Source organism: Pecten maximus, chromosome 9 (assembly GCF_902652985.1).
Source record: "Pecten maximus chromosome 9, xPecMax1.1, whole genome shotgun sequence".
Classification (NCBI taxonomy): domain Eukaryota; kingdom Metazoa; phylum Mollusca; class Bivalvia; order Pectinida; family Pectinidae; genus Pecten; species Pecten maximus.
In genome coordinates this window covers 13,256,179-13,317,126 of record NC_047023.1, presented here as the reverse complement: position 1 = coordinate 13,317,126, position 60,948 = coordinate 13,256,179, and the positions used below count along the sequence as shown (strand labels likewise).

The 60,948-nt window shown below is 35.6% G+C and overlaps 4 protein-coding genes across 4 annotated transcripts; 3 read left to right on the top strand and 1 right to left on the bottom strand.

Moving 5' to 3' along the window:
* Positions 1–2,593: 2,593 nt before the first annotated feature.
* Positions 2,594–4,651, top strand: LOC117333889. The gene has a single exon (XM_033893306.1). The coding sequence runs from the start codon at positions 2,594–2,596 to the stop codon at positions 4,649–4,651; it is 2,058 nt and encodes a 685-aa protein (XP_033749197.1).
* Positions 4,652–9,771: 5,120 nt separating this feature from the next.
* Positions 9,772–18,522, bottom strand: LOC117335029 (tyramine beta-hydroxylase-like). The gene is made up of 10 exons (XM_033894926.1): positions 18,399–18,522; positions 18,233–18,313; positions 17,420–17,667; positions 16,760–16,889; positions 16,248–16,343; positions 15,066–15,245; positions 13,266–13,435; positions 12,396–12,639; positions 10,687–10,783; positions 9,772–10,236 (listed from the first exon to the last, which is right to left on the bottom strand). The coding sequence occupies exons 3-10, from the start codon at positions 17,630–17,632 to the stop codon at positions 9,963–9,965; spliced, it is 1,404 nt and encodes a 467-aa protein (XP_033750817.1). The 5' UTR covers positions 17,633–17,667; positions 18,233–18,313; positions 18,399–18,522; the 3' UTR covers positions 9,772–9,962.
* Positions 18,523–26,476: 7,954 nt separating this feature from the next.
* On the top strand, positions 26,477–34,588 carry LOC117335028 (dopamine beta-hydroxylase-like). The gene is made up of 10 exons (XM_033894925.1): positions 26,477–26,623; positions 27,398–27,634; positions 28,390–28,519; positions 29,199–29,297; positions 30,532–30,711; positions 31,325–31,500; positions 31,620–31,863; positions 32,679–32,775; positions 33,139–33,424; positions 34,196–34,588. The coding sequence occupies exons 2-10, from the start codon at positions 27,425–27,427 to the stop codon at positions 34,496–34,498; spliced, it is 1,725 nt and encodes a 574-aa protein (XP_033750816.1). The 5' UTR covers positions 26,477–26,623; positions 27,398–27,424; the 3' UTR covers positions 34,499–34,588.
* Positions 34,589–47,342: 12,754 nt separating this feature from the next.
* On the top strand, positions 47,343–52,423 carry LOC117333888. The gene is made up of 5 exons (XM_033893305.1): positions 47,343–47,505; positions 48,261–48,389; positions 49,190–49,288; positions 51,966–52,141; positions 52,244–52,423. The coding sequence occupies exons 1-5, from the start codon at positions 47,343–47,345 to the stop codon at positions 52,421–52,423; spliced, it is 747 nt and encodes a 248-aa protein (XP_033749196.1).
* Positions 52,424–60,948: the final 8,525 nt, after the last annotated feature.

The window sequence follows — 60,948 nt, the reverse complement described above, 5'->3', positions numbered from 1 at the left end:
CAGCAAATGGGAAAAATACACAAAATAGCTATTTAAAAAACATACAATTTATTTCGTTAAAATTCATGCAATAAAATACATTCATTCTTTTGCATACAGCAAGGCATATTCAACTAGCTGTTGTCACTTGCTGCTCTCTCTAATGGACAGACACATAACATTAATTTTATAAATATAAGACCCGTTATATATCTATAACGCTAGGGCAAACTGGTAAAATATTTGAAAAAAACCCCGAAATAATAAACTACAAAATGTCATTGACTATAAAATGTATGAATCAAATTTCACCAGAACCTGTTTAAGACCCTCTATCAAAGAAATCTTAGAACAATGTCCATGTCACATAGATACCTCCCCTTCACTTCTCACTCCACAAAAGCCCATGAATATCCACCCCTACCCTTCATTTCATGTAATATAACAGCCAGGTATACAGTCTATGTAATATCTTACCCGTCAGGCGTGAAGGAGTTACCACGTGATTTGAACTTTTTAAACTTACGTTTGGCTTTATTCCCTACTGGTACTCCCCCAAGTTTCATTGTGTAGGTGTTTTTTTTATCCGCGTGTATACCTGGTACTTGTATACATTGCATGTGTAGCTGGTGATAGGAAAATCATGACAATGGTGTGTCGAGTGCGGCAATACTTCATTTTCTCGCTTACCTGTACATGTATATAGGAACATTTTATCTACACAATAACGGCGATGTACTAATTAGTCATCTACTCAATGTACCAGTCATCTCCACAATATGTACCTGTGCAATGTATGATGTCTAAACGTCGGTAATAATGGGGACAATATAATGATTATTATATTATTTGTTTGACATAATTGATTTTAATAAGATCTGTAGCTGTCTCTCCAGAGCTGTAGTGATATCTTCTATTCTATCTATGCATTTCACCACAAAATAAAAGTGATATTAATGATGAAATAATAATCACACCAAAATGCATATTTAAAGACTAATCCATTGGTATAGCTCTAATTCATACAACCAAATATTGAATGAAAATATATATGTATATGATAATATATAGAGGATATTGAATGGTTTTACGTTGAATACAACATATATTTCACGAGTATGACAAAATATCGATCTTTACTTGAGTGCAAAGCACGTGTGAAAAATATCGGTATATATATATGTTGCATTGAACGAACACCTTTCAATTTTCTTTTTATTGCAGTTATGCTAAAAAACAAATAAAGACACTGAAATGTTGATAGCGTCAAAAAGGGAATCAGTAACAGAATTCATGACGTCGTCTCTTTGTGACGTTACTTCACGTCAACTTGATGACGGAATTTATGCGTTTTCCGCTACATCAAAAGCTAACGCCAAGTAAGTAATTATATCAGAAACTAGTCTGAATATTTCAGAAATACAGCGAAATTACTTTTCTATCCATTCGATTGGCAAAATAGAAAATTTCAATGAGGTGAATACAAAGGTTCGCTCTGATTGGTCAAAAACATAAAACTTATTTTCACTGCAAAATATGATATTCTTAATTCTCATCGATGCAGTGAAAATCAGTTCGATAAATCAGTCATGTTACAAAACTTCTATAAACAACGGCAACATAAAGACATACACATTTATTATAAGCACCTGGTAGAGTACTTGGTCTCTTATCTCTAGTCGATCCAGGTTTCAGGGAAGGCGCCCAATCTAGGTAACTTTGATCGTATCCATCTGACGTGTTTTTCTGAAGAATTAAAAGAAAAACAACCAGATGTTTTTTAAAAAGATGTGCTTTGAGAAACGAATATTTGAGTTTTGGGCTCGTGTTTATAATATGCGACTAGCTGAAATTTTGACTACCAATATATCTTTTAGTATTGGAATTTATCAAAATAATATTGTTCATGCCTCGGCTGAAAATAATCTTACAATAAGTACTGAAACAGGATATGCCTACTCAGAACATAGGAACATATCTAAAAATAGTCAGGACAACCTATATATGAGCTCAGGCTACTTCATTGGAAATTGAAAGATTACTCTTCAGTATTTAGTTACACATTTCAAATCTTTACAGGGCCGATTTTCGAATTTTCGAATTAAAAGCTTCAAATATCTGCGATTCTTGTCAAGCAGTAGGCAGACTTAAAGTTAATTTATTATGATCACTACAGCACATATACCATGTATTAAGGGGGAGTGGTCTGTATAGTAATTACAAGACAGACCCCTCCCCATTAAAGATTGCTTTGGTACTGGTGCCGTTGCTATGCACTATACTGTAATGCCCGTTCCCTTCTATACGTCCCAATTTATATAACGTTACCGAAATTTGATTATTATTTATTAAATGTACGAGCGAAAAAAGAGAGATAAGTTTGTCACAGGCCTGTTTGTTCACCAATGTGGGTCATTGAAGATGCACCACAATAGTGCACATTGTCCTGTGTCCCGTATGACGATTGTGTCAGCGTTTGTATACAGTCACTAACAACATTTCAAACGAATAATAAAATAGGTCCGCTAAATAGATTTCTTATGATTACTGGATTTTCATATGAAATATTCATTTTTCATATATTTTAACAGATAAATAAACCCGGAAGAAAACCATGATGAGCTCTGAGGAGAATGAGCGGATGTCACTACTCCTATCTACATACATGGAGAGAGCTTACACTAGTACAGAGGAGACTGTTAACATCTGCAGGAGAGCGATAGTCTTAAGTGAACTTTTGGTAAAAGATGATTTAACTGAACTTTTTTACGCTGGAAGTTTTGGAGAAGGATGTTTTCTAAATGACTCAGACCTGGACAGAATGTCTGTAATGAAGAACACAGTAGTTATGTACCCTGATCAGTGTAATCATATTCCTCAACACCTGGCACACAAAACTATTCTGTGCATTCGAGAGGCAGACTGCCGTCCTGGCTATGTCAAATTAGAGCTAGTTCAGATACAGAATCCAGTATACGAACACTTTTTAAAATCAATAGTTGAAATTGGCAATTCATTACTTATTTCTAGTGATATCTTCAGAGAGGAATGTGGCATTAGCCTAGCTACTATTGCAGATCTAAACTATGAATCAAATGGACCCAGTAGTACATGTTGCCTTAGAGGAGCAATGGGATCGGACATAGTTAATAGTTTTCAGTGTAAGAATTGGCCAAAGGAGGCAAATGAATGGATTTCACGAACACGTCTGTATGGATGGCCACACCAAACTTTGATAGACAAGATAGTAAATAGTGGATGCCATCTTGTCCCAGTTGGAGATAAATGTTCAAACGATACACGTTTACAATGGAGAATTTCATTTGTAGTAGCAGAAAGATCTTTAGTTCACTCTTTTAGCCACATCCAAGTCAAAGTATACGTGCTGCTGAAATATTTTTTAAGACAAATTAAGGAGACATTCAAAAAAGCAATTGGAGATGACGATATCTTGTGCTCCTACTTCCTAAAAACAATAATGTTTCATGCAATAGAGAATTCTAGCCAAATGTTCTGGCAAGACAAAAACCTTTTCTACTGTTTTTGGTTTTGCTTCAACATTCTGATTTCGTGGGTCAGGGCCGGATTTTGTCCCAATTACTTCATCCCAGTCAACAACCTGTTCCAGAGGAAAATACATGGAGAGCATCAACAAATACTGCTTGGTATTTTGAACAACTACTCCCAGATGAAATGGATGTGCCTCTCAGTAGGAAACTTCTACAAGCCTTCAATTTGGAAGAGGCTGCGTGACATTTCCATACAGGCTACGCTCCAACGTCCAAAAACTTTACAAAGACATATTATGGACCAGGACTCGACATTTCTTTCTGTTTTATCTGTTTTGACAGCATGTTACAGAGTCAGGATCAGTGCAAAGGCATTACACTTATATATATCACTGTCAAATTTTGGAGATGTTTACACATATGTCCATTTAATGGACAGTCTTAAATGTCTTGCATTGGAACAAATCTCCAAAGACTTGTGTGCAAATGAGGCTGCTCCAGGTAACAAGGCCAAGTACCAGAGTATGAGGAAATGTAAGTACTGGATGACTCCCATGGCTTCATTGGGCACAGAAGTTTTATATTTGGCAACATTCCATTTTCTGACTGGAAATTTCAGCAAGTGCCTGGAGCTGAGTAGACAAGTACTAGAACTAGCATCATACTTCAGATATGACCATGAACTTGACTCAAGACTTTGCTCATTGTACCGACACCTGTATCGCACTGACTGCACATTGGAGAGGTTCCAGAAGACGTACACTAACTACATTGTGTTTCACCGTTGGTATATGCATCTTCCTTTTTTCTGTTTAGAGCTACAAAAGGAAGACAGGGTCATATTCATCCCACCTCTACCATATACCCTGTTCCTGATCTTCCAGTGTTGTCATAAGTATGGAGACACCAGAGGGCGAGATGAAGCATTGGACCAGCTGAAACAGGTCCAGAAACACAAGGAACAAGGGCGGCACAGGTACTGGATGGTTCCCACACTCCTGGGGATCTGTTATCAAACACTTGGGAATTATTCCAAAGCCATCGCGGCTTACTGGGAGTCAGCAAAATCAAAGACTGATTTTCAGGAGTGGAACACTGGCATTGACAGAATAGCAATAGTGTTACTCTGTATGCATGTCTCACAGAGGCCTGGCAAAGGATAGATGTTATGTAGCTATATGTGTATGTCTCACAGAGGTCTGACAAAGGATAGCTTTTATGTATCTATGTGTGTATGTCTCACAGAGGTCTGACAAAGGATAGCTTTTATGTATCTATGTATGTATGTCTGACAGAGGTTTGACAATGGATAGATGTGATGTAGCTATATCTGTATGTCTCACAGAGGTGTGACAGTGATAAACTCACATTGGTGTATCCACATCTGTATGTCTCAGAATTCTGACAAAGAGGAGAGTTCCCTGATATTTCATACTGTCTCCTAATAAACATTTATATGATGGCTATCATATTTGAATCTCCAGATATTGCATAGCCTCTCTTCCGGATACATTTATGATGGCTGTCACATTTGAATCCTCCGATATGTCAGTCTCTCCTCGTATTCGTTTATGAAGGCTATCATATGAATATCCCCGACATATTCATACCTGGTTCATGGGATTATATTGTATAACATAATTGATTTCTTGGAAAAATTGCATTGATAAAGTTTTTTTTATCAAATGATAGTAAAGTAAAGTACTTTCAGTTTTATATCTAAAACATATAGATGTATGTGTGTTATATGTCCTGTTGTCATTGACTATTATTCAACCATAATGGGTTTATGTAAGTGTATGAGTTTGAAAACTGAAGTTAATTGACATTGATTAATTCATTGATAATGATCACAAATGATATTATCAAATATTTCAAAAAATGCAATTCTTATTTATAAATCTTAAAGTGTATATACAGATTCACCTAAGATAAGGAATATCAAAATAAACACATGTAATAAGAATTGCTGGAAATATAAAATCAATGAAATCGATAAATGTCTACAAGGTACATGTATATATGATGTACGCGTGGCAGCAACAAGTTTTAGATAATTCAGGTAAAACAAATTCAACAAATATACTTTTAGAGGACAAAAAAAATCTTTGTACAGGTAAATCTTCTACCTTCGTGCATATGACATGTGGACATGTATACCTGGATCTATACCAGGTTAGTGGCTATAAATAGACACAGAACTGCCTCTAGATTAGTTATTTAACAATACCTGACCAGGTGTAACCAGTCACCGTGACGCATGTAGATACGCATGCTATCGTTATTGTAAACTAGCTTTTTAGGTATGACAGAGGATAGCTTTTGTGTATCCGTGAATATATGTTTCAGAGATAGATGGACATCGCCCTTGTCTTTCTGCTAATGGAGTAATCTCAATTCTACAGATTGACTGCTAGAGCTAGGGATCACCAGGAAGGAGATGTCGGTTCCTTTTAGGCAGTTTATTTTTTATTTTCAACCGACATCTCAAAGTTTCACTCAGATTATCATTCATTTCAAAATACAGAATACTGATATACTTTTTATGGCAATGCAATCTATCATTACACTTGAAAAAAAAATAGATTGATCAAGTGGAGATTATGTTTTGAAGTGACCTTTTGTCCTTTGTCTTTAGACCTTAATTCACTCCCTGCAAAATCACAGTAACTGTTCGTTAATTTAAATGTTTAATTTCTGTACGGATACCACACAGCATTCGTGTACTTAAGATATATTCTGACTAGTGTGTTGTTTACCTGGTAGTAACATAAAATTGTATTCATTGAAGCAGCAAAACGTTTCCCTTATAATATCTTTGATAATATTTTATATTTTCGTTTGCCATTATGAATGTCAATATGCAACAATTTCTATTTTTGTGAAGAAATTTAGCCTCCATTATATGAAAAGAATGTAACATTGATCATCATTGCATTATTGAATGTTGTGCAATATTCTTGAGTTACCGCCCTTGAATCACTCAAGGATAGTGCAGCTAGGAGCCCTGGATGAATAACACAAATCAAATCTTTCAAATCACTTAAGAGTTGAGTACTATACTACTCGCCATATACTTTCGTTATGGTTACCATATTTGTAAATTTATTTCCCTCTAGTATTTTATAGTCTTTCCAGATACTTTTATGATGTCTTTCTTATTTTTCCTATTTATCACCCCCCTCCCCCCCTTGATATTTCAGCTCTACCACCGATTACTTTTAAGATAGCTGCTAACCCTGTTGATGTCGTGTAAGATATACATATACAGTATTTCTCTTTGTTAAATAAGTCAAATTTGTTAGAAAATGTATCTATTTACTTACAAATGTTCTATTTTCCCCTTTGATTTGTCTACTTTGTAGCATTGATTATGATTGAAAAAAAGCATTACTTTCGAATAAAATTTCAGTTTTTTATATAAAATATGTTTAAAGATTATAGATGTTTGTGTGGTATACATCTCATTAGCATTCAATTACACTGTAATAAATTTCAAAATAAAAATAAATCTTATAGTATCAACTTTGTACAATGTCTACAACATTAACCAATGTACATATACATGTAATTGATGCATAAATCATATCTTATTTACTAATGTTTAAAATATTAATCTTTGATACAGATATTTGTCAGATTCACATTAAAACACGTTTGCATCTAATTACTGTAGTATATTTATATTTACACTGCAGCCCCACTATATAACTTTACCAAGCTCACTTGGAAGTTATGAGTCCATAACGTCCAAAGCTTTATTATGACGTCATTAATATAGTGACGTCATAATTGTCACGTTGGCGATAACGAAAGATGGCTGTTGAAAAGACTGTTCCGTCTTTGACGATAATAATTTGTTCATTCATCGTCGGAGCGAAATTCCTGGATATAGTCTTTAAAAATCTTTGTCAAATGTAAATATAAGTATTGAACTGCTTTTAGTTGGAAGTTATGGGCTGATGAATACCAACTTGACAAAGGCAAATTCAACATTTAGCGCTAGCGCGCTTCATTCAATTTGCCTTTGTCCAGTTGACATTCATCAGCCCACAACTTCCAACTGAAAGCAGTTCAATGCTTAAATGTGTACACAAATACACCAGTGTCTATTTATAGACACGAACCTCTCACATATATACTCATGGCCAGCTATGTGATGGATAATGTGACAAGGCATGACCAGGTGCAATCAGTTACCAAGACACCTGCACAGGTACCCATGGAATAACTAAGGTCATCTGCCTTACTGCCAACTTATATACCCCATTAAATTTTGGAATCAGAATATAAGTCAAGTATGGACACGAATACTATAGAAGGGATACTTTTATAATATACTTTTATAAAAGGCAAAACAGTATCCGGATAATATTTTAATAGGAGATCCAAACATGATATGACAGCGTCCACGTGACCTAAGGTGAAGATATACGAGGTAAGTGGTTCGACGCTCCCTACCGTGTCGATTTATGTTTTTGAGAAGCTGAGAAACGACCCAGTCTGTACTGTCGTAGTTGTGTTTTTGGGCAAGACACTGTACCGAAATTGCTCTGGAGTATGCGACGAGCCTCCTGTATGTTGTTCAATGAGGTAGTTGCCAACCAGAGAAGACACCGCCTTAAAATGACCCTTGCTGTTCACTGATGATTAACGCAGCAGATAAACAAACAACCTTTTGAAGGGGAATTATACTGTCCGATACCTACATATTATAAAATAGGGGTACATGTATGAGGATGTCTTATATCAGTGTCTCCGGATCCTCATGCAAGTGTGAATGTTCTACAAAAAGAACTAATGACAGTCCCAGTAGTGATCTTTGATATACTGCATACTTACCTTTGTCCAAATGGAAAACATTGTATTTAACTTTCAGATTCAGTCCGGATTCCTGAACAGGGCATCAGTTTATGATTTCGTATTTATCACTCAATGACATTGCCACTTTCGATCTTACAAGAGCAAGTTGTTCATCTTTGCAATAAAGCAATGTACTGTTATTATGGATTATCGTAAAATTTTAAAGCTATTTTGTTTAATCAGTTGATACGGTTTGGAAGACAAAATGTACCATTTTGAAGCCAAAATATTCCATACCTAAATATCAATTTGAATTTGAAAGGTTTTCTCACCAAACCCAAGAAACGTTCAGAAAAGGTGTATTTTTTACGAAACTGTATTATTCTCTATGTTTTAGAGGAAACATATTCAGTTTTGGTATCATAATAAAATAGCAATGGATTCAACATGAAATATTGTATGGTGCATTGTGCTATGTAACAGACTAACAAGCATGTACAATCCGTTTGTAATAAATAAATTGTGTAAATAAGTGTAATTCTCAATAAATTCAAATTCTACCATGGTTGTTGGTTTTTGTATACTTTGTTTTGAAATAGACTGTTCCAAAATTTTATTAAGGTAAACTTAGGTTCTGTGTTTTCTGATTGACTCACATGATAATTGAACATTAGCTTGTTATCGACTGTTGCAGCTATAAACTATTCTAATCTTGGTTTGAAGGTTACGATATTATGATGTTTGTACTTTAGTACTTAGTGTCCTTTCCCAGTCTGATATCCACTACTTGACAGTTTGGAATACTATACTTACTATAGTTTACTATAGCTTTGAGGTTAGCTTTGAATAGTTTTAGCAAATTTAAAGCATTTAACTACACTGTTCCTTATTACATTTCAATGAAAATAAAACGTTGTTCTCTTCTTTTCCATCCCCCCTTAAACAGAGACAAAGACAAAAAAAAAAAAAACCATTGTCGACCACCAGATTACGGTATTAAGGGAACAAAGCTATAACGAACAGCTTGATAAAATTGCTAATAGCATTGATATGGCGCTGGATAAGGTAATGTTGTTTAAAAGTCAGAGATGAAATAAGATTGTGTTAATGAAATCCTAGTGTAGATTTTAAGAAAAGGTGATTCTTATATAGAATATTCGCTATTTTCATTCACGTAAGATTACTGATACTTGTGCGTAAGAAATTAAGTCCATACCAATTCCATAAGAATCCAAAATCAACCGTTTGAAAGAGAACAATCCATTTGCTTTACGCAGATGACTAGTTGCAATGACGGAAAGTCCGTAGGATATTCAAAGGCTTTTTTTGAATATCGTCATTGCAAAGACTTCAAATATAATGAGGAGTATTCATTTCAGAGACCACCTCCGGCAAAATACAAGTTACAATTTTTGTTATTTAGGTTCATAACCAATGTACCTTTAGCTATGTAGAGCTGTTCTAAGAATTACAACAGAAGTAGACTAATAAAAAGATTTTAATTTAAGACGGAATGGCAAAACAGATAATTCAGATGTGAAGGTTTTATAATTGAAATATTGATGATAATATGCTCTTCATCACTGACATTTTAATTCAAAACATGCACCACGAGAAAACGTATCACAAGGGTATAGTAAATTTAAAGGAACATATTACAGTAAAATCAATTCAGTGTACATCCCGTTTTTCCTTGACTGATCTGTGATTGAAGCGTTTATCTATAATGGCAGAAAGTTCGCTGATGTAACATGACGGGAACCCTCTGTATGACGTGCACTCAAAATCCCAGAGGGCTTCTTTTGGGTAGTAGATCACATAACTGTTGCACATTTCGTCTGAGGCGCCATCCCCTTGATGGGTTATGGTGCGTTTGCCAGAGGAATCGAACGTACATTTGGTTTTCAGCTCATCTCCAGGCTTGATTTCAATTGGCGGATCGAATCTAAAATATATTAATCGAAAATAGTTATTATCGTGACAAGTTCAATTGTACACTATCAACTAGGTTTCTATGTGTTTTATTTTTCTGTCTCGATTCGGAGCACCACAGAGGCAAACATGATATACATGTAAACTGGGGTGTTCTGGTTAACGTTTTACAAGCACAAAATCTACATCAAACCTTGTTTTTTCACTTTCTATATGAGCAACCTGACTTGATAATTAACAGTATAAACAGTGCTATAAGCGTAAAAGTTTGATTTTCCTTCCCTGTCTGCTACACTCCTGCTTACCACTAGAGCGGTGTCGTTTACATGTCGCAGCTGATAAGATATTTGAAGATTCTTTTGGATACTTGTACAGTTGCATTCATGAGTACAGATATATCACAAACAACAACGATATCAGTAATAATTGCTTGCCCTCTCATATTCATTTCCTATTTACTTACACATGGACGACTGGATTGGCGTAGCTGTAATGGGGATCGTGCGTCAGAAAGCGTTCTTCATCGCCAGACGGCTTATGAGACAATGTCATAGCTTTACCTTCAAACACAAAAAATAATAAACATTAAATATATGACTAGATGATGCACTATTTGTTAATGAAATCCATGAACATACCAGATAAAAGTTTACATTAGCAATACTCGAGTTTTATGAAACATGCAATTAGACATAATTCATTTCTATACATATATCTTAAGCGACAATTTGTTGACCTTACATTTCTGACATGTTACAATAACATTGATATGGTTTGGACCTCCGTGAAAATGATTACTTATTCCATTACTTATTCGATTTATCTTTACTAATTAACACTTTAGATGGTTCAAAATTAATTAATAAGCATTCCCAATGCATATTCCACCATTCCATTCCTTATCCATACATTATTACTTGTTCCATTCCCCCATTACTTATTCGATTCTCTCATTACTATTCGATTTTCTCATTACTTATTCGATTTCTCTTTACTAATTAGCACTTTAGATGGTTCAAAACTAATTAATAAGCATTCCCAATGCACATTCCATCATTCCATTCCTTATCCATACGTTATTACTTGTTCAATTCTGAACTCGCTTTAAACGGCTAAAAACACAAAAGAAAACATTTCATATAATTACACCTGACTGTTGTTTTTTTATTCAATTATTTATTTTACTTAAAAAATAACTCATTTGTCATGCATTTCACGTTATACGCACTGATGGAACGGCCGGAAGACTGGTGGAAAAGCATATCAGCAGATTCCAATTTGGCGGGAAAGGATGTGAGCTATATGAAGTTAACAAAATGTAGTTCCACAACCGAATCATCTTTTTATTCCATTTCCGTGAGATATTTTAAACAGTAACACCTTCAATTCACGTATTATTTTGACTTGAATCATAGTTTATAGAAATTAATTCATAAAACGTTAAAAAATAGAATAAAACGCAATCGCAGAATTACACATATATTGCACAAGCGTACAAACTGTATACCTACGCGACAGACTGAAGTTTACCGAAGTGCCAACGTCAAATTCATTGGTAAGGCAAATCAATAATACACAAAAAATGTAAATATTACGTCATATTTAGATATGTAATTTACATTCGATCACATGTCCGATGTTACGAAGAAAATCATGACAACCTAGGTATTATTACGCTAATATAGGATAGATATATATAATCCGTTAACAGGATTTTTAAAACGACAAATGTATTAACACCTTTCAATACAAATTAACATTAGATATAGGGAAATCAAATGTACCATGTAGCTGTTTCGCTCATTTTTTTTTTATTCGTCAGTGATGCCAGGGGCCTAAAGGGGGTAAGTAACAGGTGACGAGAAGAACTCAAAATTGGTTGAACTTAATATCAAAACCTGAATGGTGAGATTCAACTGCGCCATAACTACAGATTGATCAATGCTGAATTTCAAAAGAAAGTCAAGCGCATATTAAGCTAAGTTCATTGTGGAATAGGCACAAGATATTCAATCACCTACTAGAGTTTAAAACAAATATACAATACATGTCTATGTTTTCCTCCAAATATCTACAAATATACACCTGAAAATCACACAGAAGATACGCATAACTCCGTCATACGATCATAGATCAGGCTACTCTTGAGTCATATATACCATGTGTACTCACCCAACTCGTGCATGTGATTATATCCTGCGACGACGAAGATAGAACTGCTCATGATTTTGGTTGAACAATCGGAAGTACATTTAGAATTTACAACATATTTAGATTTTCCTGGAGGGATGCTGAAATCATTATCGCCTGTCAAAAGGTTCCCAAGATTGTAAGGCCTTAATACAGGTGTATAATACAGGATCATTCCAGAACTGTCTGTGTAGTCATCTCTCAATCCTGGGTTACTCCAGTGAACCTTTATAAATAAGATATAATAAATTGTATAGAAGTAGAACACAGATCAATTTTACTAATCCATTAATATGCCATATTTGCAATGTCTTTAAGATGCAGAGAGACAGTCATACATAATTGGTATGATAAATTCGGTAAGCATAGAGCTTTGCTGCAACCTCTGTGAAGGTTGATGTATATAGGAAATTTTTTACAAATTTGCACAAAACAGGTCCTGTAGTATGAACAAATGTTTGTCACTGCATGCTTTTTTTTTTAAATCATCATTAATTTAGATACTTTGTGGTAAGATGTAGCAGTGGACAAATATGAGTGACAAAACAAACCTGGATATAACCATAACGTTATGCTCACAAGTGTTTATAGTAAACAATAAGGGTAATTTGTTTGACCAGATTTGACTTTATATACGTATAAACACTGATTTCGTTTTTACATTAAAATGTAAATGAATAATGTTACACACATATGGCATAAAGGGGGGAATTTTAAACTTATTAGTTACTGTTAAGAACTCTGATAAAATACGATATTGTGTTTTATGTCTACATTCTATACTGTTTTTATACGGCGTTTAATTTTATGATAATCTAACCAAAAAAGCAAAACGATATAAAAATAAATTACCTCCATAGTCGCATACTTGTAACCACCAACTCCTATCCTGAACCCAGCCTTCTCATTGTGACACAGACCAGCTAAGCCAATGGTCCATAGAGCTATCTGTTCTTTACATTCATGTTCTCCCATAGACCCCAGACAATCATATGTAGTATTCAATGGATGAACAAAACTAGCTACAAGGAAATGTATTCAAATTTTCGTTTTAATTTCATAGAAGTTTTTCGTCATCCCTTTATAAACTAACAAATATGTATTTGCGTTGTAAATATAAAACAAACAACAACAAAAAATAAAAAAGATACATGGTTCGCTTTACATGATTCGAATAGGATAATGGTGCCATACTACAATCTATACAATTATACAACTCATATAGAATATGTCATGTACAGTGGAACTTCGTTAACTCGAAGTCGTCGGGACCACGAGAAAACTTCGAGTTATCCGAGTGTTCGAATTAAGCGAGTTGTCATTTTTGGTGCAAAGTTTGGTCAATATTTGTCAACATTACATAATCATTATAACTCCGCTCTGTCACTCATCAGTTCAGAGTAAAGACTGGTCAATACATGTAAATGTATAAGTAATATTTCGTTCTGTCACTTGTAGTTTGGTGTAGTTTTGCCGATATACAGTCTCGATAAAGTTTCTTTCACTTAGCCACTTCAATAACGATATGGTGTTCATGTCATGTTTGCAAAAGGAATAACGATAAAATGGAATTCAACCGAGTAACAATTTATTAATGTTATATCAAATCAACATTTAAATTTAACACAGATTGTATGTAAAACGTAACAGAACCATTACCTTATATTGGACATATAAAATAGTGTTTGATAGTCCACCTTACGTTTTACCGACAACCACGCCATTTCCATGTGTATTAGCAAAGGAAGTTGGTACTGCGCATGTGCGTATAAAATGTTACTGTAACTGAGTTGTCGTTTTATCCGATTTAATAGACCGCACTGACCGCTACAGTTGTACTCTGAACACCTCGGCAGTAATTACGCTATTGTTTCAGCAGTTGACAGATTTAATAGGCATCGATGACTGTTTCATTTCTACACCTGTAAAAACATCAACCGAGTAGATCTACCGGTGTGTCAGAGATTAGTTCCGCTTGAGCGAGCGGGTAGATGAGTTGTTGACTACCGTGTGTACTATTATCGGCGACCGCCTTAGGAAATTACCTGATGTAAGTAAAACAGTACCGTTTATCACCGACAGTTGTTGTTATAAGATTCTACCGACAATTTCTTTCATAATTTATGAAACACGTATAATCGCGTATAATAATCGGTAGAATTGTAGTGCCGATACAAACGGAATTTCGATGTTGAAAAAATGTCGGCGTTTACCACCGATCGTTGGGAAACAGAAATGATACTTCGAGTTATTCGATCATTTTAAGCAGGATTTTTATTGTTGGGACCAAATTTTCACTTCGTATTATCCGAGTTTTTCGAGTTTTCCGAATTCGATTTTTCTGAGTTTTTTTTACTATGATAAATAGAGAATTTGTCAGGGACTGACGAAGTACTTCGAGTTAAGAGGGGTATTCGAGTTTTCCGAGTTCGAGTTAACGAAGTTCCACTGTATATATACTGTGAAATGTAAAGGATTTTATTTTGGAGTTAAGCACTAAGAATCCTTTTATTCACTTATACATATCTACTATGTCCTAACGTCATGGTAATTAAAGATAATACAGTAATATATCCTAATATGCATGTATAATGCGACATTTATCTGTGAATTAATCCATTTACAATAACAATAACATTGGATCTTGTATACCTTGATTAGGGCATCCGAAGATTACGATGTGATGCATGACGTGATGATTATCTATGACACCTTTATCAGCAATCACGTGGTAGTCTTTGTCTGCAGGAAACGCAAAGTTCATGCACGTGTAGGTTGTGTCTGTAGCAGGAACCTGTGTCAGTGGTAGCCTTATCTCAAAAGGTATCACATCTAAAACATGAGAGTACTGATATTTAAAAGAAATCCTAACTATGACTTAAAATCAAATAAACGTTATCAAAATATTAATAAAAGATAGATAAACATGGAATCATATGGCACTAAACTAAATTCAAAATTATGTAACGTCCTCAAACTGAGAACCGAGGCAGTAACTGTGATAAAACAGTACAGTCAGTGGTCGACTTCTGCCACGGAAATCGCGATATTGTGAGGAAGTCATTGAATACAGAACCAAATGCAGCTGGGTAAAACGGGAATATTGGTATCTAGTAATGAGAAAAACTCATAGGAGGCCTTTTAATATGCATTCCATTGCATTTATTATTATTCTTCAATATCGCTTTATGAAAACGAGCCCCGATTACACCATATTTATTTGCTTGATTATATTTTGTGTATATTTTGTACCATTTTTTGAGGTTGCAAATGGTAGCCACAGCTGGAAATCATTTCAGTCCCTGAGATTTATCGCAACCTGCTTGTCACATTTGATCTAATTTAAACAGAATTCAAATGTTCGCTACATTATTTTAAAACCCAATATCAAATATGATCTTTATCCAATTAGTACACATCCCGATCCAGATTAAGATATTTCTGTTGACCTATTTCGAGTTTTTAAGTCGCATCCTATGATGAACACTTTGTGTCCTATGCATCACTAAAGAGTCATCGAAGGAAGAGACGGCTTTAAGATGTAGTTTTAATCATTTTTTCTCTACTTATCTAGCTCTCAACTTGTTTATTTCTGCAAATCAGGAAAAATATATATGGAGATGAACATACGGCGCATTGTAATCATAACAGGGGCCAGTTTCATCAAAATTCGTTAATTTAAAGAAATTCTTTAATTTAAAATTCCACATCGGAAAGCATTACAGTACATAATTAAAGGAGCAATTTAGCTAAAATACCTCCCTTGAGTTCTGTAATGCATACCAATTGATGCGATCTAAGTTATCGAAAGAAATCTCCATCTGTTTAACTTACCTGGACTATTGATAGCGTCACACTGGAGTTGTCTTTTGCATTTATACCCCGAGTTCGTCTTTAAACATTGCGAATTATCCAATGGTTCACAAATCCCTGTAAATGAATACCAAAAGACATCATGTTGCATGAGAATAAGATTATACTATTCAAATGTCCTTATATCTAATATATATCCCACTTAAAAGAAAAAAAAACTTCTAAGTATTACTTTGATTTCTGAACAAATTCATAATATATATATAGCATCGGGAAAATCTGGGGATACTTACATCGCATCTTTGCACACTGACGTGATTTTGTGATAGGACTTTTGTGTCAATTACGACATACAGTTCAAAATCAAAATGGAAAAGGTCACAAAATCTATTTATAGATCAGAGACTACAATAAAACAGCTTGTCGATTACCAATGATTTAGTCAACTGGAAACACTTCAAACGAAAATATCAAGTATTTATCTTAAAATGTTTATTGGTTTTAATTATCTCCACTAGCAACAGGATACCTACCCGGATGCCCAGTGGGAGAGCCGGTTGGAGTGGAACCCGTGGTCCACACACAGCCGGGATCACCAAGCTCCACTCCATTAGATCTTCCATCGCCATCTGAGTCCTTTAGACACAAGGTACTGTTCCATTTCTAGACAAATGAAGAAAAAAACTAAACAAGTTTTCAGGTTACACTACAGAAAAAGGAATTACATTCAATAAAATTAGACAAATGGATATCACGGTGATTAGTTCTGTCAGCCAAATTACGATCTGTTATCTGTATGTATTACCTACGCACATGTATATAACTTAACATGCACCAAACTTTATATAACTGTGTTATTAATTAAGCCCCCGTTATTGTGATTACTCCGTTCCGTCTTCTTCTTCTTCTGGACGATTTTTTTCCGACAAATTTCTCGAAAACTGTCAGACGGAACACAATGAAACTTTACACAAGGATTCATCATGGTCAACCAAGTGACCACCACGGCCTTCGATTGGCGGGGTCATTTGGGGACTTCTGTAATGGTTTTCCTTTACAATTAGTATCTATTAGATATTTGGATACTATTCAGGCATTGCAGTTGCTATTGAAATAAACATTGTGATTAACCTTTTACATTAAAGAGATCAGAAACTGTATACATAATGTATAAAGACAATAAAAATACTTGCCTTGTCGTTAAGAGCGAAGTCAACTCCAAAAGGGTTCCTCGGTCCACCTCCGCCCTTGGCCAGGTGACCTACCCCTTGCCATATGTTTACCTTATTACACGGATCACGAACATCACTTCCATTCGGGATTAGTGACTTGAAATGTGGGTAACCATGGACACACCAATTGGAGATGACCGTCATTCCCAACAAAGCCAGTAAAGCCCTTATCATGATGTGATAAGTAACGTGTTCGGGAAATATTAGTCCTGTAATTGAATTCGGTCTTTATCATTACGATTAGCAAATTCAAACATCGTTCTTTTGCAGGATTTCTAATCGTTGTCAATTGCCTGGATAACATGAGTCAAAAACTGCGAATATAAAAATACTTTTATCTTAATAAAACGCATTATCCTAGATACACTGAGAAAGTATGCATAATTATCTTAAATGTTAGTGCGGCGTTTTCAATATCGATTAACTTAACAATCCGCTCTTAGGTAAGTGTTCTCAATTTACGACAGTTGACATTTTCTAGTCACAGTAGCGTGTATTCATTTTTAGATTTAAAAGGAAATTTAAGTAAAATTATTCACCTGTATCGTGTCATAGTACATTGATTCTAGTGATTATCAATAATACGTCAATCTGACTTAAAAACATACCCCCTCGTCTCTCAGTAATGGGTACTAAACATGCTATCAAACGTGGATTGGGTGATATAGGTATCATTACCTTTCAATGGCAAAAGTTTATACAGTTACAGCGACACATTTATTAGATCGCCATTTTTATTAACTTGTATATATGATACAAATATTGTTTACTTACTGTGTATGGTGAAATGAACATCCTGATTAAGTCATGTGGAGTTCCTTCCGTGATCTTTGTCTTCCAAGGTACCGGTGTAACCTGAAAACGTTTACGTGAATACCAGGCATTATTAACGATCGAAATAATACATTCACAATTATTGTTCCAAAAATTCATTACTTACTTATAGCAATCGGTTTAAAGTACGTAAATACAGCCTGTCCTGCATGCTAGTCACTGAAAACACTTTCAAGAATCAGAAAATACCCAAATATATTACTGTGTCGCCATTTTAGGTAATATTAAAAAGAAATACCTATATTGACAGTAACATCAATGTACATTATCACACTTCATTGATTTCCATGAATGCGCATGTACATGTCACGCCTCAGTAACCTTTCACTGATTAATGTGTCGCTAGTAGGCGTACGTATTGTATAAAAGTTTTAACCTTTAATAAACTTTATATATTTTATCATTAACCGTGTTTCTATGTAATGCCAGTGCGTTATCACGATTATCAGTTTAACCGTCACGTACATAATTTACATGGGAACAACTAACCAATTGAAAAATAGAATTTTGAAACATCATCTGTGTATAGAAAGTTGGGTCAGGGATAAAATGTCTGGCAGCCACTCATTCGCCAGTATGTTATCAAGTAACAAAATAGATATGTAGCCTGATAGGTAACTATCCATATCAAACGTTGATATAAATTTTGTAAGTTTGATTGAATTTTTTCTTAAAAGTTCAGGTAATAATAATTAACAGGTAAACATTTCAGATTTCTGAGCATTTTTACTCCGAAATTCACACATTTTCAAAATGGCTACCCTGGAAAAAAAATTAAGCTGAAGAAACCAATTTTTTTATTACGTGTTATATGAGACCCTAAATTTTTGTTATTAACCATAATTGCCATATTGAATTCAAGAATTTTAATGATATACTCCAAATTTCATTTCATTTTTCATTTCAAAAGATTTTATTGACACAAGGACAATAGGATTGGACAGTAGGCAAAGCCTATATCACTGTGTGCGAACTCAACTGTACGGCTACCGGATGTTGCGATAGCCGAAGCGAGGCGGAAAGGTAAACGCAGAGAGCAAGATAAGTTTTAAAGCTGAAATTAGGTAGTTATATTATGTATTTTACATACCCCAGCGTTACGGTGTCTCCTGAATAAACTCTTGATATTATGTAGATTTATAAGTTAAAAATACACATGGGAAATGATACTTTTATATCAAAACTCTGCGCGAAATCAGCTATCGATGTTACGGTCGTATCAAATTTGCACATTTTACAGATAAACACGGATAATAAATAACTTTCTGACTGTGTGAGTAGAAACATATACGTCTCCTAAAATGAAAATGACATTCAGCATGATTCTGTCTTGACTACGTTTTGCAAAAAAAATCTAGGATTGTGTACGGCCTATAGCGATGTGATTGAACGGTGTGTTGTGATTTATGTATGCACCAAGATTTTTGCCTGGAAGTGTACGTACAGCGTACACAATTAAATACAACCGCGTGTCAAGAAAATGTCTGGTAGTTTCTTTGGAGGTAAACTTCCCTGACCGTACAATCTCTAGAGCAAGGCAAAAATGTCCCGAAACAGTTCTTGGTCGAATTTCGCTAGGAATGTCGTTGTGCTTTCCGTGTTGTAGCATAGAAATAGTAAAATGAACAGAATTTGAACGACGTAATACCATGGTAATGAATTAAACAACTGGTGTTTTGGATAGTTGATCTGGAAAGGGACATTCCATTTCAATAGCATACGTTTTTCCCCGTGTGGTCTTTTAATTTCATCTGTCTGTCTGGCACTGCAATCTGGACTCACAACAGCAAAGTGAGCATCTTTATAATGAATTATATCACATCCTTCTTCTACATAGGACAACGACGGAAAGAAGACGGGTAAAGCCTTTGATACCAGTGTTGCAATGGCATTGATTCCATTTGACGTTCCATACTCCATCCTTTACATTGTCTCATCCCCGGGGGCCGGTTTTTCTTTTGAGTTGAAACATTTTCATAACGTTCTTTCATCTTTTTTAAACCGTAGAATCCAAGTGCTGTTTGGTCAGTACTTCCTGTCACTTTGGCGTTCTCTCGCGTCTCTTACCAGGCATCTGTTCATTGCTTAATGAAGGACGAGTTTATGAGATCTCCGCTTCTTATTCCATTAGGTCCTGTCAAGCAAATGTAGGTCTCTTGGGATGGCAAATTGCAATATTGCCCACGTTGATACACGTGTTTCATGTCGTTGCATTCAGTGACTATACTCCCAACTAAGTCAAACGCATTTATAACCCTACTGATGGTCATATTCAATCTGTAAACATGGGTTTTGATGGCACTTATGGCATAGGTATACTTTTCTTTCAACAGTGGTGTTGCGCATGTCGTTTGTAACTTTGTCAACGTGACACAATTCCTTTGCCTTACAGTCCGCAGTTGCTCCTTTTGTGCTGAAAACTGTTCGGAAAGGTATGTCACACCCCTTGCATCAAGTGATTCCAATAAATTTGTAACTGTTTCAGTTAACATCGTTAATCTTTCCGTCGTGAAAATGTAGGTTCTGTTTCATAGCCCCATATATTTACGTCACCTTCTTTCTGATCCATTGCACCTGTGTTGATTTGTTAACCGTCGATACAGAGTTTGAATGTATTGTAATGCTCCACGTTGTTCAGTTTTGCCATTTCTATCATCTCGTGCAATATTCCTGGCTTTACATTTCTTAGCTTTTGTGACAGCTCAATATCTTCTAAACATCAATGATGTGGAACAGCAAAATTTATTTTCGCATCCTGTGAACTGGTTTCTTCCAACCTCCCATAAATCTCAGGAATTTCTCTTTGAACGATTTCAATCCTGTTCTCCAAATATGTTTCACCACGGCGGAATAGCATGAGTATTGTCATGGTAGCCTTCATCACGTTCCTGTAATGTGATAGTACAGGTGTCCCCTGTCTTCCTACTACATCTGGTACACGTTTGGAATTTTTGGTCTGAACTATAGTTCCTTTTGGGGATTGTTTTGCAGTTTTGAAATTAAGCATTTCATGTCCATGTAAAGTTTGACTGTGCTTAATTACGTCTTCAAACAGCAAACATTTGAAATCACAATAATAGCAACGGTATTCCATCGTGATCTGAAACGGTAGACAAGAAATCTCATTAGAAACATTTTTTAATATCGAATAAATTACATAAAACTCGTGGACATTGAGAGTGTGGCTCAGACTACTTATAATGCATCGATAACCATCACAATTACCCGTACGATTTATTTTTCATAAATCGCTACAACCCTTACAGTAGTTTTATAACAACCCGTACATATTCCTGCATTCAACTCCGTGTATTTTTTCTCGTAAAATGTAAGTTTTCATAATATTACATCGTGAAGGAACGGTGATATAGAATAATCGGAGTTCAAGCTTTCGTTTCAGAACTAAGATAGAATAAATAACACATAACGAGAGGATATCAATGAAAATAATAACATCTTTCGGATGACATTTTCGATGAGGAGCAAGTGATTTTTACTCCTTGCGATAGTTTGGTTATAGTTAACAGACATGTTGATAGTCTTAGGGCCAGATTGATATCTTAACATGTACCACAGCTTATTCTTTGTATCATTTCACTCTTTATCGGTACATAATTGTTATTTTCTTCTCACCTCTGCAATAAGCAGCCATTTTCAACCGCTTCAGCAATCGCAACATCCGGTAACCGTACAGATGAGTTCGCACACAGTGTATATAAGTCCTCTCCCAAAACAGTAACATACACAATGGTACAAACATGGCCATAATATAACACATTACATATTACAATCTCAATGCAACAAAGAGGCAGCTCCATTAGATTAGTATTAATTTTGTTTTATGAAGAGAATACTCTAACCTTTTAAAATACTGCAGGTAAAACGTTATTTAAACCAAAAATACAGAATAGGCATTTATATCCTAATTGAATAAAATTTAACATACAAACTGTATGGAATAAACATCTGATGATATTGAATTTCCTTATCTCAACAGATACAGGCCACATAGTCCATTTCATCATCACACTGGCCATCCACTGATGAAATTTAGAAATTCCATATCACCAGATATTTTATATTGTGTGGGTTAAAGGTTAAATATTAAGTTTGAAATGATTATTTGACTGAGAATAGTATTTAACACAAACTGCCTCAAAATATTTACATGTAGGTCGAGATATATATACTTTGACCACCAAGCCACACTTTCCATAGTAAACAACCATATGACTTATATATAGAAAAAAAGTAGGCAGAAGCAGGAACTAGCATTAAATTATATGGTACAAGTTTCATGCTATCAATATATATACCATCTTTGTAAAGATGCATTCATTACTACTAGTATATCACTATTTACAAAATGTACATCATTTTTATTTATATCTCACTACACATGCATATTTTGTTAAAGGAATTAATAATAAATAGTAAAGAATAATAAATATTTACATTTTCACTTCGCTTCGCCTCAATGAACATAGTAAACTCAGATCACTTCATTTCCCGTTGAAGATTATGGGTCGCGTGCTTCTGTTCTGAGAGACGAATCACTTTCTTGCCGGCGTGTGAATACATTCACTGAGTTTACAATGGCGATCGAGTTCTGTACCGCCTCAGACTTGAATGCACTTTCATTTTGTGAATTGTGTAACATTGTTATAAACGTACATGTATATAAACACAAGAGGACTAGCCGCTTTATGTGCTAATAAAAATGCCACTATAATGCAGACAGTTTACAAAACAGAATCTGACAGAACACTGACACTCCCGATAGCACCGAGCTCATGACCTACGTAACGCAGTAGGTCTAACGTTAGCTGTATCTCGAATGCCATGCTTAATACCATTTTAGTGGTCACAGAAAATAAACCTCAATTTTAACACTATTTAACAACACAAAACAGACTGTAGCAGCAGTATGCTATATCGAGCACAGGGACACAGTATTGTCGTAATTTGACTCAATCTAAACATATGGAGGACACAAGTTTCCAGCTGTCGAATACCGCGATTTTCAAATCAATTACTTACTATTATCAGAATTTACATCCCAAAACGCCAGTACGACAATGAAATCCAATATTTCAAGAGCACAATGTACATCATCAGCTAACCTGCGACTAAAATCGACATTGTTACACTTTTTCTGGAGCTCTGAATATCCCGGCTATTAGACTGCATCACATAGTACGGTCACAGGGGTTCGGCGTTAAATTTTGAGTAACATTCACTCAAATTATAAAACCTTACAAAATAAAAAAAAATTCAAGGCTTTGTATATAAACTTTTAATGTTGTGATATTTCACTGTCGTCACGTTATCCTTGTGCTCATTTTTTAACCGAGTCCCTGTGCCTCGAGTGACCAAATCACACACATACTCTACTGTCAACACTGCACTTTAAATTCGTATTTATATGGGTATTGCTAGGTTTTTATTATACAATATCATAAATATTTGTTATAAATGAATATTTTACCTTGAAAATATCGTATTTATGTGTATCAACATCGTAATAATCAAAACGTGTATGGCACTATATTTTGTGTTGCCTTGGCGACGATAATAGCTGACTGGCTGCTGTTCCACTACTGTGCACACATGTACGATAAGTATAACAATGTTACAAAATGACATACTTACGTCACACCGTTGTGACCGAGATTTGAAATCTGGTGGCGAAGTTTTTAATTTGGTCAACGTAAATATAAGGATTGATTGTCAAGTTTGTTGCTTGCATGGACTGATGAAGGGAAGTGAACCTCGTGCAAATGGTACATGAACTGCTTCAATAATGTGATCATTCCATCTAGCATCCTCACTGAATGTAAGGCCTAAATGTTTATGAGTACGGACCACAATTACTGGCTCATTATAAAAATATATGTCTGGATGAGTAGAATGTTATTTTTATTTTAGAAAAAATAACAGATTCAGTTTTATTTGTGTTGAACTTGATATCCCATTTGGTGGCCCAGTTCTTAATATTAGTTAAATCATCTGTTAATTGCCCAGCTAATTGATTATATATATTAGGATCATCATCTGTTATAGCGTACAGTGATGTGTCATCAGCAAACAGCTTAATAACATTAGTAACACAGTCAACTAAATCATTTATATAAAGTAAAAACAACATTGGACCGAGGACCGAGCCCTGGGGTACCCCTGCATTTACAGACCTGAATGTAGAAGTTCTTTATATTGATCAAGGCTTTGTACAATAGTATGATAAATAGATAACAGTAGGTTAACAGTTGAATCATTTGGCATAAACCCAGATTGATGTTTAGTGATAATATTGTGTTCTTTCAAATAATTATATAAGTATTTAAAGATGATTTATTTTTTTTCTATTATTTTACTTGAACAAGATGTAATAGAAATAGGCCTATAATTAGACACATCATTGACCGACCCCTTTCCTTTATAAATAGCATTTATGTTTGCAGATTTCCAGCGAAGGGGGATAACTCCTGTTTGAATAGTTTTATTGAAGAGTAAAGTAAGAGGAAGGGTGATAGAAGGTTCAAGTTTCTTGATGATTTTAGGAATCAGGACCAGGTGGCATATCGCTATACTCAAAATCGTTAACACTAACTTCGATGGAAAAACAATTGGTTGGTTGGTCGCTACAAAGATGTTTTATCATAAGAACTTACATACTACTAGGTGTTCTGAGAACAAGAAGAGTAAACATGCAGATTATAACAACTAAGAACATAAAATAATCAACAATATTTTATAGTATAACGCTAATCTATACATCATGATATCGTACAAAAGCCATCACGTTTGCATAGTACCTTTACATAGATGGAATTTCAATTAAAACGATTATATAACATCTTTAAAGAACTCGAATTCTGATTATGTACAGAAGTATAGAATATAATGTATATGATAAATATATCTCATACAATGTTTTCGTCTTTTCAGTACTCTCCTGTGATGCCTGAAATCGTTTTGAAACCCGGCAAGAAATTTACACAAAAAATTACTAGAATACAAATATAATTGGATGTAGAGATATGTAAAGCAGATGCACACACCAAACAGTTAACGTTCTTGCTACTGTACCTCATCCATTGTAAACCCATTATAACAATCATAGTGTTTCCTTTTTTTATACATATTTTGGGCTCTAAATGCGATATGAATGGGTACAGATTCTATACAATCGACAACATAGAAAGTCTAATGATTGGTTTAATCATATCACGTCAGCCAATTCCCGCTACGGTCATTTATTGATATAAAGTTACACCCTATCCGAGGAATATTGGTTTATTGCGTAATACGTACCGTATATTCACGATTTTTACCTTGTCTGCGTGCTAAGCCATTGATATTGTGTACTTAAGGGTTCATATTATTGTTCAAAAAATATTTAAGGAGGAGAATTTATAATGCCTGCTTATTCATTAGCCTTTCCTGTTATGTGTCACATGATGTTTATAATGCACTTCTGGATCTGTTGAAAATACTCTTCAAGGTTAAACTTTATGTTAAACATCCTGTTTATATTTCAACATTTCTAATTCACGCGAGGTACATGCAGTTACGAAATGTGAAGAGCATCATTAGTCAGAAGTGTGCTTAAGCGGCCCGCAATTTTGACAAAATAATTGACATCACTTCATAAGGAATTAGGTTGAAAATCGTTATACAGGACCTGATTTAAGATGAATTTATATATTTACTTGAAAACTCCAAAGAACAAGATTGAGTTTTTCAAAAGTCCGACAAAAGTAATGAGAAGACAGTCGTTAAATTTATTTCAGCAAATATAGGTAGAATCCACAAGTACTCATGTTTGTTACAAAACATCCTTTTAAGCCTAGGCTTTAAAATAAAAATCTGCGGAACACAGCTTTTCCATTGTTCTTGTCTAAAAGTGCAGTTAATCCAAACTTTTAATATTTAACGTTATAACATATTTCTATTGATGACATCATGTGATTAATACGTCAAATTATGGGGACATACCCGATGAATTTGAATACTGACTAAATTTAAACATTCGTGTCTGTGTTGTAGCTACTGATTTGTTTATTTCCTAAAATAGATATGTTCCATTTGTTGAACCTCGCCCTATTTTCAGCTTAACATTTGTCCATCGTGTCTGTGCTAAGTACTTCTTGGGGTCTTGGGGTACTACACAGGAGTGCGCATGACTGTCTATAAATATACTGCAAACGTTTAGGGTGTTACTCATATTAAAACATTTAACATCCTGTGCATATTTCGACATTCCAAATTCGCACTGTACACACAGTTGGGCGAGGTGTGTTCATTGAAACTGGTATTCATTGGGGAAAGGTAAGTTACCATAATTATAATGTACTGTCAATGTTTGATACAAATATATTTCAAAAAATGATTAACACTATAACTATATTCTAAAGATGTTTCAATATAATCTTACTTGCTTTGAGGGCGGGTATCCTAAATTTGACATGCCTCCATTTAAGAATTTGTATACCTACTTTACAACATTTGCCGTTACAATAGTCCGGCATCTGAATATCGTGATTTAAGTGAAGTTGAAGTAGACAGTCAGACGGTATTTTACAATCAATTAATGTACACTATTGTAATAGGCGAGGAAAAAACACGGTCAGACCAAATGATCCGAGAAACAATAACATGTTTGCACGGTGTTATATTGTGATTTTATTTTGAGCCTGGTAAAAGTTTTTTTTTTGCTCTCACAGTGAGGATTAGATATTCGAGACGGGATCATGTTTTGGCGTTGAAGTTTGGATTTCTTCTTCTCAATTACATCAAAACATCTGTGAAATACAAATATAGTATACTTTTATTCAATACTATCGCTATTTAGAATCCACAGTGTCATATATTGTCAATATAGAAACCACTCCACTGCAGAAACTAACCTGTGATGTTCGTTATAGAGGACACGGGAAATTTGTGAATATATTACATTGATATGAATTTGGTATAAATGACAACGAGTGTAACATGCGTTTATATTTTGACCAACGCCATGGGTAATGGGGCATTAAGAAAAGATTAAGAAAGATTATCTTTAACAATGGTAACAAAATCATACATTATGAATTAAAATTACAGGCAACATCTTGACGGTACCTGAAGAAAATGAAGACACTGTTATCATCACTGGTGTTTGCAGTTATCGTCGTTTGTTATGTCCATGCTTACCCATCTTTCCAGACAAGTATTCCAAATGGAGGTAGCGTCCTTGACCCTTGTGACGATACGACGGCCTGGCCGGGTATTGGTCATGAGGCTATGGGCGGGAGTGGGCCGTTAAACCCTTTTGGACGCGACTTAAAAAACAATGGAAAGGTATATGAACTACATTCTGACTTTCATATTCATTTTGTATTACTCAGTCAGTTAATTCTAAATTATTTTATTGCATTTATTGCATTTTTTGCCAGTGAAGTATACAAATTTATCAACTAATACACTCATATTTTGACTGCAGCGATGAGCAGTGAAAATATCAGATTTTCGTTTTTGACCAAATAGAGAGAACCTTTGTATTTACGTCATTGAAACTTGCCGATTTTTCCAATCGAAGCGAAGATAGATAAATTGGTTATTTCGCTATATTTCAACAAAATTTAGACTAGTTTTTGACAAAATACTCGCATGACGTTAGCTATTCATTCACAGATTCTCCGATGACAGCAGAAAACGCTGAAATTGCGTTGATCATTCCTTTCAAAATGGCGCCGTCAATTTGACGTGGAGTTACGTCTCAAAGAGATGACGTCATGAATTATGTTACTGATTCCCCCACTTTTTAACACAATTAATTTCTGAATGTATTTATTTTTATTAAGTATATTAAATGCAATAAAAAGAAAATGGAATGGTTTTCCGTTTAATATATCATACATTTCAGTCGTATGACAGAATATATCGATATTCTGTCATACTCGTGAAAGATATGTTATATTAAACGGGAAACTATTTAATATCCTCTATATATTAAATGATATCATGTACAATAACAGAAATCTTACCATAAATATTTTCTTATCATTTCCAATTTTGTATTTATGTCGATAATTATTCCTACGTTCAAACAATAGGTGTGGAACCTCACCCTGTGCGAGATGGATTCGGATGGCGATGGAATCTCAAACGGAGCGGAACTTGGGGACCCCGACTGTGAATGGACTCCGGGGTCAAATCCAGCTGGTCAACCTACTGGACATCCGGGTATGCTGACATATTATTTTCATTCATAAAACCGATCTGATAAAGCAGGATATGCTGATTATGTCGGCATTCTATGTTGTTTTGTTGACTTAATTAAGTCTATTTCACGACCGATATTTTATCCCATTAACGACCCAAAACAGTCTAAATAAATAAAACATCAATGGAGTGCGAGCATAGATGCTTGAATCAAATCAGTTTCGTTAAGAAAAAGTTATAATGCTTACGTATTCAGGCGGCATGATTTTTGGAGGTTTCCTGATATTAAAGGGGCGATTGGTCTAATGCCGGAATGTTTGTATATTTGGATTGACTCGTGTGTTGGTCTTGGTATACCCAGAAAAACAACTAATCTCTAATTAGCCTTTTCTGAAAGGTTGAATACTCGTGATTATATAAAACTTCTTGTTTGTGTATTTATGACGTCATTACATTTTACGTTTGTGCCACATACATATATCACTTTTCTGTTAACTTAAGAAGAACTTGACACTTTTGTAAAGCGAATTCATCAGCAAAAACACGTTTTTACCTTGAAACTTAAAAAAATATACACATGAACAACTTAAGTGATGCCTTAAGAAACAAACACAGAGAGGTAACGAGAATTTTGTGATTTTGCATGCTGATCTTTTATAAAACAATATTTCCTAGAACGTGATGTTTTGTTCACTTTCAGGTATGTGTGAGCCATGGAGTGATCCAGTGTGTCTACAAAAGAATGCATTTCACATATGCGAGACTGAAAATATGACGTGTGACGTCATCAACAGCCCAGGTCAGTAACTAGAATACATTTCCGAATGTTTTTGCTTTTGTGTGTGTAGTGTTTCCAGCAAAGCGATAGTGCAATCCTGACAAAAGCCAGGTTTACATAATGACACAACTTTCGAAAAAAAATAAAATAAAATAAAAGTCTGATTGAAGCCTATCAGGTATTTCAAATATAAATGAAATATAAATGAGTGCATAATTTTTTGAACTTGGTAATACCAGAGACGTGTATATCGTGTTCTCTGGCTGCAGTTCAAAGGAACCTTGCAACTTACCTGTGATAAAATTCTCAACTTACCTGGCTGTGATCGGGTGACATGTTAACAAACGGTGATGGGTACACAAGCAAATTCACAAATGTTCCTAATATTCTGATATTTGTATAATTGTCTGTAGCCAATTTCAGCAGGTATCAAACGCTATTTTTACCAGCGGTATTATCAAGCAGGGACATATATATCTTATACGTCCCTTTATCAAGTAATCATTAAGGAACATAAAATGTCAAACTTTTCAGGAAAATCAAAACCAGGAATAATATCCATAGAAAAAAAAATATTAGGAGAAAGATCCTAAGGTCGGTTAATTTATGTACATGTCTGTGATGTTTAAATAAGACACACTAAAAAATCCTTAAACTTTGTCATAGTAAAAATATTATCTGCCCGGAATCTGTTTTAACGTCTCAAACTATGACAGTCAAAACTTTGATTTTTTGTTTTGTTACACCCGGCGATTTTAGGTAAAATTTATCTGAACAAGACAGTAGTAATTGATATTATTTACAATATTTACGGCCCGTCACTGTGTCAGTGGACGATCTGAGCCTTGATCTAACACTAGATTCAGTGTAAGGCGCAGGCGCACAGCCAAATCTCGCGACACAAAGCTTCCGCTCCAGAGAACAAAAGGGACATGCGTGATGTAGCGAGATTGACCTATCCTTCGAATCTCTGGTATATACGTCTCTGGTAATACACTTTTAAGCATACTTATAGATAGTGTTCACGATAACTTTTTCGTTAAAATGCAATGTCAGGGATTTTTTTCTACTTACGGGAAGAGACTAAAATGCACCAGTTGTCCCCCCCCCCTAGCAGTTCTTATGCTGATATCCCTTTAAAAACCTTCCCTAAAAGACCTGCTCTGCTCAAGCAAATTCGTTGTGTTTCGCCTTGTCATGTTGGGAAATCTTCCATTGAACATTGATAGATTCATGCGATTGGTTTGTGTTTTAGACGTTCAGGACTTTGCTATCAGATTTCCCAAAACAGCGGTTCCTAAACAAGACACAACTTATATGTGTATGAATTTCGCCTTGCCTGCTGACCAGGATTATCACGTGATTGCTGACAGAGGTTTAATTGACAACAAGTTCGTCATGCATCATATTATTCTCTACGCATGCCCATATGACGGTTAGTATATTAACATAATTTCATACGCATTATCTATTATGCAATGTACTTTCAATAATTGACTCCAATTCGCTAATACCAGGCCGTTTTTATAAAGCGATGTGTTAGAATCACACAGCATTATTTTGTATGTTATGCAATGTTGTAATTTTTCAAACAATCGCCCTCTTACAGTAACACTAATCAAAACTACCGGTTTTGAAGTGATGAAACCCCCTCCTCGCAAAAAAAGGGAGTAGGGAAGTTATCATGATGTTAAAAAACGAGGATCGTTAATAATTGAAATTCTGATCAATGACATCTTTGCAGAGATTGATGTCATGTCCAGACTATGTGTATACGTATGGTAACAGCAAACTGTGCCGCTCTCTTGGCCAATTTGTTTCTGTTTTCATACGATACCGATTGTCTTGAAGAGCTTATCAGAATAAGTGAACAAATCGACAATGTACTATTTTTACGTATGAAAACTTCATGGACCCTTCTATTACAATATCCAATGCACAAAGTACCATGCAAGAATTATCGACTGTTAAAAGGTATCGTATAGGCGTTCAAAGCATTTAATTTATAACATACATCTGATTGTGTTCTGGACTATTTCTCATTTCAGTTGAACTTGACGATTTAGGCAATGAGTTGAACTCTCCGTACGTATGTGGTATGGCAGGAGAGGTGCAGTGTGTTGATGTTATTGGCGGATGGAGTGTTGGGATGCCTGGTTTTTGTCACAATGGAGACGCCGGGATAAAGATCGGACCGAATGGTCACAAATATGTCGTGATGCAGGTAACTCCAGAGAGCACGTAACATGTAAAATATCTTCAAGCTAACTTTTAACATCCACAGCTTACGGAGAGGAGATGTATGTTTGGTGGTTAATATAGAACGATTGATTCCATTTGTAGATGCATTGGAACAACCCGCTAGGGAGGAGTGACTACACGGACAGTTCTGGAATGACCCTCTTCTACACTCCTATATTACGGCCATACAATCTGGGCAATTTGATGACAGGAGAACACATATTTAGAATTCCGCCTGGGGAAAATCGTTATGTCGTAGAATCAGAGTGCAGTTCCACTTGCTCAGCTCGCCTCATGAGCAGCTCTATATATATCATCAGCGGTTTTAACCATATGCATTACATGGGTAAGTTGGTGAATATGTCAAAGCAAAAAACTTTTTCCTGGTATTAATGATTTAGGTGAAAAATCTAAATCTTTTTCTAGCCTTTTGTACACCAATATCAAAATAAATCATTTTTTATCAATCACACCAACTGTCTATGTCGATCTACTGACATATAGGGATTGAACGGTGATCTTTATTGCGTTTACGGTGGTATGAACATATTCCATATAGAGCGTTAGCGCTATATATTGAATATATCTGTATACCATTGCGTTCATACCACCGTGAACACAATAAAAAGACCCTTCAATACATATATCTACATCAAACAAATCGTGATGTGTTGCGTCGTTTGTAGCTACGAAAGCCATGGTTGATAGGATGATATAGCTCCAATGAATCTACTTAAAGACATAAGTATTGTTTACAAAATTAAAAGAAACAACGAAACATCTTTGTTTCATACATTTTATGTTTTCAATTCATTAATATATTCACTATCCACAATTTCCGTCTCGCATTAACTAAGGTCGTTTGTCACGTGGTCGATTGTCATATAGGAGCTAAATAGCGCCGTTAAGTAGACGCTCCGTAACGTCACAAAAGGACGACGTCATGATTACGTTGTAGATTCCTGCCTTTTTTCACTGCTTTAAGCTAATTTTAACGCAACCAGAGTTAACCAAGCTAAAAAAAGGAGATATCTAAATATATGAGATTGATTGTAATGACTAAATTATCCTCTACGTAGGTTAAGATATGCTGTAAGGATCACATTACAGTTGAGATACAAACTATTATCAATTTCATTGGGGGTATATTCTGTATTACAGGTAGAAAGATGACAACATATCATACCCCGGCAGGTGGTGTCGAACAGGCTATACTGCATGACCCTTCCTTTAGTTATGACAATCCTGTAATTCATACGTAAGTTTTACCTAACATGACATAAATCTCACATAATTTTTTTTCTCAGGAGAAAACACATTCCCAATCTGACATTGGGTCTACGTCAAACACTGCCCCATTATTTGTGTGACTCTCTTAAACTCAAAAACAATTTAAACCTTGAAAATAAAATCAGAAAATAAAAAAAAGTATTTGTTATAGCTCTATTTTATCTAAGATTTGCTAAATCCAGCGGTTATTTATTTTTCAAGCACAATTTTTGAGGCTCAGTATGATAGACAAGCGTTATTTTCCCACGTGACAGTTAAAAGTTCTGGAATTCTAAATTATTCTCTAAATACTTAATAAACAAACTTCTAATAGTCTCCAATGTATTTGCAGCTTCCCGACTCCGTTGGAAATCAAACCTGGAGATGTGTTGAGGACAAAATGCTCTTTCACATCATCGAGTAAAGTATTAACAACCACCAGCGGAGAAGCCACTTCCCAGGAAATGTGCTACACATTTTTATTTTACTATCCAAAGGAATCATTTCAGGGCAGCGATTGTACTACTGCGATGGGTTTGCCGGTATGTTTGATGGACCATGACACTGAATTAATCGACGGATGTCAGCTCAAATCTTTCTTCGAAAACCGAACTTATATTGGGGAAATATTTACAGAGGTAAGTATTATATTCAGATCGTTAGGCGTTCATTATTCACCTAGACCAATTTTACTATCTACCAAGGGGATAAGGTTTTGGTTAATTTTAAGAGTCATTCATACACGATAGTAATATTGACCTTCCTTTTTCATTCATGATTTAAAACCTATTTTAAAGGATACGTCAAAGAATCTTTCCCAAGGAGAAAATCACTTTTGATGACTTCCAATCTATGATCACCTACTTCAAATAGATAATTATAGAAGTCGTAACGTCCTGACATCTAGATCTCTACATATGAGATAATACCTCAGTGCGAAATGATATCAACATTATACAATTATTTACTTTTTTTCAGGTTAATACAAGGATTCGAACCTTCGAAAGGCGATATTTTCCGAGCCCTCCGACCTCGGGAAATATCACCTTTCTCAGGTTGACAAATCCTCGTATTAACCTGAAAAAGGTAAATAATTGTATACTATTGGTATCATTTCGCACTGAGGTAATTTCTCATGGCTAAGGGTATTGAAGTTGATATTTCACTAGTCCCTGCCTGTCTTAGATGATTCGATCTGAAGATTTTTCTATTGGCCAATTCCATTTTCCATAAACTCAAGAAACATGCAAATATGCTAAAGCGTTTCGTATGGTCATTGCATGGAAATTAAATATGTATTTAACTTTCGCGTACAGATAGTACGTTTGTAAAGAGAACATTTAACATAAAATATATCTTCAACTATGTATTCACTTCCTACGTATTAAGGAACACTTATATATTTTCAGCTGGCAAAACGATGTGAAGCTTTCAACTGCCGTAAGGAATGTAAAGCCTATATCAAGGAACTGAGACAAAACCCGTGTTTTCAAGGCAAGGTCAAAGGTTATGTTGATCATGTTTTCAGTAGAAACCTCTATGTGAATGAAACAGCCCTTTATCACTCATGTGATGCAGATCTGGAACTAGAGGCTATCGGAACCTGTAACTGTACCCCACCATGTGTAGACTACACCGGAACTTCTTCTTCCCACCAGCTGTCACTCTTCCTGCTAGTAGCAATGACGACCATGTACTTTTTGTTTACTTAGCTCTACACGTAAGCAGTGTATATCTTCTTAAAAATATGTACCATAGAATGTACATTTTTTATTATCTTAATAAATCCTCTTCAATCATAAACCGTCTTAAAAGAAATTTTATTTACTTCACTTTCAGTTGATTTTCCTTTTTTATCGATTTGTACAAACACAATACACTTTGTACATCGTTGATTGATGATGTTGTTAGGGACACCCCACTCTCCGTAGTGTGGAGTTGAAAAAAGTCAACGAGCACTAAAATGTAATATAACTCCATGCTAACTGTCAATGTCAAATCACCTATGATCTTACTAAGCAGCTTTGACACTGGTATGTTTGTTATTTAATCATAAATGCACAAGTCGTCCGTCTGATTTTCAATCCGTGATATCAGGTAGCCTACTTAGTACTACCTTAAATCAATCATCCATCCACTTAAATATAAGGATTGAAGGTAATTACGCTAACATCTAAACGTTAACATAGGATGTCAATATTTATGACTTTCCGATACGAGTTCGATTTTATGGGAAAGGGGGCCGCGGTGGTCGAGTGGTTAAGGTGTCCCGACACTCTAACTTGGCACTAGCCCTCCACCTCTGGGTTGCGAATTCGAAACCTACGCGGGGCAGTTGCCAGGTACTGACCGTAGGCCGGTGGTTTTTCTCCGGGTACTCCGGCTTTCCTCCACCTCTAAAACCTGGCACGTCCTTAAATGACCCTGGCTGTTAATAGGACGTTAAAAAAAAACAAAAAAACCTCAACAAATTATGGGAAAGTAATAATTTGTTTACATATTACACTGGCAATTATAAACAAAAATAACTTATGCAATTGATAACTTACTGATGATCGTTTGAACGTTTACTTTTTACAATATGGCGGAAGGAAAGACTGTGTGACGTCACGACGTTTTCTTAGTCACTCAGAGTAGGATACACTCCGCATAGGAAAAAAATACACTTCCGTAACATCACGGCAGGCTCTTGCATACGCTCGAGTCTTGCCTTGCTGAAAGTCGGAATTAGTTCTGAGATGTCTCGATGGTCCCAATGGAGTAAAAACACATTTTACCTTTAACATGGACAGATGGGGAATGCAGAAAACAATTAATGTTCAAAATGAGTAGATTTATAAGTTATGTTGTAGAGAGAGAGAGTAGGAGAAAGCTCGTAGGGTGTGAGAGAACACGCCACATGTATATTCTTCCATTATTCCTATTTTTATCCTTTATATACAAACTGTCAAAACAGAATACTCAACTGTCAAAGGATCTTCAGTGTAAACATTAGAAATCAATCAATGTGGTAGGAGACCATATTCTCATCAAACATGAAAATAAAAACAAAACTGACGTTTCGGTACCAAATTAACTTTATGCAATTTTAGAAAAATATAATTTAAGAGAAGACCACATTTATCTGTGGAATGTAACACAATGTGACTGGAATTTGGAGACGTCGGCGGTTAAATCCAATATATCACAGGCTACAGGAAACACGGTAATCGCCATCGAACACAATAAGAACACAAAGAAAGTATAACTATGATGGAGGATAATATCACAGCTTCTCGCGGTCGACCTGCAAAGCAGAGGACCATTTGACAGTTAACGCATATATTTCTGAAAGTTGAACTCGATTATCCTGACATTTTGTTTCTTTTCCTGTGGTTCTCAGATATCAAAAACGGAAAACAATGTATTGGTAATTTTTTTTGTATTCAGACATGTAGTATATGTAATCTTTATTGTATGTAACCTTAGGTGTATGTATACCTGTAGTGTATGTATACATGTAGTGTATGTATACCTGTAGTGTATGTACACCTGTAGTGTATGAATACCTGTAGTGTATGTATGCTTGTAGTGTATGTACACCTGTAGTGTATGTATAACTGTAGTTTATTACATTTTTACCAGTGAAATATCAAAAATTTTCATTTTATAAAAGTGATATTTTTCACTAGTGAAGAATATCATATTTTTCACTAGTGAAAAATATCACTTTTGCTGATTTGACCAATCAAATTAATGATTAGAAAATACCACAATAATTGACCAATCAGAAAGCCCGACATATATGTCAGCACCTGGACAGGGGGAACTACATTTTTTGTATGCAAACTTTCGCTGTAGGCCTAGTTAGCATACGGGGTACGTTTTTCGTTGATAAAAAATGTAATAAACAGAATATCTAACAGTATCTTCAGTAATACCAAATATATTTCACTCGTGTGGCTAATATTTTGATATTTTTCACTCGTGCTGCACACTCGTGAAAAATATCAAAATATTAGCCCCACTCGTGAAATATATTTGGTATTATTGAAGACACTGTTAGATATCCTCTATGTATGTAACCTTTAGTGTATGTATGCCTGTAGTGTATGTAACCTGTAGTGTATGTAACCTTTAGTGTATGTATACCTGTAGTGTATGTACACCTGTAGTGTATGTATACCTGTTGTGTATGTATACCTGTAGTTTATGTACACCTGTAGTGTATGTATACCTGTAGTGTATGTATACCTGTAGTGTATGTAACCTTAAGTGTATGTATGCCTGTAGTGTATGTAATCCTGTAGTGTATGTACACCTGTAGTGTATGAATACCTGTAGTGTATGTATACCTGTAGTGTATGTATACCTGTAGTGTATGTATACCTGTAGTGTATGTATACCTGTAGTGTATGTATACCTGTAGTGTATGTATATCTGTAGGGTATGTATACCTGTAGTGTATGTATACCTGTAGTGTATGTAACCTTTAGTGTATGTAAACCAGTAGTGTATGTACACCTGTAGTGTATGTACATCTGTAGTGTATGTATACCTGTAGTGTATGTATACCTGTAGTGTATGTATACCTGTAATGTATGTATACCTGTAGTGTATGTATACATGTAGTGTATGTATACCTGTAGTATATGTAACCTTTAGTGTTTGTATGCCTGTAGTGTATGTACACCTGTAGTGTATGTATACCTGTAGTATATGTATACCTGTAGTGTATGTACACCTGTAGTTTATGTACACCGGTAGTGTATGTATACCTGTAGTGTATGTATACCTGTAGTGTATGTAACCTTTAGTGTATGTAAACCTGTAGTGTATGTAGACCTGTAGTGTATGTACATCTGTAGTGTATGTATACCTGTAGTGTATGTATACCTGTAGTGTATGTTTACCTGTAGTGTATGTATACCTGTAGTGTATGTATACCTGTAGTGTATGTATACCTGTAGTGTATGTATACCTGTAGTGTATGTACACCTGTAGTGTATGTATACCTGTAGTGTATGTATACCTGTAGTGTATGTATACCTGTAGTGTATGTATATCTATAATGTATGTATACCTGTAGTGTATGTACACCTGTAGTGTATGTATACCTGTAGTGTATGTATACCTGTAGTGTATGTATACCTGTAGTGTATGTAACCTTTAGTGTATGTAAACCTGTAGTGTATGTATACCTGTAGTGTATGTACATCTGTAGTGTATGTACACCTGTAGTATATGTATACCTGTAATGTATGTATACCTGAAGTGTATGTTTACCTGTAGTATATGTACTTCTGTAGTGTATGTATACCTGTAGTGTATGTACACCTGTAGTGTATGTATACCTGTAGTGTATGTACACCTGTAGTGTATGTACACCTGTAGTGTATGTATGTATGTAGTGTATGTACACCTGTAGTGTATGTATACCTGTAGTGTATGTATACCTGTATATGTAGTGTATGTATACCTGAAGTGTATGTATACCTGTAGTGTATGTACATCTGTAGTGTATGTATGCATGTAGTGTATGTTTACCTGTAGTTTATGTACACCTGTAGTGTATGTATACCTGTAGTGTATGTTTACCCGTAGTGTATGTACATCTGTAGTGTATGTTTACCTGTAGTGTATGTATACCTGTAGTGTATGTATACCTGTAGTGTATGTATACCTGTAGTGTATGTACACCTGTAGTGTATGTTTACCTGTAGTGTATGTTTACCTGTAGTGTATGTACATCTGTAGTGTATGTACATCTGTAGTGTACAGACATTTAGTAGATGACATATCACTACAATATTATTTATGTAAAAAACATCCCAAAACGTAATATAATTGCTTTGACTAGAATTCGTCTATCGGCACATACTCTTCATGTTGAAACAAGACGTTATCGAAATATTGCATGACATGAACGTCTGTGTAGAGTTTGCAACTCTGGCGATATTGATGACGAGAATTACTTTCTGCTAATCTGCCATTTTTTTTTTACAAACCACGAGATCAAGATGTAATAAAAAGTACTACAGGGAAAAAAACCCCATCTGTATTCAAATTGACCCAATTAATATGTACAACAAATTTTAAAGATTTATGAATGCTCAGTAAGTATATATGTGATGCTACACAGCAACGGAAAAGTATTTTTTAATGGTTATTGTCTAATTTTGATTAATCCATTCTCTACACAATTTATTTTGTCTGTTCTACACTGCTATCATGCATTGCCCGCCAATTCCACAATGTATGAATTGTTATGCATGTTTGTACTGGTGAGCTGTAAACTCAAGGTTAATAAACAAAATAAATGTACATCTGTTTTGTATTTATTCCTGTAGGGAACAACCAACCAATTGAAAAATAGACTTTTGAAACAACCCCTGGGTATAGAAAGTTGAGCCAGGGACAAAATGTCTGGCAGCCACTGATTGGCCAGTATGTTATGAAGTAACAAAACAGCTATGTAGCCTGATAGGTAGCTATCCATAAAATATGTTGACATAAACTTCGTAAGTCCAAAATATTTTTTCCAAAAGCCATGTCATGATAATTAAGAGGTAAACATTTCAGATTTTTGAGAATTTTTACTGCGAAACTCACCCACATTCAAAATGGCTACACTGGAAAAAATATGAATTAAAGGACCAAACGTTTTTGATTACGTGGTATATGAGACCCTTAACTTTTGTTATAAACCATAATTGTCATATTGAATTCAAGAATTTTAATGATATACTCCAAAACGTTAACACTGAAGTCTGGAAAAACAATTGGTTGGTTGGTCCCTGTAATGTATGTACATAGACATCTAGAGTTTATACACCTGTAGTGTGATGCACCTTGTTCTGTTGCCAACATCCTGTCGGCTTTAACATAATTCCGTTTTAGGTTATACGTGTAGTCAAATAGGCTATCGGTTCAATTCTATTCATGTTACACTGTGAGTTTTCTTCATATTGCTTGAACACGAAAAGGGATATAGCTTAATTCAAGTTTCCCTTTCTAACCATATTCAGAAATAAAATTACGACTGGAAATGAAGTAAAACACGTCTCCAAGAGCGTTTGTAATGTACAATTACCGAAGCGGCCGATAACCCGTGATCCCATATCACAATGATTAGTAGTTAAGAGATGTGCTAATTGAGGTCGGCGTACCCTGATATAAGGTAAGTACAGTTACAGTAGCACCACAGGCGTCTGCATCTAATTGGTGATTATAGAAAATAAATAAATAGATAAAAACATATCAGCCCCTACTCATATTATATCAAAATTGATAAAGTAGGGTAGGGGCTAACATTATTTTTATACAAACCAGATGCCGACGCCCGTGATGACACGTATCTTTAATGTATATTTCGATAAGAATGTGTTAAATGTTTGAATTTAAACAATTAGATGGTTTAATATAACTTGCCATTGATTAAGGAAGAATAGCCTTATATATATGACCTCAAAAATTCATAACACCTTCGTTGAAGATTTCCAGATCTTTTATACAAGTTTCAGTCTGTACTGTATAGTCCGCAATTAATAGTCTGGATATTTTAATTAAAGTTAAGTAGACCGTCGGAGCGTCTTTAACCAACTTAGTAGGGACAACATAGTTGGGTTTCTATCAATTCCTTTTTCTACACAGCTCTACTAATAATGCATTTCGAAACAGCAAAATATTCAAACTCCTCCCCAACTCTCATCGTAAAATTCCGTAGGAATACTGATTACATTTTAAATAGTCAGAGATAAAAAGTTAACAACATTAAAAAAAAAAAAAAAAACAAAAAAAAACACAAAAAACCCCAATAACAATAAACAACATCTTTCTCCAGATATATCTTGTCAGCATGAATGCTTGCATGGTTGCAACCGGTTTTGAAACGATTCCGACCATTTTGCGAATCTCGAGGGCCTACAAATTGCAGATATTGAAAGAGTCAATTAAAGCAGCCTTTAAGCCTATGATGTGGGCACTAATTTGCTTATTTTTTAAACAAGTTTATTCGATCCCGTTCAAAAGATGATTCAAGATGAAAACTGAACAGGAATAATGAGCGTTATATTCCATCTGTTTATAGTCCTTTGATAAAGATGGAACAACATCTTTCCAAAGAAGACAGTTTGATGCTTGAATAACTCTAAACGAAACTTATTAGGATTAGGTACAGTTAGTCAGATATTGATAAAACATTAACATCGTCTACATATTTCGACAATCGAAATTCGCAGATATTTTTTATTTGACCTATGCATTTCGTAATACCCCCGTTCAATAGTTTAGTTTCTATATATATCATACAAGGTTTCTCTTTATAACAGTCCAAGATCTGAATATCATGATTTACCTGAAGTTGAAGTACAAAGTCAGAATCTATTTTGAAATCAGCTAAGGTACAATAAAGATAAAATCTACCAGTAGAATAAACCACTGCAGGGCTTATTGTGTTGACTACAATGACATCATAATACCGGATGTCACTGAATAAAATTAATTCTATAAAATTAAAAAATATGAAAATATATATGCTACTGTCACCAACAATAATCATACCATAATTATTGATAACGCAGCCTGTCAGACAAGCTTCCAATGACTGTACTATCATGTCTATCAACCCATGTTAGAAAACTGTTGTGTATATAGAGGTTAAACAACAGGTGTTATTTTTCAAAATTTACAAAACACGAGCATAAGCTAGTGTTTTTTGTAACTTCTGAAAAATAACTAACGAGTGTGATATAATAATAATAACCACGAGTTTGTGCGAACCGTTTCTACTACAATAGAAAAGCTATTTTGAGAATGAAGCGACCTATTTTGTGTTATTTTACAATATATTGTGTGGTGTCAGGATATGACCTAAATTGAAATACCACTAATTAATATGCAAAACTGACAAATTCGGAAATATATGAAAATATTACAATTTATTACAATTCATAACAAAATAATAAGTAAGTTTATTCTTTTTAAAGCAATGAATTGATAAAAATCTATATAAATTTTCAAGAATATAGCATACTAATTGCGAACTTCTTCTTATGCGTTATCATTTCAAGGACATCGTGAAGCAGCCTTCAAGTGTCAGCCAATCAAACTGCATTGAACAAAGTGATTCAAAAAATAGTCCCGGTCAAATGTCACCGTGTTAACCAATCAAAACGCATTTAAAATTATAAACTTTTTTTTTATTCAATCAATTCATACATATACAATACACAATCATACACTCATAATGTGAATGGAATTCAGAAACAAGTATAAGATTTATATTAATCCGTTTCCTTTTATGACACATTAAGTAAACGACAGCAAGTGGGAGAATACATAAGTGAGCAATGAAATACTTGAATAGATGAAAAATGGGGAAATTCGGAAAAGAGGAGAGATGAAAAGACCAGAAGAAAAAGATTAGAGAGGAATTTTATGCCATGATATGAGACATACAACCTGCTGTAACAGCTGTGTACTTGACAAAAAATAATAAATAAAAAAATTAAAGCAATCATTCAAATCTTTTAGAAATAATTATAAATTCTTGAACACTGGAAAAAATCAAAAAAAAATTCATCATACGTGAGTTCGTTATCACCGAAGAGTAGTATTTCAGTTGATAAGAGATAGTTTAGAGCACTAAAACAACATAAGCGAAACTGCGAGAACAGTGGACAACGTAATAGGAAATGTTCATTGGTCTCATCTTCTTGATTACACGTACATAGAGGACTATCTATAAGATTTTTATGAAATAGATAAAATATTAGTGGACTGCACTCCATCCTTAATCTAGCATGGTGAATCTGACCCAGTCTACTACCGCTACGGAAATAATGTGGAACTTTGTGGCGTGGTTAATTTAAATGACTTTTCAATTTCGTTATGGACGGAAAACTTTTGATTGCATCTGGCAAGGAATTCCATATAGGGATTACAGATGGCAGACAGGATTTCATGTAAAGACTTGTGCGACAAGGAGGAGGGCGAAAGTTATTTATTGTAGATACTGAGGAAGGAGACCGTGAACCATTTTATGGAAATGAATGATTTTGAGGTGTTTACGTCTTTGCTCTAAGAGAAGCCAGCCTGTTTCAGATAAAGTTTTACTCTACTTGTGAGTTTAGTTCCGCCAGTAGCTATACGCGCTGCTTCTAATTTGAGATTTTCTAGCATGTCAGAGTTTTTGTAAGGTTATCCCAAACAATGTTCCCATATTCAAAAATAGGTCGGATAAGAGTAAAATACAGAGTTTGAAGGGAAGTACGGTCTAAAGTGAATTTGAATCTGCGTAAAATATTCAATTTTGGTGAAACCTTAGATTTTATCAAATTGATTTGATCAGTCCAACCGCCATTGTTGGACAAAGTCAAACAGAGATGACTATGTGAATTTACCTCAGAAAGCAAAATATTGTTCATGTATAGAGGAGGAGGAAGTGGGGAATGAGTCTTTTTGGATATTAATAGGGTTTCTGTTTTAGTAGGATTGAAGTTAACCAACCAATTCACTGACCATTCATGAATTTTACGAAGATTGAAATTCAAATCTGCACTAATCCTAGGCGAGTCGATAATGACATACAAAGAGGTGTCATCTGCGAATAATTTTATATTAGCTCGTATGAAAGAAACAAAAGGGACCCAGTATCGAGCCTTGTGGAACCCCAGCCTTAATTTAAGACCAATTAGAACATTTTCCGTTGATAACAACTCTTTGTTTACGATTGTAGAGATAATTTTCGAACCATTTTAGAAGTGAAACCCCGAATTCAATTCCAAAACCTGAAAGCTTACTTAGTAGTCCCTTATGCCAAACGCGGTCAAAAGCTTTGCTTATATCACAAAAGACCATTCGTATTTCTTTACCATGGTCTAAAGCAGAGTAAATATCATGAGTGACAGCAAGAAGTTGATTGACGGGTGAGTCGCCGTGTCTAAATCCAGATCGGTGGGGAGATAGTAGCGAAAGGGCATGCAAAAAATTGTGAACATATTTAAAAATGCATCGTTCCATTAATTTTCCAACGATAGATAATAAGGATGTCGGTCTATAGTTTGTTATGTACAGAGGTTACATTAGCAGATTTCCAATCTGTTGGGAAAATACCAGATGTTAGAGATAGGTTAAACAGTGTGCTTAAGGGCTTACATATAATATCAACAAATTCTTCAAGCAATCGAGGATTTACAAGGTCGGGGCCAATGGCTTTAAAACAGTCTAGATTTAATATAGCGTCTTTTACATCAGTAGCAGTGATATGTATATTAGAAAGAGTGTGATTACATTCGTAATTAATGTTTGGAAGTTCAGCGTTTGAGTCTTCAATAGTTGACTGACTGGGCACAGAAAAAAAAATCGTTGAACATGGGAAGCTTTTTCGAAATCATCTGAAACTACAGTGTCATTGTGAAGATGTGGTGGAATCGGTGATTTTCTATAAATTGGTAGTAATGAGTATACAGTTTTCCACCACTTCTTCACATTGAGATTAGATGGTTTCTTGAGTGTACCACAGAGATTGTTAATGTATGCGATGCATGTTTAATAGTGTTAATGCATTTGTTACGAAATAGACGGAATTTAGCCCAATGATCATTGATAAGTGTACGTTTGGCTCTTTTGTGTGCACGTTTCCGTTTTCTAATTAGTCTTCGAACTTCATTAGACATCCACGGAGGCTCGTTAGATTTAACAGTAATATTTTTATTGGGGATACAAGTTTTTGCGATGCCAAGCAATGTGTCTGTAAAATTCTTTACCAAAACATTTATATCGTCAACATTAATCAATGCGTTCCAGTTAATAGATTTCAGTTTATCTTTAAATACATTATAACTACCATAATCAAAGAGCCAAACGTTACGCTTAAAAGTGTGCTTTGCCGGCTTTATGACGTTAAAAGTACCGTAAGTATGAACGCATTTAGAGTTTATTCCACGTGTGGTATAAAGTGAATGTGATTCAACATCTGTAATGAGTATTTCATGGCTTGGGAGTTGAATAACACCCACCTATTGTGGTGGAAATTTAATCACCACACACCTAAGCAATTTATATAATAATTGTTAACTTCGTAGCCCTTTGGCGGGATGAATTTGCATTGTATTATTTAAGGGCCTATCGACAATTTCAGTCGTTTTGGGCCAATCGCGGGATGGTACACCAACCAATCAAAGAATAACCTACTATTAAAATATTACAAAGAGTGGACGAGTTATTACCATCGCTACATATTAATGAAATAGAAATGAATCTTGTCAGGAATAAAAAAAATAGATTAAAGACCTGGATGAAATCTGTAGTAAGACACCTAAAACTCGAAAACGTCCATGACCAAAATGGTAGATATGCCTATTCTCTAGATATGTGGCAAAGTCATTGGTATACAACACAAAATACACCTTATGAGCATCGATCATTTAAGTTTATACTCTCCTGTTTAGCCAACACATGTTGTGGTAATGTAAATATCATAATTATCGAATATCCAGGTAAGTTCAATATTGCAACAAGCAAACATATTGTAGTAATGTAAAAGTTAATCAAGTGTAACTAATAATTTGTGTTCTATACATTACACATGTATTGATGGTGCTTTATAATTCTACACAAACGTATCATTCTTAGTAATAGGAAGAGCCGGACATAATGTCTGGTAACAAAATAAAATATAATTAGCAAGTGGAAAACGATAACAAATAGACTGAAGAACCATCTACGTGTTTATGGCAATAATAAGTAAAAGTGTGTCTGCAATGTATGTCAAAAAAGGACCTATTACTACTACTACTACTACTACCACTACCACTACTACCACTACTACTACCACTACTACTACTACTACTACTACTACTACTACTACTACTACTACTACTACTACTACTACCACCACCACCACCACTACTACCACCACCACCACCACCACCACCACTACTACTACTACTACTACTACTACTACTACCACTACCACTACCTCTACTACTACTACCTCTACTACTACTACTACTCTCACTACTACTCCTACTACTACTACTACCTACCCCCCACCTACTCTACTACTACACCTACTACCTACCTACTACTACTACCACACTACTACTACTACTACACTACTACTACACCACTACTACTACTACTACTTACCTACCCTACTACTACTACTACTACCACTACTACTACTACCACTACTACTACTACTACTACTACTACTACTACTACTACCACAACTACTACTACACTACTACTACTACCACAACTACTACTACACTACTACTACTACTACTACTACACTACTACTACTACTACTACTACTACTACCACAACAACACTTACTACACTACTACTGACTACTAACTCACTCACCACTACCACCTCTAATTTCTAAAACTGCATACTATTACTATCGCACTACCACTCTTAAAATCCTATTACCCGAGAAAAAAGAAAACGTAGACGTGTGTGGAATGTTTTTACTGAATATGTTTTAAGAAATCGTGCACACATACATTTCAAATTGTTAATTTTTACACAAACAATTGCATTTATTTTTGAGCATCTTGAGTTACTTACATAAGCCTAATGAGGTGAAAACAGACCACATTATTTGCGAATAGAGGTATTTCGTTCCTTTTCTTGAAAAATTATGCAATGCATTGACAGACTTTTATGTTGCATTAACAGACTATAATGTAACCATACCTTTCTAGAGTCAAATGTGATTACCTACAGCCAATAATAGCCAATGTCCTGGTTGACAGCGTGGTTATGTGAAGCAGGATGTACGATTTTCGGGCAGTAGTAGTTACTAACTGAGGTATTTTTAAATTCTTACGTTTTGGATACGGCTACGACTACGAATAAGGCTTCCTGAAAGAATTATGCTATAACTCCTATTCGGCTAATTTAACTGAAATATTTCTCTTTCAAACAGCAGCAAAATGAAAATACAAATGTAGAAATTGCCATATTTACATGTCTTCTGTGTGAACGACTGTCGCCACGTAAACATACAACAAAATCCAATAAAGTGCATTGACAGATAATGTAAAATTATGTAAACATATTAATAACCGAATACCACAAATGCGTGCGTATTTCCTTATCAAATTATCAGAGAAATGTTGGAATAAACCCACGCTATTACATGGCGATATCATCTTGATCCTTGTTAAAGAATTTCTTTGGTTTCACAGTGACGATGAGAATTCCGAGACGGGACCAATTTTTTGGCGTTTGAGTTTGGATTCCCTCTTCTCAATAAATCAAAACATCCGTTAAATGCAGCAATAGATTTTTATTCTATACAATTATTCTGGTGTTATCGCAATGTCATATAGCAAAATAAGAACTTTCTCCACTGCTCTTTATGCAATGAGAAATAGAAGACACGGGAAACTTCTTGGATATGTTACATACATATACGGAATAGATATACATGGCAATGACTGTTATATGCGTTTATATTAAAAAAAATCATTGAAAATCCTCCGAAAGTATCTTATTTAACAACGATACCAAATACATTATCGATTAATTTTACAGGAAACATTTGGTCAGTACCTGAAGAAAATGAAGACACTGTTATCATCACTAGTTTTGGCAGTTTTCGCTCTTTGCTGTGTCCATGGTTACTCATCTTTCCAGACAAGTATTCCAAATGGAGTTAACGTCCTTAGCCCTTGCGATGATACGACCCCCTGGCCGGGTGTTGGTCATGAGGCTATGGGCGGGAGTGGGCAGTTAAACCCTTTTGGACGCGACTTCAAAAACAATGGGAAGGTATATAAATTACATCCTGACTATCATTTACATTTTGTATTACATGCGTGATTCTGTGTTTTCGTTCCACGTTGCTACTCAGTCAGTTAACTCTAAATGATTGAATTGCAGTGACAGGATTTTCGTTTTTTAACCAACTAGAGAGAACCTTTCTTTTCACCTCATTGAAACTTGACAATTTTTCCGATCGAAGCGAAGATAAATAAGTTCACTGTATTTCTTAAATATTCACACTAGTTTTTGACAATATACTCACATGACGTTAACTATTCATGCACAGATCAGATTCTCCTATAACAGCAGAACACGCTTAAATTGCGTTGATCAGTCCTTTCAAAATGGCGTCGTCAAGTTGACGTGGAGTTACGTCACAAAGAGATGACGACATGAATTATGTTACTGATTCCCGCACATTTTTTTAATGATTTTTTCAATGTTTTAATTTTTTTAAGTATATAAAATGCAATAAAAAGAAAATTGAATGGTTTCGCGTTTAATCTAACATATATTTCACTCGTATGACAAAATATATCGATATTATGTCATACTCGTGAAATACATATGTGTTATATTAAACGGGAAACCATTAAATATCCTCTATATATTAAATGATATCATATAAAATAACAGAAATCTAACCATAAATATTTTCTTATTATTTTAAATTTTGTATTTATGTCGATAACCATTCCTACGTTCCGACAATAGGTGTGGAACCACACTCTGTGCGAGATGGTTCGGATGGCGATGGAATCTCAAACGGAGCAGAACTTGGGGATCCAAACTGTGATTGGACTCCGGGATCAAATCCAGCTGCTCCGCCTAGTGGATTTCCGGGTATGCTGACATATTATGTAAAGTTAAAGATGCTGAATTTGTCGGTATTTGTGTTTACTTAAGTCTATTTCCGTCCGAAGTTTGATCCAATTAACTGCGCAGTTCATGCATTAAAGTGCAGATCTTTTCAGGTTCACCTAAAACCAAATCATTAAATAAACATGTTGATAGAAAATCGATGCGCCGTCATTTCATTGGAGGTTAACTCGATTCCAAGCAGTCTTGCGTCAGGCATACACGATATGAATGGAACTCCTGCACATATGCCCGAATGAAAGCCGTTTGGTAAGGCGAATATATGCATCCAATTTGGTGACATGGTATCAAAGAGTTCCAGTATTAGCGGGTCGTTGGTCTAATATCGGAGTTTGTGTGATTTTATATTTTGATTGACTCGTGTCCTGGTCTTGCTCAGTATACCAGCAAAACAACTAATCTCTCATTATCTTTTGCTGACGTCGAACATTCGTGATTTTATCAATCCTATTGTTTGAACCTTTATGACGTCATCGCATTTCAAAGATTTGCCCCATATAATCTCATTTTCTGTATACTTTTTTTTTAATTTGGAAAAACTTTAACTTAAGACGATCTGAACATTTTGTATGGCGAATTCATCAGCAAAAACACGTTTCCCTTTGAATCGAGAAAGCCTTATTCTTGAAAATATTCATACACAATTTATTTTTTGGCGCTTTAACAAACGTACAGAGAGATAACGAGAATTTTGTGATTGTGTATGTTGTTATGTGGTTATGAAGACATTATAGCCTAGAACGTTTTGTTTCGTTCCCTTTCAGGTGTGTGCGAGCCATGGAGTGATCCAATATGTCTACAAAAGAATACTTTCAACAAATGTCAGACAGAAAATATGACGTGTGACGCCATCAACAGTACTGGTAAGTAACCAGAATAAAGGTCCGAGTGTTTTTCCTATTTTTTTTAGTGCAATATTTCCATCCAATTTCAAAAAGCCGGTCATGCAATCCTGATATAAGATAAAAAGGCTTAAATGATCGGCAAATTTAACCAGAAATACAAAAGAATGTATTAACAATTCATCTTGGAAATACACAGTTGAGCATGATTCAGCTGAGATAGATAGCATTTCACGAGAATCTTTCAGTGTTAAAATAAAAAACTGTAAAATCGGAGAGTTTATTCTACTCAAGAAACCGAAGAGACTAAAATGTACCTTTTGTCCGTCAAGAAGCTCTTATTTTGCTATCCCTTCAAACACCCATCTCTAAAAGACCCTCTTTTTGCTGCGCGTGCGTTAAACTTCTAGACAAACCCACTCGTTGCCTTTGTACCTGGTCATATTTGAGACAAACTTACATTGGGCGTTGATGTGATCAAATATATTCTTATTTTCATGTACAAAGCAGCATGGTAATGGTTATTTAAAATTTCCCTCCTGATCAATTTACCATAGATGCATGCAATTTCTTTGTATTTTAGACGTTCAGAAATTTACTATCAGATTTCCGGAGACACCGGTTCCCGCACAGGAAACAACTTATATGTGTATGAACTTCGCCTTACCTGCTGACCAGGATTATCACGTGATCGCGAACAGAGGTTTTATTGACAACAAGTTCGTCATGCATCATATTGTTCTCTATGCGTGTCCAAATTACGGTTGGTATATATACATAATTTTATACATCTATTACGTACTTTATGTATTTTACTTATGATTTTGGGTTACATCCATTCACTTACACCAGGTTCCTTTTCACAAAGTAATATCTTAAAATGCACAGTTATCTAAAAGACAAAAAAAAAAAAAAAAAAAAATACGCACACTACAAAAAAAAAAAAAAAAAAGGAAAAAGAGGGGTTCGGGTGGGGTTAACTTCATTTTGATGACCTTCGCATTATACAAATAAATTAGAGCGTTTTTCGGTTTATCGAGATATTTTCTTCAATCGAATGTAAATTTCAAAATATTGATAAATTCTATCGAAGAATATGTGAGGTAATGTTAAAAAAAGGCTGATTTTTGGTTTAGTGTCGGAATGGATAACATCAGTAAGGTCCAAAATTGTAAAGAGAATAAGCAGGATGAAAACATAATTATCAAGTCCAGTTGTCATAACCACATTGAATGACTGACTTGTTGATGTGTCTACGGATAAGGCATATTAAACATTGAACCTAGTCTTCAAACACTATTACCTTTCCTATTTACTATAGGGAGCTAGGCTTGCGGATAACCAGGAAACTCTACCTATATACTATTCAGTTTCATTATTCAGTATCATTATCTTTCAAAATACCGGCTTATGATAAGGATGCAGCTCTATCTCGTTTATATTGGATTTCTTAACTTTATTTGAGTCCTTAAAAGCAATGCTATATTGCTACAATAATTGTTTTTATCTAGTCCTTTTTCCAACCCTGTGACTACCATTCTTTAGAATTGTTAAGCCCGGGTTCAAGTCTTGTTGGGTACTGCTAACTCACAACATGGAATCAGTATACAGCCTCCGCTATCATAACATTTGATTTTCCACTCATTACATCTTCTACTATTCAAAACGAAGGGGACGCATTTATCCCGTTGTGAGGAGAACATTCTTTTCCAAGAATGGCGATCGGCGTTATAAGAACATAGTTTTTTGAATTTCAGCGAAATCAAATAACGAAAACAAAAACGAGGATCGTCATAATGATTGAATTTCTTGTCTGGTCAACAAACATCGTTTGGAGACAATACCACACTATTGGCATACAAATTGTAACAAATGCCCCACTCTTAGCCGAATTGTCTTTTTTCAAATGATGGTGATTAATTAAAGCACAGGTAAAACGAGCCCTTAAATCCAACCTTTATTAAATGTGTAAATTGCTTTGATCATAGCGATCAGCAATTGGCAAGTTATCAGTGTGTTTATAGAAGTAACATTCATGCTTCCCTTACTTATGGTATTGATATGTCCCAGTTGATTCTATATTCAAGGGCTTATTGTTCCAATTATCACAATTGTCATGACAGATGTTGATTACTGATGGAGAGATTAACAATTAGGGTTACCATAAATGCAAAATGAAAGGTAAATTATTCATCACGATTATGTTAGGAAATGTTATATTTTGCCAATTGAAACTAGGCGTGTTCAATGCTTGTTGATAGCCATTTTCTGATCTGTAGTCGTGATATTTTAGACTTAACCCGATTTAACTCAAATTCGACCCAGATTTGCATGACTGGTGTAATCATCGAAGCAGAAGAAGCTTTCCACTTCGGAACACCTGATTTGATTCTCCTAGGCCTACTTCAGGAGTCTCCAAACACATCCGTATTTTCGTATTTACCCTCGTTTTGTTCATTTCGAGATAGCAGTAAATTGTCGGTATTCTCCGTAATTCTTTGTTAGCTCTGTATCGAACTTCAATATATAACCGTAAATATAAAGTGCTTTTTAATATATATTGGGAGAGTAGTTATGCCATTAAAATATCCAAAGTAAAAAACATCAGGATTTATTGACTGCTTAAAGGTACAATATAGGCATTTAAAACATTTAAGTTATAACTTGGATATTGTTTTCGACCATCTTCTCGTTTCAGTTGAACTTGGCGATTTTGTCAATCCGTTAAACACCCCGTACGTCTGCGGTATGGCAGGGAAGGTGCGATGTATGGATGCAATTGGCGGATGGAGTGTTGGTATGCCTGGTTTGTGTCATAATGAAAATACTGGAATAAAGATAGGACCAACTAATCACAAATATGCTGTGATGCAGGTAATTACAGAGAGTAAAAGCTGAATTTTAGCATCCATTTCCTACTTAAATGAGGTGTAAATTTGGTAGTTTATTTATACAACGATTAAATTCCATTTGTAGATGCATTGGAACAACCCGTCAGAGAGGCATGGCTACACGGACAGTTCTGGAATAATCCTGTTCTACACTCCTATATTACGGCCATACAATCTGGCTAATTTGTTGACAGGAGAACATATATTCAGTATTCCACCCGGGGAAAATCGTTACGTCGTAGAATCAGAGTGCAGTTCCACTTGATCAGCTCGCCTCATGAGCAGCTCTATATATATTGTCAGCGGTTATAACCATATGCATTACATGGGTAAGTTGGTATATTTATCAAGGAAGAAATCAATGTAAGCAAAAGTACCATATAGTATTTACCATATATATATATAAAATTATGACTTACCTGTTTTTTTTGTATTCATAGTATTAATGATTTACGCTTTCTGATTGTTTTTGTAGCGTTTCCTGAAGTAAACCAATGCTATATTAAAAAGAAACGTTTTTATCAATCACATCAAATATATATGTTCATTTACCGACATATGTGTTTACTTATAATGAAAGATATGTCCTCTGTACACGTTCTTGCAGTGCTACTTTAGGTTTTAAAAATTCTGTAAGGATCATACTACAATTCATAAACAACCTTTTATCGATTTTTAGGGAATACATTCTGTATTACAGGTATAGAAATGACAATATACCATACCCCGGCTGGTGGTACCGAACAGGTTATACTGGACGATCCTCATTATAGTTATGACAATCCTGTTATACACACGTAAGTTTTACCCAACACGCCATAATCCCTTGTTGCCAGATCTTGATTTTTTTTTTACTAAATAGAGTTTTTTCTCACATTTTTAATCTAATGACGGCTCTACGTCATACATTGCACGTCATTCGTCTCGATCTCTTAAACTAAAAAAAAAGAAAAATATTAAAAAGAAAAAAAAACCAGGATATTATCTTGTAAATCGATGGATTTTCTCCAAATACAACTGCAATAATAAGTGTAAATCAGGACTATTTTATCTAAAAGTTCTTAAATCAAGTTGTGGTTTCTAGGTTATAAGCCAACTCCTAATAGTCTCCAATGTATTTATAGCCTACCGACTCCGTTGGAAATCAAACCTGGAGATGTGTTCAGGACAAAATGTTCTTTCACATCATTGCGTAAAGTTGTAACAACCACCAGCGGAGATGCTACTTCCCAGGAAATGTGTTACGGATTCTTGCTTTACTATCCAAAAGAATCATTTCATAGGAGCAAATGTACTACTGCGATGGGTTTACCTGTATGTTTGATGGACCATGACACTGAATTAATAGACGGATGTCAACTCAAGTCTTTCCTCAAAAACCGAACATATCTTAAGGAAATATTCACAGAGGTAAGTATTATATTAATTTTTATATTCATTTCGGGCAATTCGATTATCTATCAAGGGGATACCTTTTAGCTAATGTGTCGTTGACTGATAAGACTAGGTATTGAAGGGTCATAGGCACGACTGCAATAAATATCTTCTTTTGCTATTTATTCTTGATTAATAAATAGTCCGAATAGATATTTAAAGAAATAGTAACGACCTTATATCTATTTCTCTACATGTCAGATTGTCTCATGGGCTTTCTATTTTAAAAATAATGTGTTCCTTTATTTAATAATTGTCATCTATTTTTATTTTGATTGTCATCAGCTTATTTTGATATCAGTTCGCACTCAAGTATAATTCTTATGTGATTCGATCTTAAGAATTTTCTGCTTGTCCATTCAATTTCCCATCAACTCTAGAAACATGCAAGCAGGCTTAACAGGTCTCTATGGTCATGACATGGAATCTACAGTTAACTTTGTTTATTTTCAGCTCGCAAAACGATGTAAAGCTTTCACATGCCGTAAGGAATGCAAAGCCTTTATCAAGGAACTGAGACAAAACCCGTGTTTTCATGGCAAGGTCAAAGGATATGTTGATCATTATCTCAGTACCCACTTCCAAGTGAATAAGATGGCCCTTTATCACTCATGTGATGCCGATCTGGAACGTGAGGCTTTCGGACCCTGTAACTGCAAGCCACATGTATAAAATACAACGGGACTTCTTCTCATCAGCTGTCACTATATTTTAGTAGCAATGGCGACCATGTACTCAGTGTAATTAGGGCTTTTTATTCATTTTCTTTTCCAGTCATTTTGTGGGAAAGATATCTCTAATACGGATCAGATATATTCATGATTTATATTGTGTATAATAGGTCTTAAGATGAAGTTCTCATCGTATAATTTTCAAATTCGTAAATTAAATGTGGCCGCCATGACGTCATAAGTTGAAGATTTTATTACAGCTCTAACACATCGCAAAAGGAACATACAAAATTACGTCATTAGTTTAATGTTGACGAACTCGTGAAAGTAAGGAGTCCGTTTGGTGACGTTGTATTTTTTTTTATGTATACAGAATACTGTTTTAGCTGCTTAATTCAGGACAGCGCACCTTTTCATCCTGATTTATGTTCTGATAATACTGAGGTGTCTACACTTTGCCATTTTTGCCACATTTCGACACTTGTCACTTTATGATGACCACTTACAATTCCTAATATTCTCCTTGATTTCTGTATGTGGAATACATATGTAAAAGGATCGGCTTTTCACCTCAAACCGACACCTTTAAAATATTTATACCCAGGTTCGGTGATCTTGGGTCCGTCAGGGTCTTACTTTCTGAGCCATAATTTGTACGTGAAGTCTGGCAAATAAACACAAACTCAAGATATATCAAGTTCAGGTAGTTTTATTATACAACACTAGTAATGTGTAAAACACACTGACATATAGACAAATTATACCACTCTGTCATACACTCCAACACACATACTCTGACGTGACAGTAGTGTCTAGTGAACTCTCGGCCACATGGTCCTAGTTCTAGAAAATACTAACGGCTACACGGCCATACTCCTATATGATAGACGACGGTATAAAAACCTACAAACAATTCAGAGTCGAAATATACTGACGACTACATGACTGACATGAAACCTACCCCCAATGACTGTGACTGGTAAGCTATTCTATTCCCTATACCCTAACATAATTATATCTAACAATACCCTACATGATCTACCTACAGCTATTCCTATCAGGGAAAGAGAGCCAAACCAGTCTTGTCAAGACTTTAATTCTGACTGACGAACAATAGCGATGCACCGGCTTAAATAGGCAACCGCGGCGATCCACACGTGCAATATTCGCGCCAAATTGTTCGGAACACTTCCGCTGCTACAGTAAATGCAGAGTTCCGAATGGTATAAACTTCCGGTATAGGAACACATGGATAAACCAGATTACGGTAAGCAGACGACAGCCAAAATCTACCTAACGATTTTCCTCAACTTCTACACTCCTCCCCCCTTAAGACTAAAGTTATAACTTTATGTCAATCATTTACAAAATTACAGAATTTCGACAGGGATGAGTAGATAACTCGACCATCCCGAACTGTACCGATTCAGTCAACAAACATCAGATACAAGGTTCAGCTAAACTTGGTAAGCAAAGTACTCTTCATTCTTAAAAAAAATACATATCATATCACATCAAAGGAAATATAAAATACCAGAAACTATTCGCATCCTTTCCGAATTCATACGCACATATTTACACAATAATATTTACACAAACCAGCATTTCTGTCACCCATACAAAGTTCATGCAGACAATTCACTTACAGGTAGGCTATATGGCCTTATAGGCCTACAATCTATCGCACCACTCTCAGAAAGTATTAATTTGAGATAACAATTACCCAGAGGAAGGAAATGTCCCTACTGATTTTAACTACCTTCCTTCAACGTGAATAATCTACATGGGTATAACAATATTCATATAATGTTAACATATAACAATCCGTATAAATTTAAAGTGGCTAAAAAAACATGACCACATAATTTAGGAAAAAATTCATTACTACATAATAATTCATGAATTCTGTCTGTAAATTACAAAATGACAGTAGATGTAGGATGAAATTCATTACTAAAAAAATACTTCATGAATTCATACAACTCTTTTAATTATAAGTTATCAATTTACATTTATAATTTCATCTTTTAAATTAAAATAAAATCAATCCACATATATCAACATAATGCATCACTAATAATTAGAACAGATTTGATGCAACAAATAGGAAAAATTTACATCCACCCCCCACTCTGACTCAGTCACAGTCATAATAATTTTCTTTTCTTTTTCAGTCCTCCTCAATAGGAAATTGGTCAAAGTCCACCTCCAGGGGCGAGTACTGTTCTGGACAACTGTCCATGCCCCTTAACCAGCGAACCTGATTTCTTATAATGGCCTGCCCTCGACCAAAAGGAACTACCTCCTGATCTCGGGCCACAGATACTGTCCGCGACACAAGTGATGAAACATCCACGGCTCCTGCCTCAGCTGCTCGTCGGACTGATTCCTCCTCCCTTCTCTGGATCATCGTTGCGGTTGGCCGCATAAGAGGCAACTCCGTCTCCCCTGGATTGAGGAACTTACTATTTACGGACTCAGTACCCGTATCACTAAGGAGCTTACTCTCCTCAACCGCACAGTGGTGACGTCTCCGGAGGTGGCGTTGAAGCTGATTTCTTCTTACTGTCCGGAATGCACACTGTGGACAGCAGAAGTATGTCACCAACGGCTGATGGATCCTATTCCAATGCAACCGGAGGTCCGTATATTTGGTGAATGTGGAATCGCATCCCTTGACAGGGCACGACATACCAGGCCTCCAATACATGTCATCATCAAGATCAGCCTGCTCCTCCATAGTAACTCCCACATCCAAGATGTCCATGGTTTAGGTAACCTTTTAATGAAATAAATAAACATGTCTCAGTTCAATCTATTTTTGAGGTGGGCCCATAGAAACAATATTGTACCTCAATTACACAGTGAAGTGAGTACATTGACAGCAGGACTTTACAGCTTGTATTTTTGTTTGAATTTCACATACCATAACCTTATATTATTAAATGATTTTTTTTTTTATTATTATTATTTCATAATCTTTGGTCGTCATAATCATAATCATTACAGACTTCCATGGAAATCATTGCAGACTACTATGGAGAATATCTACTGGGAGGCTTAACATTCCTGCCAACTCTGGTTTGACGTGGAGTTGTCTCCCCTTGACTACCAGGAGCTATACTAATCTCGGTGTCAACATCATCATCCCACTCTAATTCATCACACACACTTTCGGTTTCAGACCTTGTATCCCATGTCTGAGGTATTTCCTTACCCATGTATGGTTTTAAATGATCAATGTGTACAGTTACTATCCTAGAATGGGGTGCTTTCTGAATCTTATAGTTTATGTCAGTCAGTTTTTGCAAGACTTTGTAAGGACCTGTCCATCCCTGCCCTAACTTATTACCCACTGCAGGGGGATACCATCTCCATACAAAATCACCTTCACTGAATTGTCTCCCCTTTGATTTCTGATCATAGTACGATTTCTGCCGGGTGGCGGCTTCACCTAACTTTCCATGAACAAACTCAAATGCCAACCTCATTGCACTTTGAACCCATGACACATATTCTATGGGACATCTCTGTTCATACTCTGTAGGTAAGCCCACCATAACATCTAGGGGACAAAACAATTCCCGACCAAACATAACTAAATTCGGACTACATTCTGTACTACTATGTCTTGTTGCTCTGTAAGCCATCATTACATAGGGTAAGTGATCATCCCAGTCATTACGGTTTTCATTGACAAAGGCCGATAACATCTGAACTAAGGTACGATTCAACCTTTCTACTAATCCGTCAGACTGAGGTCTGTAAGGAGCTGTTCTTGTTTTATCTATCCCTAACCTCTCACAAATAGCCTTGAATAGGTCAGATTCGAACTCGCGACCTTGATATGTGTGTATACTAACAGGTGTACCATATCTACATATAAACTCTGTGACTAACTTGTCTGCTACTCTTTGAGCAGTGTGATCTGCTACAGCGTATGCTTCTGCCCACTTAGAGAAATAATCCCCAACCACTATGATATAGTTATTTCCATTCTCTGTAGTTTGTAGTGCACCCAGGATGTCTATAGCTATACGCTCTACGGGAGTCCCCACTGGCACTGAAGGGGACAGAGGAGCTCGACCTCTTGTGGGACCAGACTTCCTGCGAGCACATGAATCACAGGCCTTACACCAGTTTTTAACATCATCTACTAGACCGGGCCAATAGAACCGTTTCCGAATGAGGTCAATTGTTCTGTCCCGACCAAGATGACCTGAAGTTCTGGAATTATGTAAGTGATGTAGGATTTCCTCTCGAATACATGCAGGAGCCACAACTTGCTTAATTTCTCTGCCTGACAAGTCTGTCAATCCTGTTCTACACAATATTCCCTGTTCATCCAGAGCAAGTAATTCCCACATATGATATAATTTCTTTAATTCTGAGGGGAAAACTGGAACGGCTGTTTTGGTTTTTTTTCCTTCATACTCATCCTTAAGCAGTAGAAACTTCCCTAATACGTCATCCTCCCTTTGCCAAGCCTTGACTTGCTCAGGACCCCATGTTTGTAACCAGTTTGTTAACACTCTTTCCTTTTCCGTTTCAGGTACCCCCTGGGAGCTATCTACAGTTTGGAGACTAGCTGGAAGTACTCCCACAGACTGACTGGAGTCATTTGTGAAACTGCCTGAAGGGGAACACCCTGAATCAAGGGAGATAACTCTTGTGCTGGAAACAACTGGACAGAAGGGTCTAAAGCTTGGACAGTTAACCCTAGTTTCTGGACACCGTGGATAACGAGACAGGCTGTCAGCATTACCATGTTTACTGCCTGGCCTATGCTTGACCTCCATAGCATACATATCTAGGACTGCTAACCGCCTGGCGAGGACACCTTCAGGGTTTTTAAAATTTCTCAGCCATGTTAGAGACGCATGGTCTGTTCTGAGCAGAAATGGTCTACCCAACAGGAAATGCTTGAAAAACTTGACAAATGTTACAACAGCGAGAAGTTCCCTATGAGTGGTACAGTAGTTGGTTTGGGATTTATTCAGTGTTTTACTGGCAAAATCGATAACTCGCTCCTCCCCTTCCTGTAACTGGGAGAGCACAGCCCCTACACCTGTGGCGCTTTCATCTGTATCCAAGACAAACCTTCCTGTATCTGTAGGATACCCAAGGATAGGAGCACTAGTCAGGATAATTTTAAGTGTTTCAAAAGAACTTTCACACTGTGGGTCCCATGAGAATTTCTTATTCTTTCTAGTCAAATTAGTAAGGGATGAAGCAACAGCAGAAATGTTTGGTATAAATCTCCTATAGTATCCCGCTAATCCTAGAAAGCTTCTGACCTCACTAACATTTGTAGGTACAGGCCAATCACGTACAGCCTTGACCTTGTCAGGGTCGCAGCTTATTCCCGCAGCCGAAACCACATGCCCTAGATAAGACACTTTGGTTTGAAATAAATCACATTTCTTGGGTTTGAGTTTAAGGTTGGCTTCCCTAATACACTGAAAAACCTCCCTAAGGTTGTTAAGGGCTGCCCCAAATGTATGAAATAAATACTATGACATCATCTAAATAGCACAAGCACCTAGTCCAGTTCAACCCTCCTAGTACTAGTTGCATTAGTCTAGAGAATGTAGCAGGGGCGTTACACAGCCCAAAGGGCATCACATTGAACTCATACAGCCCCTTATGGGTGCTAAATGCTGTCTTCTCTTTGTCTGATGGTTTCATTCTACATTGCCAATAACCACTAGCGAGGTCAAGAGTACTAAACCACTTAGCCCCAGCTTATGTATCCAAAGCATCATCTATCCTTGGCAAAGGGACCGCATCCTTCTTTGTGACCGAATTTAACTTACGATAGTCTATACAGAAGCGGACAGAACCGTCCTTTTTTGACACTAATACCACAGGAGCTGCCCATGGGCTATTACTTGGCTGGAAAACACCATCACCGACCATTTTGTCTAACTCCTTTTCTACTACAAGTTTTTGAGCTGGTGAGATACGTCTAGCGGGTGTTTTAATGGGAGGTACATCCCCAGTGTCTATACAATGTTCAACCAATCTAGTTTGACCTATTTCCCCTTTTGGAGTTTGGAAAATATCCTCGTACTCAACTACCAAATCTATAGCTCTGTTTCTCTCGGATGAAGACAATTCCGGTGAGAACCTATCTACTACTGGTTTTAAATGCTCAGGTAGGGACCTTTGTCTATTGTGTGAACCATGCCCACAGGCGATAACTCTCCCACAATGGTGTTATGTTGCAACCTAATGCCTTGGGAGCTGAGGTTCAATACAGAGAGGTTAATCTCTTTCCGCGTGGTATCTACTAAGACCTTTGCCATCATTACCCCTGATTAGCTATGTGTGAATTGGGTTCTACTACACCCCCTGTTCCATCAATAGCCCCGTCTACATAACCCTTAATGTGACATTCTGAGTTAGCTGGCACAGAAACTGTATTACACACCCTAACACGAGCACACCCATTGTACCCTTCAGTAGCTAGATTGACACATTGACCCTCTAACCTAAGAGTCTTATCCCTAAAATGAATTTCACCTCCGTGTTTGCTCAGGAAATCTACACCTAGTATTCCTGACAACTGGTCTAACCTAGCCACTATAACCTCCTGCTCATAAACCAACTTGCCTACCTTAATCCTAAAGTTTGCTTTACCAGCCACTGCTAACTTGTCACCTGAGGCTGAGAACAGCACAAT

Excerpts from the sequence above, each read along its gene's own strand:
- LOC117333888 (XM_033893305.1), top strand. The coding sequence starts at position 47,343 with ATGAAGACACTGTTATCATCACTAGTTTTGGCAGTTTTCGCTCTTTGC. Across the intron at positions 47,506-48,260 it reads TCATGAGGCTATGGGCGGGA|GTGTGGAACCACACTCTGTG; the intron begins GTGGGCAGTTAA and ends TTCCGACAATAG. Across the intron at positions 49,289-51,965 it reads TGACGCCATCAACAGTACTG|TTGAACTTGGCGATTTTGTC; the intron begins GTAAGTAACCAG and ends TTCTCGTTTCAG.
- LOC117333889 (XM_033893306.1), top strand. The coding sequence starts at position 2,594 with ATGATGAGCTCTGAGGAGAATGAGCGGATGTCACTACTCCTATCTACA.
- LOC117335028 (XM_033894925.1), top strand. The coding sequence starts at position 27,425 with ATGAAGACACTGTTATCATCACTGGTGTTTGCAGTTATCGTCGTTTGT. Across the intron at positions 30,712-31,324 it reads CTACGCATGCCCATATGACG|TTGAACTTGACGATTTAGGC; the intron begins GTTAGTATATTA and ends TTCTCATTTCAG. Across the intron at positions 32,776-33,138 it reads GACAATCCTGTAATTCATAC|CTTCCCGACTCCGTTGGAAA; the intron begins GTAAGTTTTACC and ends ATGTATTTGCAG.
- LOC117335029 (XM_033894926.1), bottom strand. The coding sequence starts at position 17,632 with ATGATAAGGGCTTTACTGGCTTTGTTGGGAATGACGGTCATCTCCAAT. Across the intron at positions 16,344-16,759 it reads CTCTCCCACTGGGCATCCGG|GGATTTGTGAACCATTGGAT; the intron begins GTAGGTATCCTG and ends ATTCATTTACAG. Across the intron at positions 15,246-16,247 it reads TGACGCTATCAATAGTCCAG|ATGTGATACCTTTTGAGATA; the intron begins GTAAGTTAAACA and ends CTCATGTTTTAG.